The sequence below is a fragment of the Cnephaeus nilssonii genome (assembly GCF_951640355.1).
Source record: "Cnephaeus nilssonii genome assembly, chromosome: 20".
NCBI classification, from domain to species: domain Eukaryota; kingdom Metazoa; phylum Chordata; class Mammalia; order Chiroptera; family Vespertilionidae; genus Cnephaeus; species Cnephaeus nilssonii.
Window position 1 is genome coordinate 41841566 of NC_137091.1, and position 53951 is coordinate 41895516.

At 54.2% G+C, this 53951-nt stretch overlaps 2 protein-coding genes across 3 annotated transcripts; both read right to left on the minus strand.

Moving 5' to 3' along the window:
* Positions 1-1826: 1826 nt before the first annotated feature.
* Positions 1827-13389, minus strand: GPR4 (G protein-coupled receptor 4). 2 transcript variants are annotated; one of them, XM_079800210.1, is made up of 2 exons: positions 13248-13389; positions 1827-5801 (listed from the first exon to the last, which is right to left on the minus strand). In XM_079800210.1, exon 2 carries the CDS (start codon positions 4988-4990, stop codon positions 3899-3901), a length of 1092 nt encoding a protein of 363 aa, XP_079656336.1. In that variant the 5' UTR covers positions 4991-5801; positions 13248-13389; the 3' UTR covers positions 1827-3898. The 2 variants fall into 2 exon arrangements, with proteins under 2 accessions (XP_079656336.1, XP_079656337.1); XM_079800211.1 differs by having other exon boundaries at positions 13244-13334.
* A 4243-nt stretch (positions 13390-17632) lies between these two features.
* Positions 17633-44016, minus strand: EML2 (EMAP like 2). The gene is given in 23 exon segments (XM_079800452.1): positions 17633-17958; positions 19552-19682; positions 20713-20808; positions 21250-21337; positions 21845-21942; positions 22175-22263; positions 22532-22599; positions 25896-26027; positions 28036-28161; positions 28274-28428; positions 29514-29613; positions 30672-30806; positions 32069-32164; positions 33536-33646; positions 33743-33812; positions 34570-34719; positions 38432-38561; positions 38768-38796; positions 40670-40774; positions 40963-41086; positions 41179-41397; positions 43831-43953; positions 43956-44016. Coding segments are annotated over 23 exon segments (2547 nt in total). The 5' UTR covers positions 44002-44016; the 3' UTR covers positions 17633-17832.
* Between the last annotated feature and the right edge of the window lie 9935 nt (positions 44017-53951).

Below are 53951 nucleotides of genomic sequence, written 5' to 3' on the forward strand. Positions count from 1 at the left end.
CCCAAATACACCTACCCAGTGAGAGCAGCTTAGGGCTCTATGTAGTCATACAGACCTGGTTTGAGAGCCCAGTTCCGTCATTCACTTGCTGTGTGATATTACGCGAGTGACTTAACCTCTCTGGGCATCAGTATTCTCGTCTACAAAACGTGAATCATGATAGCTCTTTACTGGGTTGCATGCTCATCTGAATGTAAAAAATACAGCGAACTAGGTTAAGTGCTTAGAACGGTGCCCGTCACATAGTAAGCACTTAATAAACAGCCCTTATTACTATACAGGTATTAGGATCGTCATTGCTAACTCCAGTGGGAGGGTGCTTTTCATCTCCAGAAGCAGCTAGTCCAGCCCTCTCCCAAGCAACAGAGAGGGGCAGGGGGCTGGCACAAGGTCCCTCAGCCGGCAGAGGTGGATAGCCCCGCATTGTGGCCAGTAAAACCATACCCGGTCTCAAGCAAACCCCACTGCCTCCATTGCGGGGCGAGGGTCCCCAGGGAGCTGGCTCAGGAAGGAGTTTAAGGACATGTCCCAGCCTGTCCTCCCTTACCCAGCAGGGAGCAAAATCACATAAACAAGGTCAGGAAGGGGTTGAGAGAAATTCCTGAATGGTGGAGTGCTGATGGGTAATTGAGAGGCTCTAGGAGAGGCAGAGGGAGCCCAAGAGAGGAGCAGAGGAGTGGGGTGCAAGAGGACGCAAACCTTCAGGATGTGGAGTCAGGAGACGCTGGGCTTTCCTTGTATCCACTCTGACTCCCTGGCCATCCTTTGTCAAGTCCCAGGCGCTGATGTTCCTCTGTTTCTTCCTCTGTAATAATGATGGCACTGACATGTGTGAACCCAGAGAGTCTAAATTATGTAGTAGGAGTGACAAGACCATAAAACAAACCTCCCCTGGGATCCCTTCTGGACAAAGTGTGAGGGAGCTTGGAGCCTATCCAAGGTCCATATCCACCAGGGACCAACCCCCTCCCCATTTTACAGACTGGCTAACTGAGGCCAGAGAATGAAAAGGATTTACCCAACATTCCAAGGGTCATCAGGATGGAGCTGACGGCTGGGAGTTCACTCTTTTTTCTTTTTTTAAAATGTGATTTTATTTTTTAAAACATGTTTTTATTGATTTGAAGAGAGAGAGAAACCTTGATCCACTGCCTCCACACACACCATGACTGGGGATTGAACCCGCAACCTGGGCATGTGCCCTGGCCGGGAATGGAACCCAGCGATCTTTGGATGCACAGGACTATGCCCAACCAACTGAGCCACACTGGCCAGGGCGAGGCTGGGATTTCTTGAGTCCCATCCCAGAGTCTTCTCCTGAGGGGTGTTAGCCTGGAGCCCAAGGACCTACTGGGGGGACTAAGGTAACTTCCAAACTTGTACATGGCTTTTTTCTGTATAATTCACTGCTGTTTCCTCAGCTCCTAGAACAGTGCCTGGCACATAGTAGGTGCTCAGTAAATATTTATTGAATGCGAATGAGCATTTGGTGGAGGGTAATGTGCAGGCTTTCATCTCATTCTCTGAGGAGACTGTGTTCAAAATATCTGGCCCCCTACAACTCCATCCCAATAGCTTTATGGTGTTGAGACAGGATGGGAAAATTACTAGAGCCCCCAGGTCCTGGACCCCCCCTTTTTCTCTCCCAACACCAAAGCCCCAACTTCCTGCATCTCAGTAACCCCCCTCCTGCAAAACCATTTTCTTCATTAAGTTCTTCCTCCCCCCCCCCCCCACCCCATTCCCGTCCTCCCTCCTCTTCCTTTCTCTGAGAAGGGTTTCCAGGAACCTCTTCTGGGAACCTCTGGGGCAAGGAAGGGTGTGTGTGGAGAGAGGTGGGGGGTCGTCACATCTCATCCGGAGCTCGAAGCCTGTTACAGACCCAAGAAAGAAGGGGCGAGGCCGGTCCGGAGCTGGGCGCGTCCTCCTGTTCTCCAGCCTGGTTATAGGAGGACCTTTCCTGGTGACCTCTGGGGGCTGAGAGAGGGAGGGAGGGGCCAGCCGGAGCAGGCAGCCTTGGCCACTCTGGGGCGTGGGAACAGAGGCAGCGACCGGGAGGGGAGCGGGAACCCAGGGTGGCCCCAGGCTGACTCACCGGCTGTGCGGCTCCGGGCTAGTCTCTTGGCCTCTCAGTGACCACCCCGGAATAGGGCCTGGGATCGTCCCCAGAGGTCCTCCCAGCTCAGGCTCTCAGTCACCATGTTCCCAGGATGGGCAAGAGGCTTGTGCTACACAATCCCGCAGGCGCCGTGCTTCTTCCATCATTGTATTTCCTCGCAGTAAGTCCCAGAGCGCCCACTGTTCCTCGCTCACTCCACCGCCCACCCAGGTCCCCCTGCCAGCACCTCCCACCTGGGCTACTGAACCGCTTCACTGGGCTCCCGGCTGCTGCCCCAACTGCCCCTACTCTGTTCCCCACTCAGCAACCAGCGGGACCCGGTTAACATTGGAGTCAAAGCACGTCCCTCCTCTTGTGGCTCCCATTTACCTCAGAGCCCCGAAAGATGGGCCTCTGTCCCCTTGCCAGTCTCACTCCCACTCTGTCACCCTCCATCTGCTCCAGGCACCACGGTGCCTACTGTGCTCAGGATTCAGGCTCTCTAACCCCAGGGCTTTCCACCTGCTGTTCCCTCTGCCTGCTCTGCTCTTCGCCCCTGGCAGCCACAGGGCCCCTCCCCTCCTTCAGGACTTTGCTCAAGTGCCACCTTCTCAGTGAGCCCCCTGACCTCATCTAGATCAGACTCCAGGTCCGTCTGCCCCTTCATGTGGCTTCATTTTCACCCAATATACTTATCAATTCCAAACTTTATTTTGATTTACTCCCTTACTGCACGCCCCTTGATGGTGGCGCCTGGGCTGTCTTGGTCACCACTGTGTCCCCAGCCCCAGCCCGCACAGCAGATGGTAGGCACAAAAAACCCTGCTGATGGAATGACTCCTCCAGGCAGTCTTCCTTGATTGCCCTTCACTTGGGTTTGGACATTCTCCCTCTTCTTCCTCAATCCTGACTTGGAGAATGTTCATCTAAAAACTCAATTGCTGCCCTAACCGGTTTGGCTCAATGGATAGAGCGTCGGCCTGCGGACTCAAGGGTCCCAGGTTCGATTCCGGTCAAGGACATGTGCCTTGGTTGCGGGCACATCCCCAGTAGGGGGCGTGCAGGAGGCAGCTGATCCACGTTTCTCTTTCATCGATGTTTCTAACTCTCCCTCTCTGTAAAAAATCAATAAAATATATTTTAAAAATAAAAAATAAATAAAAACTCAATTGCTCTGTCCTGCTCACTCTCCCCTATATGACGGGGGCTTCCCTAGAGCAAAAGTGATCACTCCACACTCAGTGGGTTTCTCCTTCCGCCTTCCCCTTGAGTCACCCCCTCATTGGAAATAATCCTCATGTCTCTTTTCTTTCTTTCTTTCTTTTTTTTTTTTTGTCTTTACCTCTGGAAACTTCATTTACTAGTACTGGTCTCCTCCTCCAGGAAGCCCTCCCTGTCCCCCAGACTGGGTCAGATGCCCTTTGGGGTTCCCCCAGACCCTGGCCTCTCCTGTCTGAGCCCTGCCCATCTGGGTCATCCCTGTCCAGGGACAGATCTGTCTCCCCCATTGGAGCGGGAGCCCGTGAGGGCCGGGCCAGGTCTGTCACACATCACCCCCACGTCACTAACACTGCCCCGGGCAAGGCTGGGCACCGTTCAGCTGAACTGTTAAGGGGCCCTGGTGGAGGAGGACAACTGACCAGTGACACACCAACCTTGCTGTTTTCCTCTTTTCTTATATTCACATGATGAGCGGTAACATGGCCTTATTTACATACAATTCGCATACACCAGCGCGAGAGGGTCCAGCGAGTGGGATGAATTTAGGGGGGGAGGGGGCATCTCTGTGCGATCTGAGGTTCACTGTGCCACCGGCGGCAGCATCTTCAGCTGCACCTGGTCCTCCTGGGAGGACGGCGCCGCCACCCAGCCAGCCGCCATGACCTTGGCCACGGTGCTCCTCTTGGACGTGAGCGGGGTCTCCAGGGTGAGGGAGGCGTTGGCCATCTCCTGGGGCTTGTCGCTGGCCAGGAAGCGCAGCAGGTCGTGCAGGGCCTTGGCCACGTCGCTGCGGGTGCCCTCGTTGACCAGGCAGTAGAGGATGGGGTCGGCCACGCAGTTGAGGCTGGTGAAGGCCAGCGAGCTGTGGTAGGCGGGGAAGACGCGCTCCTCGAAGCCGCAGTCCCAGGGGCGGCCCAGGTGCACGGCGCTGCGCGACAGCAGGAGCACGTGGTAGGGCGCGAAGCAGACCAGCACGATGGCGATGAGGCTGAGCGCCAGCCGCTTGATCTTGGTCTTCTCCTGGCGCTCGGTGGACACGCTCCCGCGCACGGCGCGCAGGATGCCGCGGTAGGACAGCAGCATGAGGGCCCACGGGAACAGGAAGCCCACGAAGACCCTGTAGAGATTCATCCAGGCCACCCAGCCCTCCATGGGGAACTTCTCGAAGCAGAAGGTGTGGTTGTAGCGATCGCGGAACAGCTCGTCATGGAACAGCGGCGCCGAGTTGGCGCCCAGCTCGGTGGCCCAGACCACGGAGCTCACGGCCACGGCCGTCTTGACGCGGCGCAGGCGGGCGAAGCGCAGCGGGTGGGCCACGGCCAGGTAGCGGTCCACCGAGATGCAGCACAGGAAGGCGATGCTGATGTAGATGTTGGTGTAGAAGATGAAGCCGAAGAGCTTGCAGGAGCCGGGGCCGTGGATCCAGTTGTCGTGGTGCAGGAAGTAGTCCACCCAGAGCGGCAGCGTGCAGATGTACAGCAGGTCGGCGATGCTCAGGTTCATGAGGTACACGCCCAGCTCGTTGCGCTGGCGCACCTGGCGGTAGGCGGCCCACAGCGCCAGGCAGTTGGTGGGCAGCCCCACGCCGATGACGAAGATGTAGAGGGAAGGCGGGAAGAGGTGGTCCATGCGGGAGTCCACGTGGCAGCCTTCCCAGCTGCCGTTGCCCATCCTCAGCGCCGGGCCTTTCAGGGGCTTCCCATGGCCCCCGGGGGCTGTGGGGCCACGGGGGGCGGGAGGCCATGGGGCTCCCTGAGCCCCCTCCTTGGAGGCTCAGGGGCACATGGTGGGAGGCGGTCCCTGGGGAAGAGAGGAGGTTGGCTGTGGACGGGAAAGGGTGGAGCTTGAGAGGGAAAAGTTGGGGGAAGGAATGAATCAACACAAGAGGGAGTTGGGGGGAGAGGGGGGGGTGGACCAAGGGCTTTGTCAAGGAGGTGTGTCTAGACGCAGTCAGAGCGTAAATGGGGGGGAATGGGGTGACACAGAAACTGGCCGAGGGGAGTGTTTATGGAGGAGATGAAGGCGGCATGGGCCCTGGCCAGAGCTCTGTGCAGGACGAAGGGCGCAGTGGGGCTGAGCTGAAGTGATGGTGGGTGGAATGTACTAGAAGACTCGGGAAACACACTGGAAGGTGTTGAGACAGGACGGGCTACAATCGGGGGGTGCTGAATAGACCAGGCAGTGTGGGTGTGGGTGCTGGCATTTCCCAGGACCCCAACAAGAAGTGAGGAAATAAGATAAACACTGAAGAGAAGATGACGGAAAAGGAGGTGTTGGGGGCAGGGGGCAGGGCGGAGGAAGGGCTCAGCCCGGGGAATGTGGGAACGGGAACAGGAAGGAGGTGAGTAAGGGCCAGACCAGAGGAGGATGGTGGATGGAAGGGGCCGTGGGAAGGGGGCAGGGAGGGCTCCGCCTGTCCGGTGGGGGCTGAGCTGTGAGATGAGGCGGCCGCACCTGCAGCTCCGCGCTGGCTTTGCAGTGCCTGTGGGGAGAGGCCTGAAGTGAGGGGCGTGGCTGTGACAAGCCTGGCAGTGACCCCCCCCCCCCCGCAGGCCGCAGAGGGGGGACACCCAGAGAGTGCCTCATTGACCCCCAGGCTAGACAGCAGATCTCGGAAAACACAGATGTGAGGCGCCAGATATATTTTTCCCCTAATAGATGTTAAAATAATGACCCTACTTAGATTTTCGAACTGTTCTTCCAGAAACCACATAAAGCTGGCACAGGAATCTATCCCGCTTTGGGGAAAGCTGGCTGAGGTTAACGCCGTCATTTCACAGGCAGGGAGGAGGGGCCCAGAGAGGCTGGGTCACGGCCCTCAAGGATGCACAGCAAGGCAGTGAGGGAACCGGAACCAGAACCAGAAATGGAACCAGAACCAGCCTCTCATTCCTAACCCAGGGCACCCCATTCTTTTTTTTTTTTTTTTAGCTTATTTTTATCCTCACCTGAGGATATTTTTCCATTGATTTTTAAAGAGAGTGGAAGAGAGAGAGAAACATCGATATGAGGGAGACACATCAATTGGTTGCCTCCTGCAGGAGCCCTCACCAGGGCCTGGGCCAGGGAGGAGCCTACAACTTAGGTACATGCCCTTGACCGGAATCGAACCTGGGACCCTTCGGTCTGCAGACCAAAGCTCTATCCACTGAGCCAAACCGGCTGGGGCCAGGGCACCCCATTCTTTATATATATATATATATATATATATATATATATATATATATATATATATATATATATATTTTTTATTGATTTTTTTACAGAGAGGAAGAGAGAGGGATAGAGAGTTAGAAACATCGATGAGAGAGAAACATCAATCAGCTGCCTCTTGCACACCCCCTACTGGGGATGTGCCCGCAACCAAGGTACATGCCCTTGACCGGAATCGAACCTGGGACCCTTGAGTCCGCAGGCCGACGCTCTATCCACTGAGCCAAACCGGTTTTGGCCCATTCTTGATAATGATGATAAGGAGGAGGATATTCACAGCTACAGTTTGTGAGTCCTACTACATAGCAAGCCTTGTTCTAAGCACTGTGATGGGTATTAATTCTTTAAAATGTCAAGAACCCCATTGAAAGTACTGTTATTCCCCCTATTTGACACACTGGGGCGCAGAATGGTTCAGAGACCTGTCCAAGGTACTGAGGGGGGAAACCGCGGCTCTCTCCCCCTTTGCTCCAGCCTGTGCTTCAGGTCCCTCTTGAAAATAACTGGACAGCAGGGGCCCGGGCTGACAGCAGGGGCTGGGAACCACAGCTGCAGGGGGCTGGGGTGAAGGCTGAGCGCAGGGGCTGCTGGATCCGATCAAGTCCGGGGAGCAAGACCAGCATGCCTTCCCCTCGCTCAGGGACCACACCCTCATTGCCGCCTTGCTGACTTTCCCCGAGTGAGAACCCTGGGCCGGGCACCGGGCACCTCCTTGGTCCCGGGAAGACCTGCAAGCGTGGGGCAGAGGGCAGTCATGGACGGAGCCACTCCCTGCCCCAGAGAGAAGGGGAACGAAGCCTGAATCAGGGGCATTTTCCAAGACTCCATCCAGGGGTTCGCACAGGTTTCCTTTCATGAGCTTTTTATAAACAGAAAAGGTCTTAACTGGAAACCCCACTTAAGATGGTGAAAGGGAAAGCTGCTCCGTGCTCTGGAGGAAATAAGGAGGCGGGGCTCCTCTGAAGAATCCCCCGACACACTATGAAAACCCAGTCAATGGGCCAGATGACAAAACTGAGGCCCAGAGAGGGGAAGGGAGGAGCCCTCGCTCCCACAGCAGGTCGTGGCAGCCTCCCACATGCCTGCGCATCCTTCCACGGGACACCCCTCTGGTTCCGCCTGCCTCCCTCCACGACACGCCTGAGTCCCTGCGGGTCCCTAAGCCCCGCCGCTGCCTGCGCTGTGCCACCATCAGCTCACCTGCTGGGACCCGCAGAGCCTGCTCACTGCTTTCCTGGCTGCCATTCTGATGTCCTTCACCTCGCTTCCGGCTCTGCAGCCAGAGAGGTCTCTCCAACATGCAAACCAGCTCTGGTTGCTTCTCTGCTCCAAGCCCTCCAACGGTCTCCCAAGGAACTGGGGGTAAAACCCAGCTCCCTGCCCCGCCAGGCGCTGCCTGACTTCCTTGCCCACCGCCCCTTCCCCACCTCAGCGGGCGCAAGGCCAGTGACCTTCTTCCCAACCTGGAAAGGTGTGCCCGCCGCCTGGACCGCTATTTTTTTGTTTTGTTAACCCTCACCCGAGGATATTTTTCCGTTGATTTGTAGGGAGAGGGGAAGAGAGAGGGAAAGGCAGAAACATCATGTGAGAGAAACACATCGACTGGTTGCCTCCTGCACGAGCCCTGACCAGGGCCCGGGCCGGGGAGAAGCCTGCAACCAAGGTACGAGCCCTTGACCAGAATCGAACCTGGGACCCTTTGGTCCACAGGCCGACGCTCTATCCATTGAGCCAAACCAGCCAGGGCTTCCTGCACCGGGCACTCCCCAAGATCTTGGTAGAACCAGCTTCCTCGCCTCCTTCTCTTCCTCAAGGGGCCCTTCCCACCCAGAGTCCCGCCCAGGGCTATCCCCTCACCTCACCTTGTATCTTGTTTTTGTCTGTCTGTCTGTCTGTCTAGACTAGATGTTCCAGGAGGGCAGGGACCGTGCGTTGACTGCTGAATCTCCAACGTACAGTAGGTGCTCAATAAATGACTGTTGACTAGGGGAACACACATTGGCCAGCCTATCCCCCAACGCAGGCTCCCTTGAGGCGGCACCTCCACCCCCCCCCCCACACACACACACTTCTGGCTCAAACAAGCCCCTGTGGGTCCCAGAGAAAGAGGTGGGGGGTGCGTGAAAGGGCAGGATCTATCCGCTCCGGAATTGACTTTGAAAGGTCAGGACTGAGTCCTGCTTGGTAAGTCCCACCCCCTGTGGGGTCCTCGCCACAGAGCGCCTGCCCTCACCCCAGACTCAGGCGGAGGCTGGATCCTGTGGAGAAAGGGTGGAGGGGGCTTGCTCCCCGCTGTCCTAGTGCAATCCAGTCTCTCCCTTCAAACCAGACCCCCCCAGACCAAGTCACCCAACCTCCGCTCCCCCCCCCCCCTTCTCTGCCCCGTGGTCTCCTCCTCTCTCTGCCCTCTGTCTCTCCTTCTGCCTTTTGTAATATTGAGGGAATTACTTCTTTTTCAGGAGCCTCAGTTTCCCCTTCTTATAAAAGGGGGGACACAACTTTTATACTAGTCACATCGCAGATCCAAACATCCTAGTTGGTATCATCTTATAAATCATTGAACAGTCATTGTTATTCCACCGGCACTGGAGAGCTAAGACCAGAAGCCAGTGTGCAGTGGGAGGAGGCCCCCAGCGCCGGGATTTCCCGCTGCCCCGGCCTCTGGCCTCCGGAGACCACCTGGGTTCAGCCCAGCGGCACCGGCACCAGCTGGAGACTAAGTCCCTGCGCCACAGGAAATACGCTTCTCGTTGCTAATCTCCTCAAGGGGAACAGTGGAACGCTCACCCCTTCCTCCTCCCACCTCTCCACCCTCAGCCCTCCTGCTTCCAGGGAGCGCTGGGCATGGGGGAGGGGCCCTCAGACAACCCCCTCTCCTCCAGATCTGCCCACCGCGGGGCCCCGAAAGACAGCACAGTATGTGACAACTGGGGCGCGAGGCTTTTTCTGAGCTCTGCCTGCCCAGATGGGGAAACTGAGGCCCAGGGGGGCAAGGCAGTTCTCTAAGTCACGTGAGGTGCCACCCCTGGGCAGATGTGTCCTCCTGAACTGAAGAGCTTCCCTGCCTGGATGCTGTCTCTGACTGCCTGCACCCCGGTAACCCCCCCTCAAGACTGGCTGGGGTTCTCAGACCCTCTGGAGAATCTGCTGGAAGACACACCAACTTTCTCACTGTAAGAAAGCAAGAGGCCCAGCTGGCGTGGCTCAGCAGTTGAGCTTCGACCTATGGACCAGGGGGTCACGATTAGACTCCCGGTCAGGGCACATGCCTGGGTTGCAGGCTGGATCCCCAGTGTGGGGCGTGCAGGAGGCAGCCGATCCATGATTCTTTCTCATCGTTGATGTTTCCATCTCTCTCTCTCTTTCTCCCTTTCTCTCTGACATCAATAAAAATATATAAAGAGAGAGAGAAAGAAAGAAAGAAAGAAAGAAAGAAAGAAAGAAAGAAAGAAAGAAAGAAAGAAAGAGGCTTGTAGTCTTGTAGTGTCTTGGCCATCCCTTCCTGTCTCCCTTGCCCAGCTCCCCACCCTTCACCCCCAGTGTTGACCCTCTTCAGTTGGGGTCTAAGTTGCCTCCCCTACTCAGACTTTGCTGGGAGCTCGCCCCCCAAATCTCACAGCCCCCCACAAGAAGCTCCCCCTGTCCCACAGGCCCCCTCCCCGTTTTGGTCCCTAAAACCCCTCCCCAGTGGAGCAGGAAGAGAGAGAAGCCCAAGTGTGGAGTGATAGTGGGGGAACAAGAAGGGTTGATCAGACCCCGGCCCCCACTTTATGCCTCAGCTGCTCAGGCCAGATAAGTGCCCAGGTCTGCCAGCCACTGCTGAGCCCAGCGAGGATGAATGACTGGGGTGGGGTGGAGAGGACAGAGGGAGAGGTGATGCAGCCCCATGCCCCCCCCCCACCATCGCCTCACCAGCCTCACCCTAGAAGCCACAGGCCACCTCTCCCCACATCCCTCCTCTGTGGGCTCTGGCTCCCCCCTCTCCTAACCCCCCTCCCCCGGCTCCCCATCCCCTGGCAGCCCCAGGGGACCAGCCAGCTCCGGTCTGCTCATTAGGGGACGAAATGTGATCACCGCTCCGCTCCTCGCTCCCCACCTGGTGCCCTGGTGGCAGGCGGAAGCCAGGGGACAGTCAGGCCACGCGGACCGCCCTGCTGGGCCTCGGTTTCCCCTTTTCTTCCAAAGGGGTCCTCATGTCCCCCAGGGCGCACGCCGCCCGGAAGGGACAGCAGGGTCACCAGCCTCTACCCCTCTGATGTTCCGAGTTCCAGCGCCGCAGGTGCTATGTGAGTCCGCTCAGGGTTGGCTGTTCTATTATTGTAACACCCTAGGCCTTCCCTTCCCTCCGTCCTCTTGTCATCATCCTCACAGCTCTCCGTGCCCTCGCCCAATATTCCAGGAGGCTCGCATTCCAAGATTCGAAAGTTCTATTGTTAGAACGCGCTCTGATTTTTTTTTTTTAACATTCTACGACTTTCATAATCTATTATTAACCTCTCGGTGATTATTATCTTTGCCAAGCAAAACCATGAATGCGTATTTCCTTTTTTTTTTTTTTACAGAAATGGGAACATACTCCATGCACAGTGAACCCCGCTTCCTTTTCCCCCTTATCTATTCCGTTTCTTTAACGTGCCAGCAGCCTGAAGTTCTAAGGTTACGCAGAGTTCTCAGATACTAAGGAATCCTGGGGAGGGGTGTTTGTCACCACCTCCACCTAGTCCCTAACTTCTCACCATGGCAGGGGGGGGGGGTGGGGGGGGGCGGGCAGGCACTAGGAGCCCAGGCTGCCTCCCTGCCCCTCGCCCAGAGGGCCTGGCATCACCCCTCCCGGCTGGCTCACACCAGCTGAGTTATTATTTGTCTAGACACAAACCAAATTATAGGCCCTGTCCCAGGGGAGCAGTGGGCTTCATGGGGAGGGTCAGGAGACGGAACCAGGCGAGAGCTGATCCTGCAGTCCCACTTGGCCTCCTGGCTCCCCTCCTTCTCTGCTTCTCTGAAACGCCTCACCTTCCACCCGAACCAACCCTTGTCCCCTCTCCTTGGCCACCACCCTGGCGTTAGAAATATTGCCTCTGCTTCTAAAACGCTCCTCTGGGTTCCAGCTGTTCCCTCCCCCGGCGTTCTTCCCTCCTCCCTGTGAAGCCGCCCTTCTCCAAGGTAATCCACTTAGAGGGAGAAGCAGGGCTTCCGTGGAACTGGAGTCCCAGCCCCCAGACTGGCCCTGACTCGCTGCGGGGACTTCTGCCCTTAGGCCTCAGTTTTCCCATCTGTAAAGTGGGCGCTTGGCCTCGATGGCTCTGAAAGCCCTTTGGAACCCACAGCTGCGAACGCTGAACACGGCCAAGAGTCCAGCAGGAATCTCTTCGGATTGAAGCGTTCAAATACCTTGAGGACCTTTGGCTTGAGGTTGGAGCATTCCCAGTTCTCCCCTCCGATCATTCCCACATTCTAGGTCTTTCCACTCGAAGACGGCACACTCATATATGATTCCCAGAGCTTGGGCGCCCCCATCGGTCTCTAGCCTCTCATCCTAATGGGACACCCTCCAGAAGGAAAACCTCCCCATCCTCACCCCAAATATGAATTTGAGTTCATCCACAGCCTTGAGGGGGGCCCTCTCGGTGGGGTCAGGAGGAATGAGGCTGGTGCTGGGGCCTGGAGGGGGCGTTGGAGGGGGTAGGCCCCATCATCTCCATCTGTGCCTCCAAACAGAACCCCCAGCACACATCCTGCGTGAGTGCACACAGACACCCCCAAACGGATGCCCCACAGAAACCCCAGAGCTGCCCCCTCAGCCTGGTTTGGTTGGGGGGGGGGAGTGTCCAGTTCAAGGAGGGATGAAGTCGAGGTAGGAAGGAGTTAACGGTGACCAGCCAAATCCTGGAAGGGAGGAAGCGTGAAAGGAAGTCCCCCCACCCCCCACCCCCGCCAGGAATTCCTGAAATTGGAGGGTGGGTGGGGTGGGGTGACTGTGTGAAAAGAGCGCTGGGGTCCCAGTATCACTCAGAGTCCACCTGCCCCAGGTAGCAACCCTGCGCCCCCCCTTCCCCGCCCACACACACACACTCTCTCTCTCTCTCTCTCTCTCTCTCTCTCTCTCTCTCTCTCTCTCTCCTAAGGAGCTCCTCAGCCCAGGAGGGGCTCTGGGGGTGGGCGAGGATTTGGAGTGAGGTGAGGACGGGGTCTAAAATACAGAGAAAGGGCGAGTGAGACAGACGGGAGGGAAAGGGCGAAGAGAGGCCCGGACAGAGGGAGAGGGAGGTGGAGGCAGAGCGCTCCGCAGAGATGGAGAGTTCCTCCGGGGACCGGGGGACAGAGACGAGCAGCGACCCCGAGAGAGACGGGATGCCCAGGCAGAGGCAGACGGGCAGAGAGGGGCAGAGAGGGGCAGAGAGGGGCGGAGAGGGGCAGGCAGAGGTGGGGAAACGCACGGAGACACCCAGAGGTGTAGCGGCAGAGACACACCCAGGGGAAGAGGCCCGCGGGCCCAGAGACATCAGAGACAGGCGGAGAGACGGAGGCCGATCAGAGACGAAGTCGACCGCGGAGACGTCGGGAGAGCCAGCGCCGGAGAGGGGCGGGGCCCAGACGGCGCGGGAAACCGAGGCAGCCGGCCTAGGGGAGCAAAGCCCCCGAGGGGCGCGGGGAGCAGCGCCCCGCGGCGGCCGGACGCCGGGCGGGCGCGGACCGGGGAGGGATGCGCACCTACCTGCGCGCGCCGGCTGAACGGGGCGGGCGGTCCCGGTCCCGGTCCCGGCGGCGGCGGCGGGGTCTGGGCTCGACGGTGGCCCGGGACCCAGCGGCGACTCCTCCCGGCCGAGGCCCCGCCCCGGCCAGGCCCGCCCCCCGTTAACCCCTCCTTTGTCGCTCCCCTTAACCCCTTTAAGACTTCGCCCCACGAAAGACTTCCAGCGCGGGCACCACGCTCACCTGCTGCTGGGAGCCCCTCCCCCACGCATCCGCCAGCAAAGTCACCAGCCTGGACGCCCGCACGTCGTGAACCCCTTTGCTTCCTCTCCCTCCAACCCCACACCTCCGATTTGATCAAGCCCCCAGCTGGGGGCGGGGGAGGGGGACTCCCCTTTTGACTCTCCTTGAGCTGAGCCATTTCCTCCCTTGGAGACTCCAAGCCTTGGAGATCACACGCCCCGCAGGGACAGGACACAGGGCTCTGCCCAGTCCCCACTGCCAGGGCCAGGGCCCCCCTGGAAGGGTTTGGGGCTCGCAGTCCCGCCCGGCCTCTGGATCAGACCTTAGCTGTCCCTATGGTCACAGGATAGTCCCTTTGTCATGGGGATGTCGTTTGGAGGTGTCAGAACCATCAAGTTTGTAAAACATGCCCCCCAGGCTCCCATTCCTCCTTGCTTTATTTACTCTTCCCCACAGAACCGTCACCATCCAATGTCCTACGCTTTCCATTTATTTTCTTCTAATGATCCGCCTCCTCCCCTGCCCCCCAGGAGGAGTGTAACTTGTCATTTTTGTGGCTGATTTGCTTACGGTGGTGTCTGTTGCCTAGAAGCCGCCCCCCCCTCCCCCACGTGCACTTAGTAGGTGTGCAATGCGCATAGTTTTCAGGGAGCAAGTGAATGGTGAGTGCGCCAAACAGGTTTGCTCATTATTTTTTTTCTAAAATATATTTTATTGATTTTTCACAGAGAGGAAGGGAGAGGGATAGAGTTAGAAACATCGATGAGAGACAAACATCGATCAGCTGCCTCCTGCACACTCCCTACTGGGGATGTGCCCCCAACCAAGGTACATGCTCTTGACCGGAATTGAACCTGGGACCCCTCAGTCCGAAGGCTGATGCTCTATCCACTGAGCCAAACCGGTTAGGGCAGGTTTGTTTATTTTTATGATTCTCGTCACCACCAACTGGTCATGAGAATTCATTCTAGGTCAAAGCACTCCGCACAGACCAGGGATGTGGGACTCAAAAAATGGCAGCTATTAGGTTTGCAAATTCTTTTTTGCTTATTTTTTTTTTAATAAAAAGAATGCCCGGATCTTAAGTACAATGAGTTGTGACCAACAGATACACCCATGTGACTAAGCATTCAAATCAAGACGGAGAACATTTCCATCACCCCAGAACGTGGCTCTTCCCCTCTGTCCAGGCAATGCTCACATGCTGCTCTCCCCTCCCCCCCCCCCCCCCCCCCCCCAGGCAACTCTGTGCTTTTTTTCTCACGGGAGAGTAGTGTTGCCTATTCTAGAACTTCATGTAAATGAAGTGATACAGTTGTTATTTTAAAGGTCGCCATTATGGTCATTTGCTGTGTGGCTTTGGACAAGTGACTACACCTCTCTGAACCATATTACTGCCTTCTTCTCAGGGCTCTTGAGGGAAACAGAAAGTGAGAGTTAACCAAGGACCTAAGTGACCTGCCACGCACACAGGAATAAAGGCTTTTTCCTTCTACCCTCCCTCAAGGGAGTCAGGGACAGATCCAAGAGAGGTGTCATGAAGGAAGGCTTTTAGCTCCTCCCCACAAATAACCCCACATACATCCTATCATGCAGGACAAGCCCCACATGGCCCTCCTCAGCCCCTTGGCCATCCCCAGCTCTTCCTAAAGGGAAATTCTGGGGCCCACTGGTAGCCAAGAGTCCCCCTTCCCTCCTGGGCTCACCCTAAGTTTATGCTGTGATTCAGTCAGGTTCCTGGCAGGAAGCAGGTGGCCACTCAGAGTTGAAGTGGCAGCACTTATATATATTTGTATTATTGATTTGAGAAAGTAACATTGATCTGTTGTTCCACGTGTTTATGCATTCATTGGTTGATCCTTGTATGTGCCCTGACCTGGGATTGAACCCTCAACCAACCGAGCTACCCCACCAGGGCTAAGTGGCAGCACTTACGAAGGGATGTTTTGAGGGAGGGCCAGAGTGTAGGACCCCACAAAGTACGGTGCGTTACCAGGGGACCAGCCTCAGGGAAAGCCAAGCCATTGCTACCCTTTGGACAGAAAGTTGGAGTTTGGAGGGGAGCCCCTAGGAGCTGTGGCTCTGGGTACAGGAACTCAGCCACGGCAAGAAGGGCAGGGATGCAGAGAGGCCGGAAAACAAACACTCCCACCTCTCGCCTGCCACCCTCGGATTTCCGGCCAGAGGTCAGTGCCTCTGAGAGGCAGAACCCAACCCAGAAGGCGAGGGCAGGGGACCCTCGAGGGTGGAGTCTGCACAGGATAGTCTCCCAGGGCCCTGGGGTGGGGGCACGTGGAGAATTACCAGCACTACTTCCACAGAACTTTCTAGGCACGTTTTTTCCATGCAGGTTTGAGGCTGGGCACAAGGGGGCGACAATGCTCTAAGAGACCCAATGAAAAGGATGCATAAAAGCACTGGCCACTTCCCCAGAATTTGAACTACCTGGGGAGGGTTTGCCGGTTTCTCCTGCAGCATTTCCTTCCCCTGGGAAGGGAGGGGCTTGGAAGTTGTCCCTGTGGACCTGCGAGGCTCTGAGCTTTCCGTCCGTTATCATCTGTAGAGGGGACAAATGACTATGTACTGTTCCGTCCAGGAAAACCCAATGTTTGCTATCTTTTTTAAAAATACATTTTTATTGATTTTTTACAGAGAGGAAGGGAGAGGGAGAGTTAGAAACATCTATGAGAGAGAGACATGGATCAGCTGCCTCTTGCACACCCCCTACTGGGGATGTGCCCGCAACCGAGGTACCTGCCCTTGACCAGAATCGAACCTGGAACCCTTGAGTCTGCAGGTTGGCGCTCTATCCACTGAGCCAGACCAGTCAGGGCATATGTTTGCTATCTTATTCTATTTCCATTAGAGCAGTGATTCTCAAACTGTGGTCCCTGATGGGGGCTTGGGGGCGCTGCACTGCCATTATAACTGGGCCTGCAGGCGATTCTCATGTTCCTTCAAGTTTGGGAACTACTCAACTAGTGAAAAAAAATCTGCCTTAAACATAAAAAAAATAAATAGATGTAATTAGATAGCTGTCAGTTATCTTGGCTACAAAAGATAAAATCAGAATAACTCTATCTCCATCCCATACATGTATTTACCCCTGTGGTGTGGTAAGTCAGGGTAGTGGTTACTGGGGGTGGGCAATGACTAGGAGGGGGCACAAGAGGGCTTTGTGGGGGGCTTGTGATATTTCTCTATCTGGGAATTGGCTGCATGGATGGGTTGTGAATCCAGCAGACGATATAGTTTATGCATGCATTTCTCTACTGTATGTTAAACACCAATAAAAAGTTAAATATTTGCTCAAGGTTAGATATTGAGTTGAGAAATTCCTGATGACATTTGAGCTGGTCCAGCTGGGTCCCTCCTAGACTACCCAGTTCCAGGACCTAGCAACTGTTTATTGTTTGTGCTGGGTGGAGTTGGGTTTCTGTCTCTTGCCACCCAGAGTCCTCATACCCTCACAGGCATCTTTTTGTCATAGGCACTTCTCTGAAATCTGAAAACATTTCTTGCCTTATTTCAATCTTGTGAAATAGGTGGAGGCTTCCATGGTTTTATACAACCCCACTTCCCTGATCACAATCATTGGTCTAGGATGGTACTTCACCCAAGTGGAGCCAATCACAATAGACCATCCAACAAGTCAGTTTGATTGATCTGTAGATGGGCCAATCACAATCTTTCCCTGGGATTTTTGGCCTTGGGGCCCAAGGCTGGTTGATGTGAGCTTTGCAGCTGCTGGGTGCAATGTGGTGTGGAGAATGCTGACCCCAGAGAAAAATGATGACTGGCAGGTAAGAGAAGGTATAATGGGAGTGTCCCGGTGGCCCTCAAATTCTTGGTTCAATGGCCCTGAAGCCCAGAGGCACTTACTTGTTTATTTGAGGGTCAATTGATTTCTCTTTTGGCCTAAGTTAGAGCAAGCTTGATTTCTGTCACTTGCATACAATAAAGACCTAAGTAATAACGGTCCGGTCTGTCATCAAATACTGTAATCCATGCACACACACATCCCTCATTCACACAGGCCTATAGACACACTCAATCCATGACACGCCACCTCAGTGCACATGTCTTTATTTCTGGATGATATAAAAGAATAAACTTAAAAAAACACCCCAAACCAAGCACCCTAATGGCTCCCCCAAAACAATGTGACCCCTCTTCCCACCCTTGATAAATAGAGACTTCTGTCTGTCGGTCCACCCTCCCACCGCCATAACCCTCTCTGCTATAGACATACTCTGGGTATATATTACTCTACTCGGCAATAGACATCTCCCGAAAATAGAATTCCAGCCCTGCCACCTGACTCTCCCTTGGCCCCATGACTCTGGGACCCCTCCCCATCCACTTCAGACCACCCGCCACTGCAGTATGCTGGTGTCCTTGCCCCCTGTGGTCAGGGCCATGCTGTCATCCCACAAGAAGGCCACGTTTGTCACGTGGCTGCTGTGTCCACCATATTTGTGGCTGTGGGCCTGTGAGAGGGGAAAAAAGGTGAAAGGTCAAAGGGGGGCAATGCCAACACAAGCCCTCCCAAGCTAACCCTCTTCTCTTCTGCTTAATAACACCCTCCCCTTAAGAACCAGGGTAACTGATCTGATTCCTTCAACAAGCCAATAGCAGGCACAAAAATGAGTGTGCCCATGGGGGTAGGCTGTTTGTATGACAAAATATGAGACACAAGCAGATGCCATGTCCGGACCTTAATTCAAACAAACCAAGTGTAGAAGGCCATTTGGGGGGAAATTAGGAAAATCTGAATACAGATCTAATACAGGGTATTAGATCATATTAAAAAATTAATGTTAACCAGTGGGTATGAGCATGGATTTGTGAATATGTACGAATTATCTTTATTTTTGAGCTATAAATGCTAATTTGAAAGGCAAAAAGGTCATATATGGTTTTTCTTTTTTTAAGTACAGGGAGTTAAAAAAAAGAAGAGAAAGAAGAAAAAGAATGCCAAAAATGGTAATAGCTGAACGTAATAGGTACAGAAGGGATTGCTGCACTTTTTTTTTTTTTTTTTTTTACTGCACTCTTTTATCTACTTTTTTTAAAAACATATTTTTATTGATTTCAGAGAGGAAGGGAGAGGGAGAGAGATAGAAACATCAATGATGAGAGAGAATCATCCATTGGCTGCCTCCTGCACGCCCCACACTGGGGATCGTACCCACAAGCCAGGCATGTGCCCCTGGCTGGAATCGAACCTGGGACCTTTCAGTCCACAGGCCGATGCTCTATCCACTGAGCCAAACCGGCTAGGGCTCTACTTTTATGTCGGCAAATTTCATAATAAAATGCTAAAGCAAATTTCACCTGTTAGAACAGGGATTGGTAAAATTAACACCAAGTTTTAAGGTAGACAGGTTATTTGCTGGTGATCTGTGGATGAGTTGTATATATTCTCAAGTGTTAGTAGAAAGATAGTTGCTGACATTTACAAATCGAAGGAATTCACATTAAAATTTTGATTTTCAGCCCAGCCAGTGTGGCTCAGTGGTTGAACATTGACCTATGAACCAGGAGGTCACAGTTCAATTCCCGGTCAGGGCACATGCCCCGGTTGCGGGCTCGATCCTCAGTGGGGGACATGCAGGAGGCAACCAATCCATTATTCTCTTTCATTGATGTTTCCATCTCTCCTCTCCCTTCCTTTCTCTATAAATCAATAAAACATATTTTTAAAAAAATCAATGGAAAAAATATCCTCAGGTGAGGATTTAAAAAAAAAAAAAAGAACGTCAGCTCAGTGACCTCATCTGACCTGTTTACTGCTGTGTCTATCCCCGGTTCCCAGGCACTAGCAGGTGCTCAGTAAAAATTTGTTGAGTTAATAAGGATAAAAGATCTCAAAACTGCAGATGCTCAGAGATTTAGCACTTCAGATGCTAAAATCCATCAACCTTCAGGTTAAGAAAGGCCCTCGGGGTCAAGCCCACTACCCTTCTACACAGTTGGGGAAACTGAGGTCCAGAGAGGGCTGGTGGTGGGAACGGCTGCCTCAGTCTTGCCCCCATTGTTGCTTGTTACCTCTACCCTGCCAGCCCCCCAGAGGAACTCACTCGAGGCTGACAACAGGGGTAGCTAAACAGGTGGACTTTGCCGAAGTCATCAGCTGAAGCCAGCAACTTCCCGTCATGGGAGCGCGCCACGGCGTTGATGTCAGTGCCATCCGCTCCCTCGGACCAGATCCCTGTGGGCAGCATGGGTGGGGCGGTTGATGATAAGATGTCAGCAGGAGCCAGGGACCCCCGCAAAGAGGAACAGGTCCCGGCCCCAGTCTCCCCCGCTTCCTTTCACTGAGCCTGTCTCTAGCCAGGGATGGGAGTCAGAATGATCTTTTGGAAATGTGGATCTGACCCTGTCCCCCCACTGCTCAAAATCCTTTGTGGCTCCCTGGTGGCCTCAGGAGAAAGCCCAGGCTTCTTACCGTGATCCCCCAAGCTCTACCTGGCCTGGTCCCCCCACTGCTCCAGCCTTGTCCTCACTAGTGCTCCCTTAGAACTCTGCAATGATTTAGCTTTCTTGCATTTCTCCACATTCCAAGCTCTGTGTCACCTCTGGGCTTCTGTACATGCTATTATGCCCTTTGCCTAGAGCAAGCATGTCAAACTCGTGGCCCGCGGGCCGCATGCCTCGTTTATTTGGCCCCTGTTAGCCTTTGAGTTTGACATGCTTGGCCTAGAGACTTCTTCACTGTGCTGGAATATCTCATCCTCCACATTGGATGTCCCTTCCTCCAGGAAGTCCTCCCTGACTCCATCACAGACAGGCCAGACACCACCTCTGGGCTTCCTTGTCTCTGCCCAGTCTACTTTGGGTTGTCCAGAGACAGGTCTGTCTCCCCCACCGGACTCTAAACACCATGATGCCCAGGCTGGGGCTACTGTAGTCACCACTGCGTCCCACAGGTGCTCAGGAAGTAGTTGTTAACTGCATTAATGCCTGAATAAAGGAGTGGCTGGGGCCTGGGCAGTATAATTCTCTCTGGACCAGGTGCCACCACCCATCTGGTCTCATTACATTACAGGTCCAGGCGGCCTTACCAGTCATCGCACCCCCTACCCCTGCTCCCTCCTAGAACACAGATACTGCCCATAGGTGTAAACGAGTGAGTTTCCTGCCCTGGAGGTAACCAATAGAAAAAGACTGTGAAAGCCACCAGACAGGATGTTTCTTCAAACTTCTGTGTTCAGTGATACCTTCCCCATTCCAGAACTTACCAAACACCCCAAATCCCAGGACACAAGTCGCTGTGGCACATTCCATGTTCCTCACAGCATCTGCACTGGTGATCTGCTTACAGGTGGCTGACTCCCCTGGGGCAGAAAATGGGGGGAGGGATTCAGAGCTGAAGGAACTACTGACTGAACCCACCCATTTCATAGATGGGCACTGAGGTCCAAGACAGGAGGCCAGGGTACCAGGCCTTATTGCACCTCACTGGACTGGCCACGGGGGCTGGATCCTGGGTCCTGACACCCCCAAGACCTGAGCAGGGGCATGTGCTTAGAAACCTGTACCCTACCCATTCAACCAGAAAGGGGAGGACTTGGTGAAAAGTGGGGTCTACCAGGTAGGAAATCAGAAAGCAGGAGACCAACCGATCAGAACAGCCCCTAAACACAACAGTGAGAGGAGAGAGGCTTGAAGAAGCCCATGCCTCTCTCCTCTCCCAGGACTCAAGGAAGGCCATGCAAATCCCACAACGCAAATGAGGAGGCTGAAGGAGGAACGCCTTTGGGTGTCAGAGAACTCACAGTACAGAATCTCATAGTCCCCGGAGTTGGTGACGAAGCGGCTGCTGTCCAGGGCCCAGTCCAGGTGGGTGATAAAACTGGAATGGCCCTGCGGGGAGGCGAGGAGTGGAGTCAGAGCTGGAGGGGGCGGGATTAGAACGGGAAGGATGGCTGGCAAAATACAGAGTCACAGTGAGAACACAAAGGGGCTAAAGGAAGGATACACAGGGCTTTGGAGCGTGGGGGCGGGGCCAGGCTCCCGTGGGCGGGGCCAGACAAGAAGGGCTTAAAACACAAGGGGAGTTTACAACGTGTGGGCAGAGCTAGACACAGAGGGATGGGCTTGAATGCCAGGGGCTACTGGGCTACACAGAGGGTGCTTAGAACGTGAGGGGCGGGGCTACAAGGGGAGCTTAGAATGTGGGGGGGCAGGGCTACACAAAGGGGCGGGCTTAGAACACGATGGGGTGAATGTGTGGGCGGGGCTAAGACTCCTTGAGGTGATCAGGGCAGTCAGTTGAAGGTTGAAGCTGTGCTCCCTTTGAGGTAGAAAATTGGTTAATTCTGCACCCCCTAGACAGGGTGGCGGCACGGGCCGGGGCCACTGCCCACTCACCGAGCACTTGCCCAGGCGGCTGACCTTGCGGCCGCCTTGGTCCACCGTGTACACGTACACCAAGTTGTCGTGGGAGCCCACCGCCAGGTACGCCCCGTCTGGGGGAGGGGGAGGGGGCTATGAGGAGGCACCCAGGCTCCGCCCCCTCCTCGCTCAGATTCAGCCCCCCACTATCCCAGACTCCTCAGCAGTCCCGAGCTCCATCCCAACTACAGTCCTAGACCTGCAGCCAGGCCCAGACACACAGGCCCCACCCCTTCCCCCTGACGGCAGCTCTGCGGCTCAGTTCCCAGGCCTGGCCTCGCCAAGGTCCCAGGCCCTGCCCCTTACCTGGGGAGAAGCTGACCACTGAGATCGGTTCATTGCCATCTGTATGGATAGCCACCAGGTCATTGGTCTCCGTGTCCAGCAGCAACCATCTTTAAGGAGAAGGCATGGGAGTGGAGGAGGAGGGTGAGCTGATCTGGTAGGAGTGGGGCAATCTGTGGGGCCTGAGGGGCTCCAGAAGAGATTTGGGAGAGAAGCTGACTTCAGAGGAATGTTGGGAGATCAAGTCTTGCTTGGTAAACAGTTGGTACCTAACTAATGTTCTCGGTGGACTCTGAGACAGTAGGGAACAGGGGTCAAGGGACGGTTCGGGGAGAGGAGAGCAGAGAAGCCCTCCCCAAATGCCCAGTTCAGCTTTACCTGCCAGTCACTGTGCCCACAGCCAGGACAGAGCCACTGGGGTGGAAGCCAGCAGAGCGGGCAGGGTCCTGGGAGGGAGAGAAGAGGCGGGCTCAGAGCTGCTCCCCATCCATCTGGCCATTCTCCGGCCTCAGAGCCAAGTCGCGGCCAGGCATCGAGGCTCTCACCTCCCTCTGCTGCCCTCTAGGGACCCACGGCCTCAGACACGCTGGGGTCATTCCCCTTTCCTCTGACAAGCCACCTCCCTCCTGTCACGGTGGCTCCTGGATCCTTTTTCACCCTGTTCTGAATTCCCACAGCTTGATTCATCCACGATGATTTACTTGGGTAATTTTCCACAGTGAGGCTACTGGGACAAAGGTATCTATATTTCTAAGAGTTTTGATATAACCTGGCCGGCGTGGCTCAGTGATTGAGCATCGACCTATGAACCAGGAGATCACAGTTCAATTCTCGGTCAGGGCACATGCCTGGGTTTTGGACTCGATCACCAGTGGAGGGGGGGGCATGCAGGAGGCAGCCAATTGATGATCCTCTCATCATTGATGTTTCTCTCTCTCTCTCTCTCTCTCTCTCTCTCTCCCTTCCTCTCTGAAATCAATAAAAAAAATTTTTTTAAAGGAGTTTTGATATACACTGAGTGGCCAGATTATTATGATCTCTGAACGCATAATAATCTGGCCACTCAGTATATATATTAGAGGCCCAGTGCATGAATTTGTGCATGGGTGGGGTCCGGCCAGCCTGGCCAGGGGGAGGGGACATGGGCGGTTGGCCGGCCTGCCTGCTGGTTGAACTCCTGGTCAAGGGGACAATTTGCATATTAGCCTTTTATTATATAGGATATACACTGAGTGGCCAGATTATTATGTGTTCAGAGATCATAATAATATGGCCACTCAGTGTATAATATCAATTTGCTTTCTGTAAAAGTATACCAACTTACCAGGTGTGTCTGAATGACTGTTTGCCCACATCTTTATCTAACACCCAGCACTGGGCATTATCATTTTTAAAGTTTTGGGGGCATTGGGTTGGTTCACAGGCAATAGAGAGCACCATGGAATCAGACCTGGGTTCCAGGTGGCTGTGATACCTCCTAGTTATATAACATCAAATAACTTTCCCTCGGTTGTCTCATCCGGTAAATGGAAATCAATACACACTTTCCAGGATCGTTATAAGCAAGGTGTCAAGTCCTTAGGCTGCTTAGCTGGTAAGACGGCCCACTGGAAGCACTCAGTAAAGATCAGCTATAATTTTAAATACACTGTGACTCTGGCCCGGTAGCTCAATTGGTCAGTCCAGGAACATACAGGACTCAACCAATTAATGCATAAATGGGTGGAGCATGTTTCCCTCTCTCTCTCTCAAATCAATACATAAAATTTTAAAATAAATTGTTTTTAAAAATTATAATTACACTGATGACGGGTGAGTGATTTTACTTTTCTGAGCGGGGATTTTTCACCCTTGTGAAGATTTGAGAGGGAGAAGTTAAAAAGATGATGAGCAGAAAGTGTTGAGCCAGTTTCTCTAGGCATGGTCAGCAAACCACCCCGATTGGAATAACTGGAGGGAGCTCATGACAATCTGCAGATTTTTAGTCTCAAATTCAGACCCCTGAATCAAGACTCTGGATGGGGCTTGGGATTCTGTGTTGTGAACAATCCTCAGGTGATTCTGATGCCCTGGCAAGCTGGAGAACCGCTGTGTTCAACTGGGGCCTGGCATATAGTAGCTGCTCAATTAGGCAGCTGGGATGATTATTTTACATGCCCTAACAATTTTCAGGGCACACCATCCCTGATTCATAGAAGTTCAAATGCCATCACGTGTTCCAGAACCAGAGGTAACCCTGTACTCCTGCAGCAAAGCCTCAAAGGGTGGTATGGGGGATATGATGAAATGACCTTCCCAAGTCCCATACTGCACAGCCAGGGGAGCTAAAAAACTACACTGCCCAGAATCCCTTGCAGCTATGGTTCTGCTGTGATATGGGTTCAACAGTAAGTTGCACTTTTTTTGTGGTTGTTAATCCTCACCCGAGGGTATTTTTTCCATTGACTTTTGGAGAGAGTGGAAGGGAGGGAGGGGGAGAGAGAGAGAAAGAGATCAATTGGTTGCCTCCTGCACGCGCCCCGACTGGGAATCAAACCTGCAACCCTAGGACATGCCCTTGACAAGGAATCGAACCCTTAACCCTTTGGTGAGCAGGTCAATGCTCTAACCACTGAGCCCACCAGCCAGGGCACTGGGTTGCACTTTTGTGGGTTCCGCTAGGCAGAGACAGAAGCCCCCCTTTTGCCATTTCCACTGACCAGTTGGGTAGTGAAAGCAATGACATTTGCTATGCTAGTGAGTAATTACTAGCCTTGAAAGGCAAGGACAAAGAGTATCCATTTTTGGCCAGTGAAAATATAGCCACCGGTGGGTCACTCCAGAGCAGGGGTGGGGAACCTTTCCTCTGCCAAGGGCCATTTGGATATTTATAACATCATTTGCGGGCGAAACAAAATTATCAACTTAAAAATTAGCCTGCTATATTTGGTCAAACATTTCATTAACGCACCCCTTGAGCCTTGGCAGGGCCAGACCAGATGATTTCACAGGCCTTTTCCGGCTCACAGACGGGACGTTCCCCACCCCTGCCCTAGAGTAACAGTCCTATAGAACCGTCTGCAATGATGGTGTTCTCTGTTGCACTTTCCAATATGGTAGCCACTAGCCCCATGTGTGCAATGTAGCTAGTGCAACCAAGAACTGAATTTTTAATACTATTTACACTTGAAAGTTAATTTAAGTATCAATAGCCACATATTTTGGACAGTGTAGTTCTACAGCCGACACTGGCAGCGACCACAGCTTGCTGGTTCCTCACTCCCCACCCTCCTCCTGACTGTGGCAGGACAGCAGCTCCCCTGGAAGGTCGGTTCCATGGTGTTCTGGGCGTCCTTCCAGTTGAGGACCCTCCCCTCCAGCCCTTCCAAGCGAGTTTGTAAGGGGCTGAGTTTATAAGGGAGTGTTAAATCCTCTGTGCTTAAAAAGACCGAGCATGGCCCTAACCGGTTTGGCTCAGTGGATAGAGCGTCGGCCTACGGACTCAAGGGTCCCAGGTTCGATTCCGGTCAAGGGCATGTACCTTGGTTGCAGGCACATCCCCAGTAGGGAGTGTGCAGGAGGCAGCTGGTTGATGTTTCTCTCTCATCGATGTTTCTGATTCTCTCTCTCTCTCCCTCTCCCTTCCTATCTGTAAAAAATCAATAAAATATATTTAAAAAAAAAAAAGACCAAGCATGGCTTCCACCTGATGCCCTGCGTCCTGACCCACCGGAAAGGGGTGCTAAGTCCCCTGTGCCCTTACCTCGATGATCCTGCTCCACAGGGGCTGGTGGGACTCCACGCTCCACAGATGCACCAGTTTATCATGCCCGCATGTCACAAACTGTGCCCCACTGGGGTGTGTGGCCAGGCCCCACACCTCTTCCATGTGGCCCTGGTGAAAATGGGAGACAGTAGATTGGAGACCACACATCCTGGCCCTTTCCCCAAAAACTGGTGCCAGAAAGAGGAACTGAACTAGCCCAGCAACACACCTGCCCACAGGTGACCCAGGGAAGGCCCTTTCCCAGTGTGCCTGAAGGAGGCTGTGACAGGGCAGGCCTGTGCCAGTGTGTGGCTCGAGGCAAATGCCCGCCCCTCCCCCCCAATTCTACTTTCCAGTTTGCACAGTGGGAGACAAGAGAACAGACGGGTAGGAGCTTGACTTTGGGAGTCAGCTGGCACCCAGAAGGCTGTGGGGTCCCATGTACTCCGCCTGGGGGGTCTGACTTCAGCTCTCCATTACTGACTGTGGCAGTCACCTGGGCAGGGGACTTCTCCTTGGGGCCACAGTTTGACCTTCTATAAAATGGGGCTAATCATGGTGTTGGGACTCAAATCATGGATGGAAAGAGAATGAGGCTAGAATAAAGTGATTACAAAGTGGACGTAGCTATTACTATTATTTACAACACAGACTATTAATATATTGTTAATTAATAATAAGTCATTGCCTTGGCCAGGTGCTCAGTTGGTTAGAGCATCGTCCCGATAAGCCAAGGTTGTGGGTTTGATCCCCAGTCAAGGCACATATACGAATCAACCAGGAATGCATAAACAAGTAGAACAACAAATCAATGCTTCTCTCTCTGTCTCTTCCTCTCTCTCTCAAATCGATAACATAATAATAATGTTACTAACATTAATAATATAATGATAATAATTGGTATCAATATAATAGTAATGCTAATAATTAATCTAATTAGAATATAATAAATCATGTAAAATATTGATGATATCATTAGGGGTCTCCAAGGTCTATTCTGGGGACATCTAGAAAATCCCTCTCGCCTTTGTTCTTCATCTCCTTCTATGGAAACTAGAGCCAAAGAGGGGATCTAAACGCAGCAGCATCGCCAAGGCCGGTTTGGCTCAGTGGATAGAGCGTTGGCCTGCGGACTGAAAGGTCCCGGGTTCGATTCTGGTCAAGGGCATGTATCCTGGTTGCGGGCACATCCCCAGTAGGGGGTGTGCAGGAGGCAGTTGATCAATGTTTCTCTCTCATGGATGTTTCTAACTCTCTATCCCTCTCCCTTCCTCTGTAAAAAATCAATAAAATATATATTAAAAAATAAAAATAAATGCAGCAGCATGGATTTCAGCTGGCCTGTCATCGGGGAAAATGCATGGGGCGGGTGAAGGAAGGGGGCCACTGGACAAGGAGAATTTTGGCCAAGACTTTTTGAGCACTTACTCTGTGCTGGCACCGTTCTACATGCTGTCTATGAACTGACCCACGGAATCATCACAAAACCCCATGAGGTCAGCTGTTCTCCCCCAGGCTCATGGAGGCACAAAGAGGTTACTCACTCGCCCCATATCACACGGCTAATGAGGGACTGGGCTGCGATTAGATCCCAGGCGGCCACATCCAGAACTCATATTCCTGACAACCACACGCTGCCACCTCCAGGGAAGTGGGGTTGCTAAGTGGGGGTGGGAGGGTGATGAGAAGGTGTGCCACACTAGAGGGGAGGAGTGGGCATCTGAGCTGCAGGAAGAAAAGCAGGCCGACTCCTGAGAGCCCTCCAGATCCTTGGACCTGGACGCCTGGAAGGCACGTGGCCCAAGGTGTGCGCAGCCTGTGCGACGCCTGCCCTGGCCCTTACCCACAGGAGGGGACACTGCCCTCATCAGAAGAGCCGGGCAGCTCAGCGGGAACGGGGTTCGGGGGCCCTCTGCTGTGCTAGCGGTTCACCTGTTGGTTGCTGGATCGTGGGGAGTTTGGGGAGAGGTCCTGGGTCAGGGGTGGGGTTATGGAGCAGGAGCAGGGGAAGGGAAGGAACGTGGTATTTGCCAGACCAGAGGAAAGGGACGGGGCAGGGAGGTGAGGAAAAACCAGACAGGGAAGAGGAGAGAGACGGTGGGCCGGGGGGCGGGCAGGTGCAGAAGAGAGAGCTCACCTGGACGAGCAGCGAGAAGCCCGTGTGGACAGAGCCCTGCAGGATGCAGTTGCGGGTGGTCCCCACATACAGCGTGTCTCCCCGGCCCTCTGCCACGGTGCGCACAGGGCCAAAGTCCTCGGGAACCTGGACGGGCAAACGCGGAGAAGGGAGGACACACAGAGGGTGGGGCTGGGAGTGACATGCTGGGGAGCGGACGGGTCTCCTCGCCTTCGTAGGAGCCTATCCCCCTCCTCACCTCCACCTCCTGCAGCTTGCTGTAGTCAGGACCCCAGAAGACCACCCTCCGATCGCGGCCGCCTCCAGACACCAGCGTCCCGTCCCGCAGGGCGCAGAGCCCAAACACGCCACCATCGTGGGCGCCCGGCACCACCTGTGTGATGCGGTTTCCACCTGTGGGGTGGGCAGGGGCAGGGGTGAGCGTGGGGAAGCTTCCCCTGTCCTGACCCCCGAAAGCACCTCACACTCTCAATCCTACACCCAGCCATTCACCACCTTTCCTTCTATCCACCCTTCCACTCACCTGTTCAAATACCCTGCCATCCACCCATTCAACCATCTCATCCACCCATCCACCCTCTGATACATCTACCCACATCCATTCATCTACTCACCTAGCTACTGGTCTGTCCATCCATCTCTCATCTCTCATCCATTCATTCACCCTGTTTTATCCAAGTACTCATTCACCAATCAATCCATCCTTCTAGCCAACCATCCACCCTTTTCCATCTATCCATTACACTCATCTACACACTTATATGCCAATCTAACCACCCATTCATTCATTCATTAACCCATTCAATCAACAATTATTTAATTAACATTTACTCTGGGCCTCGCCATTGGTTAGAACAATAAACTCATTTATTCATTCAGTAACCAACCCACTTCCTAGAACAATCCATTCTTCATAACACACTAATCTATTGGCTGAGATAACCAATCATTCATTAATTCACTTTATAGATCCACTGAAAAAACTTACTCATTCATTAATACAGTCATACATTATAGAGACAACCATTCATTTTTTTAGTTGTCTATTCACCTAATCATCCAATATTAAGTAGGACAACATTCATTTACTCAATTCTTTTATTCATTTACTCATTCATTCATTGGCTAGAACAACCCTTTCATTCCCTCATTCATTCATTCATTCATTCATTGCTCTGGGACAAACCACTTTTCCATCTATCCATCCATCCACCCACAACTAGGTTAAACCATTTATTAATAGTTCAAACTTGAACCCTAATATGGGGTTTGCTGAGGACAAGGGCGGGAAATAAGTAAAGGTGTCTTGGAGGTGGGATATTGGAGCTGAGCCTTAAAGCGGGTGTTGGAATTGAACAAATAAAGATTTAGCCTGTTTAATCATACACCCCACACAGCAGAGTCAGAGGAAGGGAGACACAGCTAAAGGGGGTTAGGGAGGCCTGGGTTGGGGACCAAACAGGTGGGATGACACTGACCTTTGCCCCAGACATAGAGGTTCCCTCCAGAGTCCCCGGTGACGACATCGCCACCCTCCAGAAAGGTCACACACAGCACGTACTTCGGTTTCTCGTGTTTCTAAGGTGGGGGAGAAGGGGACGGTGTCAAGGTCGCTGAAGCTGGGTGTCTTCCCAGAGCTTCCCTATCGTCCAGGACCCCCGCCATGCTTTTGGGGGAGGACCTGCGTAGAGCATCCCCATCTCCAACCCACCTCCATGGAGTGCTCACGTCATCGAGGCTCTGACCACATTGCCTCTTTCCTGTCCCTGGACCCACTTCCTGCCTAACTTCTGTTCCCCTCTCTGTCCTCAGTTTCCCCTGCTCTCTTCCCCTTGGATTCCCCTCGCCCCTGACCCTCACTTCTCCCCTCTCCCTCCCTGCCTTCCTCCCCATCTGTCTCTACATCCTCCTCCTAGCGCCCCTGGTCGGCAAACTGCGGCTCGCGAGCCACATGCGGCTCTTTGGCCCCTTGAGTGTGGCTCTTCCACAAAATACCATGGCCTGGGCGAGTCTATTTTGAAGAAGTGGCGTTAGGAGAAGTTTAAGTTTAAAAAATGTGGCTCTCAAAAGAAATTTCCATCGTTGTACTGTTGATATTTGGCTCTGTTGACTAATGAGTTTGCTGACCATTGGCCTGGCCCCATCCCACTCTTCCCAGTATCCCCAGTTCATCTCCATCTGTGGCTGGTGTTGTCAAGGCCTCTCTTTTTGGGGTGAAGCCCCAACTCCCACCAAGGGCAGGGGAGCCCCATCAGAAGTGCCCCTGGATCTTCCCTCCTGGGCCCTCTGCTTCTCACTCCGTTTCTGTCTTGGTGCACGTTTCTCTCCGCCCGTCGGCCTCTGACCTCTCGGTGTGTCCATAATATTGACAGCGGCAGCACCATTTACTGAGCCTGTACCATCTGCTAGGAGCTGCTAAACTCTTCACCCCACGAATCCTCACAATTTCCGCGTTAAGGAGGATCATCAGATCGCTGCATTCATCCCCATGGTAAGGAGAAGGAAACTGAGGCCCCGGCAGGCAACAGCTCAGCATCTGCGTAAGCGCCAGCCTCTGGGACCCTCTGGAGTGCCCTGTTGTCTGTCCCTGTCTGCCTCTCGCAGGCCCAGCCTGTCCTCCCGCCCCTGGCACTCACCTCAAAGAGGCCCTGCCGCTTGCTCAGGCTGCCCCCCTCCAGGCTCCAGAAGTAGATGTGGGATTTCCCACAGGTGATGATGATAGTGGGGTCGGTGGGGTGGAAGGTGGCCACCAGCACAGCATCGTTGGAGCACTTTGGGGAGTGGAAGATCCGAATGAGGTCCTCAAACCACCACAGCCACCGCACCCACCCCCCGTAGGAGCGCCCTACACAGCTGGGTGGGTTGTGCACTGCACCTCGACTTGTCTGCATCTTTCCTCTCCGGGCAAAAGGCACAGGAGGCAGGGCCCACCAGCCAGGCCTGACTGCCGTCCTCATTAACATAACAGCAAGGCACCTAGCACCGTGCTAAGCACTTGACATTTAACCCACAGCACCCTAGGAGGTGAGGCTCTGTGCACGTGATCGTTGGATTCGTCCACTGCACAGAGCAGGTTGCCCCCATTCTAGGAGAGAGGGGCAAGGTGGGTCAGGATCCACCCCCCAAAACTCCCCCCAGTGGGGTACTTGCCTCTCAGACCTGTTTTAAGATTTTCAAAGGCTCTGGCCCATCCTATCTAATAAAGATGGAATATCCTAATACACATAAGGAAGTGAGGCTTGCCTGGCTGGTGCGGCCCAGTGGCTGAGCATCGACCCATGAACCAAGAGATTGCAGCGGTTCAATTCTTGGTCAGGGCACATGCCCGGGTTTCAGGCTCCATCCCCAGTAGGGGGTGTGCAGGAGGCAGTCAATCAATGATTCTCTCTCATCATTGATGTTTCTATCTCTCTCTCCCTCTCCCTTCCTCTCTGAAATCAATAAAAATACATTAAAAAGAAAAAAAGAAGAAATGAGGCTCAGAGAGGTGAAGTTACTTGCCTAAAACCACACAGCCAGGTAAGCATCGTGTTCAGCATCAACTCACATAGGTCTGACTCCAGAGCCCAGCCTCTCAACCATTTCTCCTTCCCCAAACTGGGGGCCCCAATCCAAAACCCAGGTCTCCGGTCCCCAGCCCAGAACTGGCGTGTGACCTTGGACAAGGAGTTCTCCCCCACACCATGCCCAAGGTTCCTCGTCTGTAAAAGAGGTCACTGCCCAGGGATGCAAGTCAAGGTCTGTCTTGGACATGGCAGGACTGTAGAGTGAGCAGCCACCTCATACCAACCCTTCTGTTGGGCCTGGTCCACCCACCCCATACCCCAACATCAAAGCCAAGGCCCTGCAAGGAAGATGCTTCCATTTTATAGATGAGGCAACTGAGGCTCAGAGAGGGCAAGCCCAGAGTCACCAGCCAGCAAATGCAAAGCCAGGATTTAAAGGTGAGCCTATGTGATACCAGACTCCTAACCACTGAGATCCAGCCACTCCCACAGGGCATCCTGAGAAGGGACGGGAAGGGTCACCCCACCTTGCTATCCACCACCTTGGTCTCCTTGGTCCAGTCCCACACGGAAAGCACGTGATCGTTGGATTCGTCCACTGCACAGAGCAGGTTGCCCCCATTCTAGGAGAGAGGGGCAAGGTGGGTCAGGATCCACCCCCCAAAACTCCCCCCAGTGGGGTACTTGCCTCTCAGACCTGTTTTAAGATTTTCAAAGGCTCTGGCCCATCCTATCTAATAAAGATGGAATATGCAAATTGACTGTAACTCTGCAACAAAGATGGTGGTGCCCACAGCCAATAAGGAGGGAATATGCAAATTGATGCGACACAGCGAGAGGCGGAAGGCGGCTCTGGGCCGGGTGAAGGTGGAAAGGTGGCTACGGCCAGAGCGAAGGCGGTGCCGGCAGCCAGGGGAAGGAAGGCCTATTCTTGTACGAATCTTCGTGCATCGGGCCTCTAGTGTTACATAAAGCACATTAAAATACACTCCCTATCCAGTAGCCATACACACGTTTAAAAGGTTTCTATAATTTTCCTTTTGAAATGACTTGTCCCTAAGAAGTGTATCTAATTTACCCTCGGTTACAATTTCTCTGCAGTCATCTTGCAGTCAGGAATTCATACTGAGACCATCTAATCTCCATTTCCCTATGAAATGCCTTTTATGTATATGAAATTGAACAATTAATTGACAAGATGATTTTTCATATCTTTAGTTAAACACAAGTTAATTTTGATTTTGCAGGATCTCTCTCTCTCTCTCTCTCTCTCTCTCTCACACACACACACACACACACACACACACACACACACACACTTTGGCAATAAAATCGCTTTTTCCCTCCCAAAGCTCTCAACTGTCTCCTTAGGACGCAGAAAACCTGTGAGGCTCTACTCCAGGGCTTCTTACACTATCTGTGGGAAGACTGGTTGTTTTTTATTCCCCAATCCACGGCAGACCAACACTTTGGTAAAATAATGATAAAAATGTAAAATATGGTTTAAAAAACAACACACCACCATACTTGGACGTGTGGGAATGTCAAATTGCTCTACAAATTCCTAAAGGCTTACTCTCAATTTCTTTACTTATCTTGCCCAGACCTGCCAACACCCTTCTAGTTACAACAAGGCCCACCTCCCTGGACACTGGCCTGAAAATGCCTAAAGAATCAGGGCCCTTGGAGAATGAAAGGTGGTGTGAGAAATAATGCAACAGCGTTACCTGATCTACAAGGGATCACAGAGGCGTTTGGGACCATCAGGACCTACGGGTTCCCTTCACAGAGGCTAACAGAGCAGGTCTGTGAAGTCCCAGAGATGGTGCCCAGCCTGGAGGGCCTGAGTAATTCTGCCAGGAGCATGGCCTACACCCGTGACATCACCCGTGACATAGAGCCGTGGCATCCATCCCCAGGGGCCAGCGGGAAGGTGCGGTACTGGCCCCAGATTCCGGAGGTGGGGGGCAGGCGAGGGTGGGTGCAGAACTCACCGATTTGGAAAAACCCACACAGCACACAGCTCTGTCAAACACGCCCAGGCCCAGCACGTGTAAAGTGGAGAGAGAAACTGAGTCCCAGACGCGCACATGGGGTGGCAGTGGCTGCAGGAAAGAGAGGCCTGTTACCTGGGGAGGCCCAGCTGCCTGCCCCCCCAGGACCCCACTCGTCTCCTGGTCCTGCCCTCTTCCCTCTGTTACCTTCCCTTCCTGAGTGGTGCCTGCCACCTGTCCAGTGGCAATGGTGACCATATCAGGGTGGACAGCCAGGCTGGAGAGAGAGAGGACAGATGGACAGGGCTCAGTGGGAGCGAGGGGGACCAGGACCCCTCCGACAGCACGCCACAGTCGTAATGCCCGGTTATTCATTCTACAGTTGGTTGACTGAGTTATTTAGTCAATAAACAGAATCAATAAAGAGGTACCCTCTGGGTACCCCAGCTCAGAAGCAACACCTGGGCCTGTGGTCTCTAATTCAAGTGCCCAAAGGGCTAAGGCCTGTACCACAAATGGCCAGGAGAGGGCACCCACTTAAAGGGGCAGCCACTGCCCTGGCCGGTATATGCAGTGGTTAGGGTGTTGGCTAGCATACTGGAGGGTGTCGGGATCTATTCCTGGTCCAGGCACAAGCCCAGGGTTGCGAACTCAATCCCCAGGGTGGGGAGTGCAAGAGGCAGCCAATCAATGGTTCTCTCAAAATTGATGTTTCTGTCTCTCTCTCCCTCTCCCTTCCTCTCTGAAATCAATAAAAATAAATAAGTAAATGAGTAAGTAAAAAGAAAAATGAGTGGCCACACCAAGTAGGTCCAACAGACGGCTGGATTATCTGGGGTGCCAGGTCGAAGTTTTCAAAGAAAGTGAAATATCCAGGCGTTTGAGAAAATAAACCAATATTTGAAATATGATCAATCCACACTGTTCCCCTCTGAATTCAGCAGGCAGGCCACCAAAGGCCCGACCCCCACCCCACCCCACCCCCAATACTGTCCCCAGCAGCATCTCTCTCCAGGCCCCCTCCCAGGCCTCACCATTTGATGTCATCGTTGTGTCCCAGGTAGTGCCGCTGCCTCTGTTCCTCCACGCTGTATAGCACGGCCACGGAGGCCACAAAGTACACGATCTCCCCCGTGGGCAGCAGGTAAAGGTTGGCGCGGCAGTCTCGGCCCCGGTAGCCATAGCTGGAGATGCCCGGGCTGGTTAAGGAGCCTGTTTGGCATTGCGCGTGCCGACTGACTACCGAACTCAGTTAACGAGGTGCGTTTTCTCGCTTCCGAGTTTCCCCGATGGGGGGCTTGAATGATGATAGGCTCCCCAAATTATGTCCACCAAAATATTAACGCCGGAACCTGAGGCTGTGGCCGTACTTGGAGAAGGAGTCTTTGCAGGTGTCATTGAGGGTTTTAGGATGAGATCAACTGCATTATCTGAGTGAGCCCTAAATCCAACGACAAGTGTCCTTCTAAAGAGATGCCATAACCGGTTTGGCTCAGTGGATAGAGCATCGGCCTGGGGACTGAAGGGTCGTGGGTTCGATTTCGGTCGGGGGCGCATGCCTGGGTTTCGGGCTCGGTCCCCAGTGGGGGGCGTGCAGGAGGCAGCAGATCGATGGTTCTCTCTCATCATTGATGTTTCTATATCTCTCTTCTCCCTTCCTCTCTCTGAAATCAATAAAAATATATTTTTAAAAAGAGAGAGAGAGAGAAGATACAGACCCAGGGGTGGAAAAGGCCTTGTGAATCGGCCTCTGAACCAGGAGGTCACTGTTCAAATCCCAGTCAGGGCACATGCCCAGGTTTCGGGCTCGATCCCCAATGTGGGGCGTGCAGGATGCAGCCAATCAATGATTCTCATTGTTGATGTTTCTGTCTCTCTCTCCCTTCCTCTCTGAAATCAATTCAAATATATTTTTTAAAAAAGAAAAGGCCCTGTGAAGATAGAGATTGGAGTGACGCAGCTACAAGCCAAAGAACTCCTGGGTTCCTCAAACAGCCACCAAAAGCTGGGAGACAGACATGAACAAATTCTCCCCAGAGCCTCGGAGGGAGTGGCCTGCTGATACCTTGGTGTGGGATTTCTGGCCTCCAGAGCGGAGAGAGAAGGGCTTTCTGGTGTTTTAAGCCACCACGTTTGTGGTCACTTATTACAGCGGCCACGGGACATTAATATACCCTCCTGCCCAACCCTCCCCACAGGGATGCAGATAAACCCATTCACACTAATTCCACTTACACCCCTCCTCTTCTCAGAACCTTCCCATGGGTGGGTCCCACCTCACTCAGAGTCAAAGTCAAAGTCCTTACAAAAGCCCAGGCGCAAGGCCTAACCTGATGTGGGCCCCCATTCCTCACTCCCCTCCCCCTCCTCAGCTCCCGTCCCAGCAGCCGTCCTCCCTTCTCACTTTGGAGAATTTGCCCTGGCTCTTCCCTCCACCGGAGCCCCCCTCCCCTTCAGCCCTCATGGCCCCTCAGTTCCTCCGGCCCTCTGCTCAGCTGTCAGCTCCTGGGGAGGCTTTCCTGCCCCTGCTCTCGGAAACTGCAAACTCATGCACTGCCGCCACCCCCTCCCCGCTTCATCTTTGTGCGTGCACTCATCAGCATCCAGTGCTATTATCTGTTTAATGGTCTGCCTCCTCAGCTAGCGTCCGCTCTGGGAGGGCAGGGTTGTCTGTCCATTTTGTTCACTACCGTATCCCCCATGCCCAGATCAGGGCCTGATGCACAGGGGACATTCAGGAGTGGGCAAAAGTAGGTTAATAATAATAAAAAATAGACAATACAATAATTAATGAATAAATAAGAATACAAGAACAAGCTGATTCACGTCCTCATCACTATAAACCTACTTTTGCCCACCCCTGAATGAATCCAATATCTGCTGAAGGAATGACCGACTCTCCCCTGTTTAGAACTTTCTGGGGCTCCCAGGACTCCTAGGAGAAAGCCCACGGTCCTCCTCCCCACCTGGTTGGCCCCTCCTGGGCTCTAGCAGGGCTCCTGGCCTCCCTGGACTGTTTTGAGTTCCTCAAAATGCCAAGGTCATTACCACGCCCCAGGCCGTGGCAGTAACTTTCCCTTTTACTAGTACATTCTACCTGACATGCCTCCTCCTCCTCCTCCTCCTCCTCCTCCTCCTCCTCCTCCTCCTCCTATGGGTGGGTCCTCCGAGCTGCCCTCAGGCTCATCCTCCACTGCACTTACCCACTCAGTAATTATCTGGTTGACTTGTTAACTGTCCTACTCCCCAGTGAGACTGAGGTCCATGGTGGGGCACTCCGGGCTGTTCTGTAACTCCTCCTCTGAGAAGCCCTCCCTGACCCCCAGGCTGGGGCAGCTGCCCCCTCGGGGTTCCCCCATCCCAGCCTTGCCCTCTCTGAGTTGTCACTGTCAAGGAGTCTGTCCCCACACTGGCCTGTGAGCCCAGGAGGGCAGGCAGACACTGCCACAGTGACCACTGGATCCCCAGCCTTTGGCCCCAGAAAATGTTCAGAAAAGATTGTAATGAATGCCAACATGTCTATTCCAACCCCACCAGAACTGCTCCACCTCAGAGTCATTTTTGAGATGGGACGTGAGACCCACGCTGACTTTTGCTCTCAGCTGCCTCTCATCTGATGCCATCCAGCTCATCCTGGCATGGCGGCTCGGTGTTCCTTGATTCCCCTGTATATTTCCGGCTGCCTCGAGGACAGACTGGGCTCCAACATCCCTGCCTCCTCCAGAGCAGAAACCAAGGCCAAGAGAAGAAGGCAGGGTTGGGTCCCATGGATGCTGATCCCAAGCCCCAATGGGCTTTTGGGAAAAGCTTAGGGTCCAGGGTCAGAGTTCTTGACTCAGACCTATTCTGACTCCCTCGGACAGGGCTCAGTCCCCTCTCTCAGCCTCAGTTTCCTCGTCTGGGAAGTGGTGGTAGTAATTCTCAACCTGCAGGCCTCAGAGAGCTGGCTGTAAAAATTCTCAATTCCACAAAAGAGAAGGACCATATTATTCAACATATTTATACATCAAATAATTTAGAACAGCCCGGCTGGTGTAGCTCAGTGGTTGAGCATCGGCCTATGAACCAGGAGGTCATAGAGCAGTGCCTGGCACATAAGTGTTCAATAACGATTAGTTTTTATTTTATAATCCCTGTTTATGGGGCACATATTACAAGCTCAGCACCTTTCCGCCTTGTTTCACAGCCCTAGGAATCGAGATCATGAAACCCATTTTTCAGAGGAGGCAACTTAGACCCAGAGAGGCAAGGTAGCTTGTCCCAGGGTCACACAGCTAGCAGGAGGCGAGGCTGGGGTTTCAACCCATTTGTGCCAGGCTCCATAGACAGGTTCTTAACCATTACCACCCTCTATTCGCCAACCACACCACGCTCACTCGGGACACAGAGCCCTGGTACCTGCGGAGGCCTCTGTTTGGAACATTTTAGTTCTTCCTAATTGTTCAGTTCACAGTCCACATGCCCCCTCCTCAGAGAACTCGTTATTCCCCTCAGATGAGCTTAGGGTACTGTACTCCCAGCATTTACTACTAGCTGAAATTATCTTGTTTATTTAATCGCTGGCTTCTGTGCTATCGTGTGTGTCCCCCCCGCCCGCAGCTTTAAAAGGTTAGCTTGCAAATAGAAGAGAATCTGACATATGGAAGGCACCCAGCAAACATTTGCTGTTTCAATGAACCATAAAAGTTCATTTCAGTTAACCTGCCTTCCACTGCTCCCTCCGACTCCAGGTCATCCTGACCCCTCAAGCCTTAGGGGCCTGGGAAGGCCCGTCTTCAGTACAAAGACGCCTCCATGGGCTGAAGTCCCACACCAGAAGGACTTTTGTCCCCTCCTGACTGGGGGATGGGATGTGAAGGAGGTGGGGAGGGGCGGGGGATTAAAGCAAGAGGATACACCCAGTCCAGCTTGAGTTTGCAGGAAGGCAGCTCTGAGCGCGTGTCCAGGCTGTAGGTGGGCACCAGCTCATCCGGGATCAGCATGGGCACAGGACGGCCCCTCAGGAACATCTTCACGGAGCCCTCCTCTGCCAGGACACCCCGAGAGGTCAGGTGCTAGTCCCAGCCCCATCCCTATTTCCTCTCCCCTTCAGGCTTCACTTAAAAAAAAAATAGGTGGGGAAACTGAGGCCAGAGAAGTAAAAGCCTAGTAGCCAGGTCCCCAGACCTCCAGCTTCGGGTGTCTCACCCGAGCAAGCCCCCAACCAAGCCCCTCTCCCCTCTCCTCACTTACCCACGCTGAAGATAGCTTCTTTGGTTTTGCTGTCAGGACAGAACAAGAAAAAAAAAAGTTATCCTTTTTATTAGGGAGCAGTTCAGAAAAGGAGAGACACCGCGGCTTCCCCCCGCCGCGCCCGGGAGGCCTCTGATGCGTACAGAACGGGGGCCGCGAAAGGAGCGGAGCGCTGCCTCTCTGCAGGCCGTGTGCTTTGCTCGGTTGATCTTGCAGAGCCTAAGACACAGGCCCAGAGAGGCAGTGATCGCCAAAGATCACACAGCACGAAGTGGCAGGGACGCGGTCCTGGAAGAGGGGAGTCACCGGGGACCCCTCCCTCCTAAACAGCACGGCTCTCCCAACGCTCCCCACCCCCACTCCCACAGCGCCCCAAACTTCCAGCAGCCAGGAAAGCCGTGAACGTTTAAGGGAAGGGGCGTGTCTCCAAGTTCCCTCCGGCGGCGGAAAGGAGTGATGCTCGCGGGCCGGGGTCCCTGGCCAGGGGGAGACCTGGGACTCAGGCCCCGGGAGCGCAGAGAGGAGGGGGTCTGCGAGGGTCTCACCAAGCTCCAAAGCTACTCATGGCGGCGGCTGGCGGAGCTTCGGGACCGGGGGTGGAGCCGGGACCGGCCCCGCCGCTTCCGGCCCTGGGAGGCGCCCGCGCCGCCGCGCCCAGCCCCGCCCTCCGCGGCTGACCCCGGGAGCCGGCGGGTCACACTGGGTCTCAGGTCCCAGGCGGTGGGTCCTGATACCGGGCTCTTTTTTTTGGGGGGGGGTGGGGGGGGTAGGGGAGAGTGTTGTTTGAGAACATGGACTCGGGGGCGTGCCTGCCTGCGTTCTAACCCCAGCCCTGCCACTGCCTAGCAGTGGGGACAGGTTGCCCAACCTCTGCCTCGGTTTCCCAGTTTTTAAAAGGGGGATAATAGAATACCTACTTTCCGGGGTGGTTGCGAAGATTAAATTGGTTAATTCACGTGAAGTGCCTGGAGCAGTGCCTGTACAAGTCTATGTACGTGTTTGCCATTATTTGAATGGGGTTGAAATGGGTCTGTATTTTAATCCTGTTCCTACCTTACTCTGGCTCCCAGGCCCTGACCACGCCCACTACATCCTGGCTCCGCCCAGTCCCTCGGTAAGGCCCCGCCTCCAGGCGTTGGCCACGCCCAACATTCCGATCACACCCACTTTACCGATCCTGCCCCAGAGTTGATTGCCTCTTGACAACTGACCTCCCCGCCTCTGGTCCCGCCAGGCATTCCGACTACGACCACTTTCACGTGATCCAGCCCTCCAGTTGAGTCCCTCCACATCCTGAGATTTGGCCGGGCCTACCTCCGACCGCGCCCATTTCCGCGGGGCCCTGACCCAGGCTCCGCTCCACCCGGATTCCTGCGTCTGACTCGTCCCCACCTGGTCGCAGCCCCAGTGACCCCGGCCCCAGGTTCCGATTCGGCCCAGGCTGACATTCGGGCCACGCCCTCAAATTCCAAACACGCCCCTACCTCCTGGATCCCCCCATTCCCTGCAGAAACTCCCCTGAGGCTTCTGCCCTGGATCCCACACCTGAGACATTCCATGGGAGTTCTCCTTTACATTCATTCATTAGCTCTGCCCACACACCCAGCTCCTCTCTGACCTCTACCCTGGCTCACCCAGGACACCCGGGCTATCCACGCCCAGGTCCTAATCGAGTCCCTGAAGGTTTGACCACGCCCCTCAACGTTGGCCCCGCCTCTCCAGGCCTTCCGTTTCCACCGCGCTAGCTCAGATGGGTCCCTCCAAGCTTCCGGCACTGTCCCCGTGTTCTGCACCGGATGGTCTCGTGGCCGGGGACATCACCCTAACTTCCCCATCCTTTTCGATGCCTATCTGAGGTCCTGGCCCCATAGTCTGTGACATGTCCCCGCCTCCGACACTCACCCTTCCTTTTTGGCGCTACAATTGCTGCTGGAGGATGTGGTGCGGCTGCGGGGGTCCTCGCGGCGCACCGAGGCGAGGCGTTCTGGTGACAGGTAGCGGCGGGCGCTGTGAAGAGAGAGCACACAGTAGGGGCGGGTCCTGGGAGGCCAGCAGGCGGCTGAGGGGGGAGGGCGAGGACCTCTCGGCACCTTTCACTCCTGGAGTTCGGGCACAGGAGTCCATCCCTCTCCATATACACTCTGTTTCCCACAAGGTCTGAGAGGAGGCTGGGGACCCCAGCTCCTGCGCCTTACCTGCGCCTGGAGGTCGCCTCCTTCTTGGGCGAGGAGGGGGACGTGGCATAGCCGCCCACGCGCCGCGGGGGTCCTGAGCCATTGAGGGGCGTCCTGGTGGGAAGGCCTTTCAAGAGCTGACACACTAGAGAGATGGGGTTAGGGGGCAGAAGCAGGTGAGGGTGAGGTCCGAGCCCGGCCCCTCCCTAGCTCACCCCCCAAGTCTAGCGAAGATACCCGAGGCTGCGGTGCCCAGGCGCGGAGGCGCCCGGCCCTTGGGGGTGCTCCGCGCTCGCAGCGCAGCGCCCTGCTCCTCGCACGCTCTTAGGCGACGCAGCGCGTCGGCCAGCGCCGCCTTTAGGACCGCCAGTTCGTCTTCCTGCAGCTGCAGCCGCTGCTCCAGCGCCGACACGCGGTCGTCCACCTCCATGCCGCTCGTACCGGACAAATTGTCATCTGGAAGGCAGGGGAGAGCTGGCTGCGGGGCCCACCCAGGAACTCCAACGCCGAGGAGTCCCTCCTGCCATCCCGGGTCTGAGCGGGGCCAGCCACCCTGCCTTCCTCTCCCGTAACCAGGGGCTGGGACGCTTGGAGACGGGCCAGGAAGAGGGCTCGAGCGGGAAGGAAATCCCCTCGGCTCTCACCCCTCGCCACTCTTCTCTGCTCAGCGCCCTGGAGGTGTGACCTTAGGGAAGTCCCCTCCTCTCTTCTAACAGTCTCCGTACGAATCAATAGACTTTCGACCCTGGTTTGAAGATGCTATGACTAAGATGTTAAATATTTATGAGTGATATCAGCATTTTAAAGATGACATCAAGTTATTCCTAGTGGCACCAATGTTCTAGAACTGATTTCCAGAGACTATCAATATTTTATCGCGAGTACTAAGTTCTCTCTGTTTCCCAGACTCTCCAAGCCAAAAGGTCATGCCTGGTCCCTCCTCTTCCCCTTCTGTCCCCACTACGGGGTTGGACCCTAGCGCCGCCGGCAAGGACAGCGTTCCTGCGGCCCCTGGTGGCAGACTTGAGGGTTGCAGGTAGCGCATCGCAGACCCAGGAGACCCAAACTCTTTTTTTAATCGGAGCTTCTCTCCTCTGTTCCCCTTCTTTTTTTCGCTTCTGTACCCCACACCCTAGATTCGTTTCTCCTTTTCCTCCCAGCCCTTGGATGCAGCCAAATAACTCCTCCGTCGCCCCTCCGTCGCCCCTCCCGCCCATTTCCCCGAAATGGGAGGGGCGGGCCACCGAAGTGGTCCCCCTTTCCCCTTCCTCTCAGACCACTCATACCCAGACTCATTGCTGACAACAACCGAGGAAGCCCTGGCTCCCAGCCGGGTGGGTTTGAAGGCGGTAGCATTAACAGGGACGGGGCGTGGAGGTCGCATCTGCCATCCCGAAGCTGTAGGCTGCCCCGCCCGCCCGCTGGTCTCCGCAGTGCAGCTCTCGGTCCCTCCCATCGCTCCCCCCGCCCCGGGGGGCCCAATCGCCTGCCGGACCTCACCCGCCCTGCCCCCCTCCCAGTGCCTCTCTGGCCCAGTGCCTGGGCCTGCAGAGGAAGGTGGGGGCTTCTTAAGGTCGGGGGGGGGGGGGGGCGGGGCGGGGAGATAGCTGTCAAGGCTTGGAACTCAAGAGGAGGGAATCCCAGGGTCCCGCTGGCATCACCTATGCGAAGGAGGAAAACTGAGGACGGAAGTTGGAGAAATGCACAGAGACTCTCCAAAGGTCACACAGCCAATAGGTGAGGGGCAGGAGCGCCCAATCACCTCTTTGTATTGATCCCCCTCTTTCTACCATTAATCATGCTACCCCCAAAATGAGATCTGCTATAGAGGGCTTACATGTGGCAGGCACTGTTCATGCAAAAACGCTTAGCACATTTCAATGTTATGGTACCTAATGCTCCCAGCAACTCTAGTAGTTGTGTTATTATACCCATTTTAGGAGGGGAGGAAAAGGGGGACTGAGGCTCAGAGAGGTTAAATTACTTGTGCATGGACGCACAGCCTTCCAGCAGCGGGAAAGGTACTCAGCCCTGTCATTCTGCCTCTTAGGGAGGGCATGGAGGACAAAATGAGCCAGCATCCTGACCCTCTGCCAGCTGCAGCGGGCGCTGCCCCTGGGGGTGCACCCGGGGGAGTGAGCCTCTAACCTGGAAGAGGGCCTCCTGAGTGAATAGAGGACCTTTCACCTTGGCCCCTCGGCCCCCACCCAGAGGCCAGCTGCATTCTGAGGCCTTGGCCTGCCCCCACCAAACCATGACTCAAGTCCTCTGATCTCTCCAGGCCATTCCCCCACCCTCGGCCCTTCTGCCCAGGGACCACCCCTCAGTGACCATTTCCCTCCCATTCCCCCTCCCCTCAGCCTCCAGCACCCCCCATCTGGGCCGGACACCCACAATGGCCCTTCTGGTATCACACTCATTTGTCTAGTGAGAAGAAGTGGGTCCTAATGGATGGGAGGTGTGAGGGGTTAGTAGAGGCGAAGTCCTCTGGTGGTCCTCCCAGGTCCCACACCAAGTCCACAGCCAACACCAAACCCCACCCTCCCCCTAATCTGTCTATCCCTCTGCCAGGGAGAAGGGGAGGGTCCCAGCAGATTGAGAGGGGAAAGGGAGGACAGAGTTCCAGACCTCCAGACCTTTGCCTCTTCAACACCCCCGGGCGGGGGGCGGGGAGAAGAGGAGGGTGGAAGCAGGGGGGTGGGGTGGGGTCTGGGATGAGGGCTTTAAGGATCAGGGACCTTGCTCTGGGGTCAGAGTCCTTCTGGGAGAGAAATGAAGATCTTCAGCAAGGGGTGAGGATGGGGACTTGGAAGCAGGAGGTTGGGGCAGGAGGCGATGGGTCCAGCGCTGGGCAGGGCCAGGGTCGGAAGGGTGGAGGGAGGGTCTCACCATTGCAGTATTGAAGCAGCGAGGACGTGTCATAGAGGCCGCAGAAGGCCGGGCCGCGCTCCGCCATCGCCCCGACACAGCCACCGCCGGCACCCCCGGCCCCAGCCCGGGCCCGGTCCCCACCCCAGGCCCTGCCTCCCGTTGCCATAGCAACACCCTTCGTTCCAGCATCCCCGGCTCGGCCCGCCCGGCGTCAGGCGGCCGGCGCCGGGCCTGGCACCGGGGTCATCCCTCAGGATGCCCAGAAGGAGGGGGGGTGTCGGGACACCCCCTGCTAAGCCCCCCAACACAATCCTCAGGCCCGGATTGGTTGAGTCGAGATCCCCCACCCCCGGTACTGTCTGGTCCAGCCCACAACCGGCGCATATTCTCTCTAGACCCCCCACCTTGTCTGCTCAGGACCAATGAGAGCCTGTCGCGCAGGGCCTTCCACCAATAGGAACACAGAAGGATTGGAAGGGGCAGGGCCTTCCCTGCTTTTCAGCCATAGGCTTAGCCCCGACTCTGAGAGGACGATCGGGTGGAGGTAGACACTCCCATATCACCCCAAACCTTCTCCCCAGTCTTTTACTGGATTTCCCAAAAGCCCCCTTGCAAGACTAGAACCCGACTCTGGAATCTTAAATCCACCCAGATGTCCACTAGCTCCGCCCTGCAACTCTTATTCTAGCCCCGTTCTTAGAGCCCTTGTTTATTAGAGCTAGACCCGCCCCCCGAGGCCTTAACTCCGCCCCGGAATCCTGCGGGAGACCCCGAGGGCTATAACGCTTCGCCCAGAGCCCTGGACCCAGCCTTCTTATAGGATTAGCTACGCCCCCCCGAGTTTAGGCCCCTCCCCCAAGTCTGTACCTCCTTAATCTTCCCTTCCACTTTCCTATCAGCCGCCCCTAGTTCCTCCGCTACAACCCTTATCTCCCACAGCTTCATTGTCCGGTCCGGGTTTTGACACCGGTCCCGCTCTGACGCCTGGCCGGCTGGCGGTGTCTGTAGGAGCCAGCCCCGAAGTTGGGGGAAGATGGGAGGGTAGAACACCTGACAGTGGATTGAAAGAATAATGGACCGCCTTCCCCAAGTCCCCACGGAGAGTCACCACCTAGCTGGACATGGCCCGTGTTTAGGGAGGGGAAGCGAGCCCCAAGTGGGAAGAGATTTGCCTCTGGAAACACAGGCTGACCCTGAAAGCGCAGGGCTTTGGAACCAGGCTGATCTGGGTTTGATTCCTGATTCCACCGCTTTCTCGTGGTGACTCTGAGAGTCAGTTTCCACATCTGGAAAGCGTGTGTGTTACGGGGACCGCGAGAGGGCGCAGGGGAGGGCGGGGCGGGGAGGTGGTTTCTATCGCGCCTACCTCTTCCATTCATTTAAAAACGTTCATTTTTTTAGCCTTAGCTGGTTTGGCTCAGTGGATAGAGCGTCCGCTTGCGGACTGAAGGGTCCCAGGTTCGATTCTGGCCAAGGGCCTTTGAAGTGCTCGATGCCCTCCAGCGTTCAGGAGGCAGCCTATCAATGATTCTCTCCCATCATTGATGTTTCTCTCTCTCTCTCTGAAATCAATAAAAAATATATTTAAAAACATTAAAAATGTTCACTGAGCCGTGGCTGGTGTGGCTCAATTGGTTGGGTGTCGTCCTGTGAACTGAGAGGTTGCCTGTTAGGGCACATGCCATGCCGGGGCTCAATTCCTGGTGGGGGGTGTGCAGGAGGCAGCGCCAATGGTTTTTTATTTTCCTCCATCTCCCTTCCTCTCTCTCTCTAAAATCAATAAATAAGCCTACCATGGGCCACCTCTGTCCTAGTTTCTGGAGTTTCAGCAGTAACCAAGTCAATCCCAGAGTTTAGTTTGTTCTCGTGTACCTTGCAGTTTGTGGAGGATGTAAGCTACTGTCCACAAAACAAATAATAATAACTACCGTTTATTGAGCACCTACTGTGTGCCAAGCACTCGGTTATCTTCACCATGAGTTTTCCTTTCATCACCATTTTACAGATGAAGAAGCAGGCACGAAGCTGGTAAGATCCTCTCAGTTCCTGGTATTACAGAAATAAGACAAAGTGATATGATTAAGGACAGGAGGGAGAGGCTAATTCAGAGAGAGTGAGGCCAAGGAAGATCTCTCTGAGGAAGTGTCATTTGAGGTGAGATGTGAATAACAAGAAGGACACATCCCTAGCCGGTTTGGCTCAGTGGATAGAGTGTCGGCCTGAGGACCAAAGGGTCCTGGGTTCGATTCCAGTCAAGGGCACGTACCTCGGTTTGGTTGCAGGCTCCTCCCCAGCCTGGGCCCTGGTCAGGGTGCGTTCAGGAGACAACCAATTGATGTGTTTCTCTCACATCGATATTTCTCTCTCTTTCCCTCTCTCTTCTACTTTCTCTAAAAATCAATGGAAAAATATTCTCTGGTAAGGATTGAAAAAAAAAGAAGGAAGCAGTCAGTCATGGAGTTGGGGTGGGGGTGGGGGTACTTTCCAGAGAGAGGAAACAGTAAGTGCGAAGATCTGGAGATAGGTATGAGTTTGGCATATACACGGGGCAACAAGGAGACTGGTGAGAATGAAGTTGCAGAAGTAGATGAGATCAGGAAGGTAACGGGCCCGCCAGGTTTTATAGGACCATGAGGCTGTGGGAAGATGTTTGCTGTTTGTCACTATAGCCAAGCCCCATCAAGGCCACGGATATAAACCATGCATGCGTACAGTGCCTGGCAAACAGCAGGCACACATAAATGATAGCAACCCCTACTTATTTCCTACTATGTAAGGCACCAAGCTTCTATTGACCTTAAAAATAAGTTATTTTTAAAAAAATAAAAAAATAAGTTATTTTACCAGCGAAAATGGAAAATGGATTTATTTGGGAACAGTAAGGAGTTGCAATTTGGGACAAGCAAGCCATAGCAAATTCATAGGCAAGTCCGACAACCAAAGGAGAGAAATGTTATTTTATGGGGGCGGGGGGGGGGGGATGAGAACATTGAGAGGGGTTCTTTTGAATGAAAGTCCACTGGAGAGCCCAGCTTGTGTGGCTCAGCAGTTGAGCAGCAACCCAGGAACCAAGAGGTCAGGGCACATGCCGGGGTTGTGGGTTCAACCCCAGTGAGCGGTGTGCAGGAGGCAGCTGATTGGTGATATTTCTATCTCTCTATCTTTCTCCCTTCCTCTCTCTCTAAAAATCCATTAAAAAAAACATTTAAAAAAAGAAAAGAAAGTCCATTGGAGAAAAGCGAGAGTGCAGGGAGATGAGTTTCTCATTGGCTGAGCTGCTGAGGAAGCTGATTTCTTGTCGGAGTTGCAATGTACATCTTCTCCTGTTGGGGCCTGTAACAGCATTCTCAAGGATTCTTCTGTTGAAGTGTGTAATTGACAATTGTTCTTGTAATTGACATCCAGTGGTACTGTGTGAGAGCTCCCCCTTCTGGCCTCCTGAAGTCCATTTTAGTGAGGTTTCCCTTTATTAATTTTCACAATCAATAATGGCCTCAAAGTGAGGACCAAAATAGATGCGGTCGATGATCACAGCTAATTGTGTCGCCGATAGAAACAAAGCGGGGATTCAGATTTCCTGCCTCCCCAACTCCTGCTTCTCCACCCTGCACCCTGATCAGCTCAGATCCTAGGAGAAGGGAAGTCACACTCCTACATACAGACTTGCAGCAGGCTGCCGTGTGCTGAGGGCTGTTACCGACTTTTCCCAGAGGACTGCGGGAGCCCAGGGGAGTTCAGATCTTGCGAGACCCACGTGCTGGGGGAGTGGAGCCAGGGTGTGCATGAGGGAACCACAGGCAGGAATTTATTTAGGCTGGCAGGCTCTATGTTCCGGGGACAGGGGGTAGTGGGGGCAACACACAAAGATGAGTTAGGCCTTGCCCTTGAGGTATCAGGATCCATGTGAGGACAGTGACCTTGGCCAAATAGCATGGCTTTTCTTTCTCTGCAAATATGGGAGTTATCCCAGCACCCACTTCCCAGGGGAGAAGAGCAGATTCAGTGAGCTCATGCCTGTCAAGTGCTCAGCACATGGCTTTTGGGTACAGCTAATGGAGCTGGATTTATTACAAGTGCTCTCACAGGGAGATGTCAAGGGCGGGAGTGGGGAGGGGGAGGCTGGAGGATAGGGGGCAGGGCTCAAGGTCATGCTTCATCTTTTATCTCTGCCTCTAGGCCCCCTTTTCCATGCTGCTTTTCTCTCTCATCTCTGTCTCTATATCTCTGCCTGGAAATTGGGTCATTGATCCATCACTTATGAGCTGTGTCACCGTGAGCAAGTTACTTAGCCTCTCTGAACCTCACTTTCTTCATCTGGAATATAGAGATGAAAATACCTCTGCTGCAGGTTTGCTATGAGGATTAAATGAGACACATACATGTAAAATGCCCATTATTTGGTACCTATTATTATTCATATTTTTGTTAATCCTCTCCTGAGGATATTTTTTCCATTGATTTCTAGACAGAGTGGAAGGGAGGGGGAGAGACAGAGAGAGAAACCTCGATGTGAGAGAGACACATCAACAAGTTGCCTCCTGAACAAGCCCACCTGGGGCTGGGGATGGAGCCTGCAACCGAGGTACGTGTCCTTGACTGGAATCGAACCTGTGACCCTTCAGCCCGTGGGCCAATGCTCTATCCACTGAGTCAAGCTGGCTAGAGCGGTACCTATCATTTTTTTTTTTAATGGTCAGAGAGGAAGGGAGAGGGAAAGAGGGCTAGAAACATCTATGATGAGAATCATTGATTGGCTGCCTCCTGCACGCCCCCTACTGGGGATCAAGCCCGCAACCCAGGCACATGCCCTTGGCTGGAATCGAACCTGGGACCCTTCAGTCCATAGGCCAATACTCTATCCACTGAGCCAAACCAGGTAGGGCTGTTTTTCTTCTTTAAGACATATTTTTATTGACTTCAGAGAGGAAGCGCGAGGGAGAGATAGAATCATCAATGAGAGAATCATTAATCGATCGGCTGCCTCCTGCACACCCCCTACTGGGGATCAAGCCTGCAACCCACGTATGTGCCCTGACCGGTAATCATACCCTGACCTCGTGGTTCATAGGTAGATGCTCAACCACTGAGCAACACCGGCCGGGCTGATTTTGTTGTTCTCTCAGCTTCTTTATTCCTCTGTCTTTCTATTTCTTTTGTGTGTGTGTGTGTGTGTGTGTGTTTCTCTTCCTTTCGTCTGTCACCCTATTTGGGTCTGTGCTTGAGCTCCATAAGGGCAGGGCCACCCAGGTCCCCAGCCTTGCCAAGCTCAGCCCTGGAACATAACAAATGCTCAAAATGAATTGAACTCTGGTCTGTGTCAAACCATGTTGGGCAATGCTGGGGACCCAGCAGCAACTGAGACAACCCCAGCCCTGCTCTCAAAGAGATCACAATCCAGGAGAGGAAATACGTGTTGAATGAATGAATGAATGAATGAATGAATGAATGAGCTAGCTTTGAAATGGGCTTGGAAGACTCAACAAAAAGTGGGTGGAGGCATTTGAAGCAGAGAAAACTTCTGGAATCAAGGTTGTGGGAGGAGGGACGAGGAAGAGGTTGCAGAGTTAAGAAGTCATGGGGAGAAGGCTGGAGAGCTCAGCAAAAGACTTAAAGGCCGCGGAGAGGAGCCTGAGTTTTCTCCTGAGGGCACTGGGGAGCCACGGCAGGTTCTGAGCAGGGGTGGGGCAGGGTCAGGCTTGTGCTATTTAGCATGACCACTCTGACTGCCTGGCTGCCCTGTTGGAGGGCCGGGGGGTGGGTGGAAGGGAGAGGGGCCCAACTGGGGTAGGAGATCCCAGAGAGGAGGGTCCTGGGCCAGAGCAGGGACTGCGGGGAGAGGGAAGAGGAGCCAGATTGTAGAAACAGGGATGAGAATGCCTGCTGTCCTTGAGCTTCCGGGCTCACCCACCCCCACCACCAGGGGGCAGTCAAGGGTACAGGTTTGACTATCTGGCTTCTCCCAGGACAGGGAGGTTTGCACCCCCATTTAGAGGAGCGGCTAGAACTGTCTGTGGGGTCCCAGATGAGAGCCCTCTGCTCTCCTGCCCCCATCCCGGCCTTTCCGGCTGCTGGAGCCCCCACCCCACCAGCACGAGATTATGTCAACACAGCCCCGCTGCTTCTGGCCAGGACAATATTTGCCTCTGGATCTGGGGAGGTTGCTATGGAGATGTGCTGCAGGGGGAGGTGAAGGTGGGGTGGGGGGAGCAAGCAAGCGCGCGCGCACACACACACACACACACACACACCCTCACTCACACACACACACACACTCACACACACACACACCCTCACTCACACACACACACACACACACACTCACACACACACACACACCCTCACTCACACACACACACACTCACACACACACACACCCTCACTCACACACACACACTCACACACCCTCACTCACTCACACACACACACTCACACACACACACCCTCACTCACACACACACACACACACACTCACACACACACACACACCCTCACTCACACACACACACACTCACACACACCCTCACTCACACACACACACTCACACACCCTCACTCACTCACACACACACACTCACACACACACACACTCACACACACACTCACACACACACACACTCACACACACACACTCACACACCCTCACTCACTCACACACACACACACTCACACACACACACACACACTCACACACACTCACACACACCCTCATTCACACACACATACTCACACACCGTCCGGAAGAGGACGAGGGGAGCTGGGCTTCTTGCCTCATCTTTTTTTTTTTTAATAATATTTTATTGATTTTTTACAGAGAGGAAGAGAGAAGGATAGAGAGTTAGAAACATTGATGAGAGAGAAACATCAGCTGCCTCCTGCACACCTCCCACTGGGGATGTGCCTGCAACCAAGGTACATGCCCTTGACCGGTATTGAACCCGGGACCCTTCAGTCCACAGGCTGACGCTCTATCCACTGAGCCAAACCCACCAGGGCTTGCCTCATCTTTGAGTGATGGTGTCTGAGGTCTGAGAGAGTTTACCCACCCCCATCTATCTGTGTTCCAAATCTCTCTCTCTCTCTCTCTCTCTCTGTCTCCCTCCCTCCCTCCGTCCCTCCCTCCCTGGATAATACCTATCTCTCAGGTCTCTTCCTCTATCCTTTACTCTCTCTCTCTCTGGGTCCCCACTCTGTTTCTCCATGTCTCTGTCTCTCTCTGGGCTTCATGTCTCTACGTCTCTGTTTCTCTTTGGATCTGTGTCTCTGTCACAGACGCCGCGTTGCCTTGTGTTCCTCTAGGCCCCTGTCTCTGGACCTCTGAGTTCCTGTCTTTCTCTGGCTTGTGAGAGTGTGTGTATCCCTGTCTCTCAGCACTGTCACTCCGTCTCGGCCTCTCTGGTTCCGCATGCTTGTGAGTATGTCTCTCTCAGCCAGTCTCTCTATTGCTGTCTCTCATTCTCTGTATCTCTGTCTTTGTGTGTGTGTGTGTGTGTGTGTGTGTGTGTGTGTGTGTGTCTCAGACCTCCTCTCAGCAGTCCTGAATCTCAGGGGGCTGGCTCAGGCGCCCGTTTCTGGCCTCAGTCCCCATGGGGCATGCCCTCTCCCCATCCCTCTCTGCCTCATTTCTCCTGCACCATCTGCTGGCACCCCAGGCCCCGGCCTGCTCCCACAGGCTCTGCTTGGCTGGGCAGCCCCATGGGGGAGGCACAGGCCCTCCGGCTGCCTCCCCACCACTGCGCCCTGAGCTGGGGGCACTGCCTGGTCATTGCTGGCGGGGGGGGGGGAGAGGCCAACAGCCTGGAATCCCAGGGCCAGGGGCAATGGAGGGAGAGAAACAGACAGACAGGCACCAGCGAGAAGATGAGGGAAAGGGGAAAGTTTAAAGACTGGCTAGAAGAGGCTGATCCCGAGCAAGAGGATAAGCAGAGGAACAGAATGAAACCAGAGGGAAGAAAAGGGGAAGGACAGCCCAGCAAGCAAGAAAAGACAGACAGACTGAGGGTGGGCTTGGAGAAGAGGAGAAAGGATTCGGACCAAAGAGAGAGGGGGAGGGGGGTGGCAGGGAGAGATGGACAGCAGAGAAGGCAGCAGCGGGGGGGTGGCGGGGGGGGGGAGGTGGGAGGGGGCGCATGGCTGTTTCTCTGCTGCGGGTTCCAGAAGCCCTGAGCATGGAGTTGGGGAGGGCCCATGTGGCTACCCCTGTGGCCCTGCTGTCCCCTCCTGATCGCAGGAGACTGCAGAGGACCCCAGGAGGGCTGAGATGGGCAGCGGGGCAGTCAGGACCCGGCATCTCCCCTCCTGCCGGACATGGGCCCCTCCCTGTGCCCTGTTCTGTCCTGTGTTCCCACAGCGGCTGATGGAGGGCTGTGGGGCTCGGAGCCCAGCTTCAGGCTCATCCCCACAGCTCCCGCCCGGGCCATCTTTCCTCAGGCCCACCTTCCAGGCTCTCTCCCTCCACCCTCCTCATCTTCATCTCTCTATGTCTCCATCTCTCAGCTTGTATCTCTTCTGTCTCTCTCCCTCTCTCAGTCCCTGTTCTCTCTCCCCTGATTCCTCTTTCTCTTTCTGTTTCAATTTATTTTCTTTATTCTTATTTTTTAATCCTCAACCTGAGGATATTTTTTCCATTGAGTTTTAGAGAAAGTAGAAGGGAGGGAGGAGGGGGGGGGAGAGAGAGAGAGAGAGAGAGAGATCAATGTGAGAGAGACACATCGATTGGCTACCTCCACATGCACCTGGACCAGGACGGGGGGTAAACCTGCAACCCAGGTACATGCCCTTGACTGGGAATCAAACCCGAGACCCTTGGGTCCTCGGGCCGACGCTCTAACCACTGAGCAAACGGGCCAGGGCTCCATTTCTTTTCTGCCCGTCTCTCTTGGTCTTTCTCTTTCTCATGGTCTCTCTCATCGCTGCTTCTTCCTGTCTCTGTTCTTTCTTGAGCTTTGGTTTCTTTTCCTATTTCTCTCACCACCTCAATTCCTCTCCACTGCGTCCCCTCCCTCCTGGTTTCTCCCTCCATTCCAGCCTCCCCCCACCTTCCCAGCCCTAGCAGAGAGAACCCCCTAGGCCCTCCGGGGGCCAGGGAGAGATCCCCTCCCAACCCCAGCCTCTCCCGAGGTGCTGGGCCATCTCAGACCCCTTTTCCTCCCCACCCCGTGGACTGAGCCTTTCCCAGGACCCGGAGGGCGCCAGGAATGTGGGGCAGAGAGCAGGGAGGCCAGCTGGAGGCCAGGAAGTCAGGACCCCCCCCCCCCTCCCCACGCTACTCCCCTCCCCTAAACTTGCCTCCTTCTCCTTCCGGCCTCTGGTGCTGGACCTCACGCCACCCCTTATTCCCTGCCCCTATTGGGGCCTCTGGGCCTCAGTTTCTCCTCTGCAAAATGGGCAAACTTGCCTCTGACCCACTTACCTCATAGGTCCCAGGGGAGTGTGTCCTCTGAATGTTAATAGTACGATTAATGTGCATGCATTGGTAATTAGCATTAAAGGGGCATGAGCGTGCGGAGAGCTGGGACTCTATTTCTAAGGCTTCAACCCAGGTATGTGCCCTTGACTGAGAATGGAACTTACGACCCTTGGGTGCCTGGGCGGAGGCTCTAACCACTGAGCACACCAGCCAAGGCATTAGGATTGTTCATGTTTAAGGAAAAGACTGAAAGTGGAGATTTTCAGATGTGAGGGTCAGTGGTGATTGTGAGCATGAGACCGTGTGAGGCTGTGGGCTCATGTGTGACTGCCCCCCCCTCCCCGAGTGTGTGCCTCGGGCGGTTGGGAATGTGTGTTGTTGGGGTGCGGCCGTGGACCCTGTCGGTGATTATGTGAAGTGTGAAATGACGTGTGAGAGTGTTAATGGGTCTGGCTGTGTAACACTGCGAGAGACCTTCAGATTGTGTCATTAAAGGATTATATGACTATGTGAGGAGCCACATAACTGTGCATTTATTTTATTTTTTCACATGTTTTTATTGATTTTAGAGAGAGAGGAAGGGAGGGATAGAAACATCAACAATGAGAGAGAACCGTGGATCAGTGGCCTCCTACACAGCCCCTACTGGGGATGGAACCCGCAACCTGGCCATGTGCCCTGACCGGGAATCGAACCTGTGACCTCCTGGTTCATAGGTCGACGCTCAACCACTG

Coding starts and splice junctions, on each gene's coding strand:
- GPR4 (XM_079800210.1), bottom strand. CDS start 4,990: ATGGGCAACGGCAGCTGGGAAGGCTGCCACGTGGACTCCCGCATGGAC.